Here is a 72,089-nt window from a genome sequence, read left to right on the forward strand (position 1 = left end):
AGAAACATTCAATAAAGAAATGCATGACCAAATGCATTCTAGAAGCAAGCTTGAGAATTTATAGACACTAAGAAAATAAAAAAAAAAAACCGGGGCCCAGTCAAGGCCATGCTGGGACCACTCTCCACACACTTGGATGAGCCTCATGCATAAAAGAACTGGCAGAGGAACCCAGGTGTGTGAGACCCGGGGCTGAGATCTCCAAGCCTGCACGGTTTGGGACTGGACCTGCCAATAACTAGACAGTTACACCCACCAACTGTCGTGTAACTCCAACAATGGCCAGAATCCAGAGATTATCACACTCAGCTCCTGGAAACGCGCGGCCGCATTTGCGGCCGCGCAACATATTATCATCTCATTCCTACTTTGGACAAACTGGCAGGCTACCAAATGTTACCTGCCCACTCGGCAGAGTCTGGCAAACTCCCTGTGGTATATCCAATATGCCAAGTACCAGTAACAATGATGGGTCTCATTCTCCTAACCCTGAAAAAGCTTTGAATATGGCACTTTAAAAAAAAAAATCTCAGGGCTAGGAAGAAGAAGACTTTACTGGCACCTGCTCGAGGCAATCGAGGAACAACAGGGTGGTCATGATCGTGATAGTGATCATGAAGAAAATAAAGGCCAGAGAGATCAAACACTAAAGAAGGTATTTACCTTCCTTTTGTCCAACTTGAGTTTGCTTCCTGGCACCCATAAGGTCCCCAAGCCCTTAGGAGATGGTCTTTGAACTCAGAGCTAAGAGTAAGCCCTGAGTATAGCTGGGTGTGGCCATAAGAACAAGAAAAAAAGGAGCAGAAAGGGGAGTGGAGAAGAGGAAAGGGGAGGAGAGTGGGGGAGGATAGGGGAAAGGCTGGGTGGAAGAGATGGGGTGGAGAGGAGAGGCGAGAAAAGAAAAAATGAAAAAAGAAAATTTCTCCAAGAAGAAATATTCTGCACGAAAAGATATGAGGTAGGTAACCTTTGGCAGTGAATTTAGGTGAATTTCAAAAGTAAGAATGAGTCCATTAAGGATCCATTGAGACCCATTAAAAAAATTATCAGGCCTTCCTTGGATACACCTAGCATCAGACCCCAAGGCAGAATGAGAAAGAAAGGAAAAATCCCTAAAGGATCTGCAATGGAGAAGTAAGACTAACAGTCTCTTTTGTCTCTGAGTCACCTATACCCGTGGGCAACATTTTCCTTTACACTTTATGGGCAATCCTGTGGTTGTTTGTGATATAGGCAGGTAGACAGAGAAGGGCCCCATGGAATGAAATTTTTGGAAAGTAATAAAAGCCATGCTCTTAGGGCTGACTCACCTGGTGGAAAGGAAAGCAAGATCTGCAGAAAGATCCTGAAAGAAATTCCTCAAGAACCCTCATTTCCTTCCTTCAATCTGATTAACCCTTAAGGCTCAGCTACCAGACCAGAGAAGATCCTGCTGACTCAAAAGCAAAGAAAAAAGTTTTCTAAGAGGATCATAGACCCCTCCCAACTCCACCCTCTTGACAACCACCCTAGCCTTGGAGGGTTTTTTTTTTTTTTTGGTTTTGTTTTTTTGCTTTTGGGTTCACACCCAGCAATGCACAGGGGTTACTCCTGGCTCATGCTCTCAGGAATTACTCCTGGCAGAGCTCCAGGGACCATATGGGATGCTGGCCACGTGCAAGGCAAATGTCCTACCCTCTGTGCTATTGCTCCAGCCCCTAGCCTTGGAGTTTTACCTATCTAGAAAGCCCGGGGAGCAGCCTTGGAAAACCCTATAAAAGCCACCTTGAACAAAGGAAAGCTCAATATGCTGCCCTTGCTCAGGTGCTGCTTGGGTCCACGTGGCCACGCACAAGTGGCACCCACATCTCCCCTCTTGAGATGTGTACTTTCATGCCTTCATATCTAATGTTGGGGTGTGGGTAGGGGCTCTCTCCACCTTTGGAGAAGAGTTCTCTCTTGAGTTCTCATTTCCTCTCCCTCCTTCCCCTTCCTAAAACCCTCCAAATAAACTGATTTCACTGCTTGTCTATTTCTAAAATGTTTTTTTCTGAAAGGCAATACAAAAACCTGGTAACCCTGGGTAAGGCCTAGGACTGATTTTCCTTTCCTGCAAAGAGCAATTCCTAGCCCCAACCTGAGTCTGTGGCTCCCCAAGAAATAAGATGATGGGGATCAACTATTGTGCCAAGAAGACCAAGCTGATGTCCTGTGTGGCTTGACAGTCACCTGGCGGGCCAGGTGGGGCTCTGGTTCTTGCCCTTCAGGCAGACTTTATCAGTCCTAGGTTTCCCAGCTGGACTCAGGTGGCAGAAGTGGATCGGGAGAAAGTGACGTCCAGCCCTCTCTTCTATGCTTCACATAAGCCACCCGTGCAGGATACCTACTTCGTTTGTAGCTGACTCCACCTTCCACACACACACATACCCCCATTCCTCTAAATCTTTTACTCTCTCTCCCTATATTTATATTCATTCTAGAATGTATTCCCTGCCCCCTTTTCTCCTAAATCACATTCTCCCAAATAAAGTCGATTTGTTTTACTCTTTGGCTTCTGAAATTCTTTCCTGCTAGAATGGACAAGGAACCTGGAAAGACTGGGTCAGGCCCTCACTACACTGTGCAGAAGCTTCTTGGGGGCTTTTGTGGGCCCTGACCTTCTTCAGAAACCTCTCTGGTGATGTTGAGGATGGTCAAAACACTCTCTCTCTGTCTCTCCCTCTCTCCCCCCTCTCACTCTGTCTCTGTCTCTGTCTCTGTCTCTGTTTCTGTCTCTCTCTCTCTCTCTCTCTCTCTCTCTATCTCTCATGCCCACCTGATATCACTTCCCATACCCAGTTAGCTTTATATAATGGGTGTGCTGTGCTTATTGTGACTTTAACTATTTTATCTGCTCTATCCTGATTTTAACTATTTTATCTGTTTTTAGATACAGCAATATGAATTGATCTGTCCGTAAAAGTAATCTTTTTCTTTTTGCTTCTTTATGCAATTTTATATTTCAGAACATTATTTCAGGTTTTTCCTGGCCGATGTCGCTGTTGTCCCAAAATTCCGAACGGGATTGGACCACTGTCTCCTTCGTGCAAAATTCTACTTCACACAGCAGGGAGAAAGGGCTGCAAAGTTCAAAAAGAGAACTCCCAGAACAACCACCAACTGGGAACTCTTTGGCACTATTGCAGCAACATGGGAAGATGCCATTGTTGACAACATTGACAAGGAATACGATCGACTGGTACAGCACTTGCATGAATGTGCGAGAAACGTCAAGAGAGAGATAGCCACAAAAAAACGCCTGTCTTCGAAAACTCTTGAGCTTATTCGCCAGCGTGGTTTGGCGAATGCCTCAGGCAACCGCAAGCTAACGTCCGAACTCGCAAAGCAGTGCAGAGATGCGATCAAGGAAGACCTCAAAGAGAGAAGAGCAGAAGTATTGGTAGATGTGGCAGAAGCTGGGAAAAGTATTCGTAACGCCCACATGTCCTTCGCCAACTACAAGACCAATATAACTGCCCTCCGATGCCCTGATGGATCCATCACATCCTCCAGAACGGCAATGGAGAAGATTATCCATGACTTCTACTCAAATCTCTACAATAGCCATGTCCACTTGCCGACATACCAAATTCCACAGGATGGATATGTTGTTCCCAACGTTCTCCCTTCCAAAATCCGACATGCCATTTCGTTGGTAAAGAAACGAACAGCAACCGGCCCAGACAAGGTCAGACCTGAACACCTGAAGAACCTGCCATCAGTACTCATCAATACACTGGCTCGGCTCTTCACACCGTACCTGCTGAATGCAAGGTTCCGTCCCAATGGAAAACTAGCAGGACCGTACTACTGTTCAAGAAGGGAGACATCCATGACATTGCAACTATCGCCCGATCTGCCTATTGTCTGTGATCTACAAGTTGTTCACTCGAGTCATCCTAAATAGGATTGGCAGAACACTAGATGAAGGGACAACCTTGCGAGCAAGTTGGGTTCCGCAAAGGATTCAACACCAACGACTATATCCACGTGATAACCAAGCCCATTGAGGTTTCTCAGGAGTTCAAGATGCTTAACGTTCATTGATTTAAAGAAGGCCTTTGATTCTGTTGAGACGGAAGTGGTCATTGAAGCCCTAGCCAATCAGGGCATTCAAGCCCAATACATCAAGATCCTCCGTGAGCTGTATTGCAGATTCAGTACCAGGATCTCACCATTCTACAAAGAAGCAATTATTGATGTCAAGAGAGGAGTTCGGCAGGGTGATACCATTTCACCGAAACTCTTCAGTGTCACCCTCGAGAACATCATGCGACGACTGGAATGGGTAGGAATGGGAGTGAAGATAGATGGTCGGCAACTACACCACCTCCGCTTTGCTGATGACATTGTTTTAATAACACCAAACATCAGCCAAGCGGCACAAATGCTGGCCGACTTTGACCGTGAGTGTGGAAAGGTGGGACTACAGCTGAATCTTACGAAGACAATGTTTATGAGAAACAGCCTCGCTCCTGATGCCCCATTTGCTCTCAATGGACCGACCATCTCCGAATGCAGCAGCTATGTGTACCTAGGTCGAGAAGTCAACATGACAAATGACCTGGCACCCGAGCTGCGCAGGAGGAAGAGAGCGGTTTGGAACGCCTTCAAGAACGTCGAAGAAATAGCTAACAGGACGAAGAACCTCCAGCTCCGGGCACATCTCTTTGATTCCACTGTCCTTCCTGCATTAACATATGTCTCAGAGACCTGGGCCCTATGCAAACAGGATGAGAACGCTATTCACGTCTCCCAAAGAAGAATTGAAAGCTATGCTTGGAATATCATGTTTCACTCAAATGAGAGAAAGAATCCGGAGTTCCGACATCCGTCGACCATCAAGAATCAGGGATGCTATCTCATTTGCCAAGGTGTCAAAAATCAGATGGGCTGGTCACGTAATGAGATTTAAAGACGAGCGCTGGACTAGAGCTGTTACCGACTGGATTCCACGGGATGTCAAAAGACCGCGTGGCCACCCACCTACCAGATGGTCAGACTTCTTCATCAAGATCATGAACGATCGGTTTGAGGCTCTTCATGTTCCCAGAGCGAACAGATGCCATTGGGCTACACTAGCATGTGACAGGGACAAATGGAGACGTTACTGGCGCCCACTCGAGCAAATCGACGACTAACGGGAAGTTAAGTGATTAAGTGATTAAGTGAACATTTATTTCATCAAGCCGCTTTCAGCATAACACGAAATGTGTGTAATTTTACATTTAGTGGAATAAAAATTATACAAAAACAAACACGTTTTATCCCTTATATTCTTAAAAGTCATGATCACGATCATCCTGTTGTTCATTGATTGCCTCAAGCAATCACCAGTAATGTCTCCTTTGTCCTAAGCCTGAGATTCTAAAAATGCCACATTCAAGGTTCTTTCAGGGTTAGGAGAATGAGACCCATCATTGTTACTGGTATTTGGCATATTGAGTAAGACCAGCAGTGAAGGGGGGGTCCCTTTCTCCCTACATCCTCACCAGCACAATTGCTTTTGTTCTTGTGGATGTGATGGCCTGCCTTTTAAGTCTTTGCAACTCTCCTCCCCTGTTTCCATTATCTCTCTGACTGGATTCCCCTGCAGTAGGAGACACTGAAAATCAACAATACTGATTAAAATTGACCAGTGATATTTTACTAGATTACATGACACTTCTCAACTTCCTTCTTAATAGTAAAGAGTTTATTTTGCATTTTCTTACCATTAGCCCCTAAAGTGAAAAGTAATTTACAACCTACCTTTGGAAATTTAAATGAACCCATTGTCAGCACATGCCTAAGAGTACAATTTGCATCTCATGGTTTTAGGATTTTGTTTTGACCTGCATTGGAATTCTGAGATTTTTTTAAGTGTTTTTGGAGGGAAATGTTACTTGAAATCTTAGGTAAAGCATTTCTTTCCCCTTGAATAAAATAGGTATTAGTGCACTATTCCTGAATTGTAATATTGAATCTCTATGTTTGTATTTCAGGCATAAACTTTTACACTCATTCCTGTGACTCAAATTATCTGTGGCTACTGCATTTAGCTGAGCATTAATCTTGATTATTAAATTGATGCATTTCACTTCATCCAGAATGCATTCTTATTTATTTTATGAGGCAGGTGGCTACATAAGAATTGATAGTGAATTGTTAAAGAATATTTCTCTTTGTTTATTATCACTTGAGATTATCTGATTAAAACTATTATGTAGCCTTATTATACAGTCTATTATATAACTAACAGGAGTTTTCATTATTAATAACACAGAATTGTTTAAAATGCAGAATGCTGCATTTAGTGGGCCCTTTGATATTGTGCTTGCAAAAACATGTTGTGCAGCCTGATCAACCTAATGTCGCCTTCACAAATACACTTTGTCTTTCACATAGGTTCGACCTGTTTTAGAGGTACAATTCTATATGGACTGATGTTCTGGAACAGTGCCATGTAATGAACTACTCAGAAACCCTTCTTATTGCTTGTTTTTATCTGTCTCTTTTTTAACCATCACTCTTTCATTGTGAGATAAAAGTGAAATATTCTCAATAGCTACAGCTAAAAGAAACCTCAGCCAAGTAGGTTGTGCTTAGTGGTATTTTCAGAAGGTTTGGATGGAGAGGCTGTAACCTGATCAACAGTCAATGCCATCATAGTCACACTTCTCCTGCTACTACTGACACTAAAACAGATTCTTTGCTTCCATGTCTTTTTGATGTTGCCATAAACATCGATTCCCCATCCCACACCCCTCTAACACTACTTCCTCCAGGAAAAAAAAAAAGAAAGAAAGAAAGAAAGAAAGAAGATCTAACAGAGTTTGGAAACACAATGCAAGATGTTGTTTACAGGGGGCATGTCTACAAATGAATTTTTTTCATTTTAATATTGGAAAGAGAATTGTCTTCTGATTTTATATGGTTGCATAAAATTAATGTTATCCAATTCATATGGATTGTGAAAGCTGGATACAATTAACCCTTCATAGTAAGATGTTTAAAGCCTCAAAATACCCAACTCTAATGTTAGATTTTTTTTTCTCTTTAGTGAAAAAAAAAATCAAGGAGAATTTTAATGCCATGAATAGCTTCTTGTCCTTTAAGAGAAATCATAGTATATTTGGCAGAAGCTCCTGAAAAGTTTGAATTATACATGAGCTCTCTTGTCCATAATTCATCATATATAAGAGCCCATTTCTTTTGAAATGTATTAGGATTTTTGCTCGTTTATGCTAATGAGATTCTATTTGCTGACTCTTTATACATTTTTGGCCAGATTCATAACTGTAATTTCACATTTTTCAGAAAATATTTTGTCAGAAAGATTGGGAATTTATTTATGAAAGTTATCCTCAGATGGGTTATACCTTACTGATGTGCCATCACTTTGAGGATCCATTGTCCAAATGATATATTGCAAACTTTGTTAATAAAAATTACATGAGCAGTATTTGCTCGAGCGGGCCCAGTAACGTCTCCATTGGAGACTTTGTTGTTACTGTGTCTGGCATATCGAATACTCTCGGCAGCTTGCCGGGCTCTCCGAGAGGGGCGGAGGAATCGAACTCGGGGTGGCCATGTTGGCCGCTTGTAAGGCGAACGCCCTACCCGCTGTGCAAAAGACAAGTAAACATTCTTTAATTAGAACAAGGTACTTAATTGGTACCTTGTTAATTTTTCTTAATTACTTATAAAAACAGAACAAGGTACTTATATTATTTACATTTTCCTTATTCAATGTTTAGAAACATCCAAAGATATTTATATACAGTATATTTGTATTGTTGGGATCGGGAGTTCCCTAGCCCTGGGAGGCGCAGAGAGACCAGATAGACACAATTCCTGCAGGAGTAAAGTAAAGTAAAGTAAAGGCCCTCCCGTTGATCATCGATTTGCTCGAGCGGGCCCAGTAACGTCTCCATTGGAGACTTTGTTGTTACTGTGTCTGGCATATCGAATACTCTCGGCAGCTTGCCGGGCTCTCGAGAGGGGCGGAGGAATCGAACTCGGGTCAGCCATGTTGGCCGCTTGTAAGGCGAACGCTCTACCCGCTGTGCTATCGCTCCAGCCCTGGTGCCGTGACTCGGATTAAAAACGGGGTTTATTTAGACCAGCATGCTGGGGCTCCGCAGCATACCCCAAAAATGGGCAGTGGCTGAGAGCCCCGAACTTCTTCAAAGGGGATCTTATATAGGCCTTCACTGGCCGTTACAGCAGAGCCTGCACATTTCATAGCCAATAGATTTGTAACAACATATACTTTCTTAACCAATCCATTTAAAAGTACCTCACTCCTTAGCCTATAGATTCAAAGATCAGCATTTACGTACATTGATTGTCAGCACAAGCAAGGTTATAGCTGGAATCATTAAGCCTTAGGTAATCTCCCTTGACCATCCTCCTTTTGAGTTACCCAAGTCTGCAGGGTGCTTTAGTGAGACAATACACTCCAAGAAAGGGCAATTTCCCCCAAACACCGCATCCTGGCATCCTGAGTTATCCTTTACCCAAGTCTGCAGGGTGCTTTACTGAGACAATACATTTCAGGAACAGTAAATACACCTGAATCCTGTCACATTTGGTTTAGAAAGAAGTTATGCCCTGTTCACTTTCCAAGTCCCATCTCCCCCAGGTGCAAAGCAGCCAAGCAGCTTTACAGAAAGCAATGTTGCAAGTTAGCTAAAGTACACAAAAATTTGATGCCCTAATATGGATTCTTTCAGTATGACTTATTTATATATATTTATTTATATGGAGTATCTATAGTATGTAGCACGTAATAATATACAAATTTGGATAATTTAATAAAACTATCTTTATCTAGGCTGGAAAATATCTCAAAGGACAAAACACATGCTTTACTTGTGGAAAACCAGGGTTTTATCATTAGAACTACATGGTCACTCAATATTTTAGGAAACAACCCTTGAAAACTGCAGTGACAGTAGCCCAAAAGCAAACCCTGAATGTGTCCTAAGACCCAATTCAAAACAAATAAAAACTATTTTAGCAGTCTAATAAGTACATAATTTTTAACCTGGTCAGCATATGCTTTAAAAATATCCTTGTGAAACAGCTTGCCTGCAACTTCCTTCATGTTTGTGTGATATATTTAGTGCAATTAAAATTTTGGCTTCTGAAACAAAGTCTTTCAGACTCTGTCAAAAATATTTCTGCCACTCAATCATAAGAAAGTTTCTTGAATTTTTATTTACGTACAATTTCATATTTGTAACAGTTTTATGCTAGGAAAGTTGAATATTTTCCACCTTCTTTTCAAATAAAGATATCTATAAATAAATATAAAGTATGAGAAAAAAATTGAAAATATTATATAAATTATAAGAATTTTCTGTCATAAGTTATGCATATATATCTGTTTATTACAAGTAGAATACACCGTAAGAAGAAAAATCATTCCTTAATGCTGAAATTTATTTTTACCCCCATTTATATTTATTTTGGGGGACATACCTAAAGGTGCTCAGAGTTCACTCCTAGCTCTGTGCTCAGGAATTACACTCCTAGCAGAATCAGGGACGATAAGTTTTGTTGGGTAATTGAACCATGTTGGCTGCTTGCAAGCCAAGAGTATTACCAACTGTACTATGTTTCTGGGCTGGACCGATAGCACAGTGGGGTAGGGCATTTGCCTTGCAAGCGGACAACATGGCCGACCCGAGTTCAATTCCTCCACCCCTCTCAGAGAGTCCAGCAAGCTACCGAGAGTATCTCACTCGCACAGCAAAGCCTGGCACACTACCTGTGGCTTATTCGATATGCCAAACACAATAACAACAAAGTCTCATGATGGAGACCTTACTGGGCCCACTCAAGCTAATCGATGAACAATGGGAGGACAGTGACAGTGACTATGTTTCTGGTCCCACTATCTCCATTTGTTTTAAAAAACCAATACCTAGACTCATGGAAAAATTATCTCATATTTTATATTCATATATAGACTCAAAAATAAAATAGGGGAGTTTTGAGGGTAACATTTTAAAACTCATTCTCATATAGACATTTTAAAATCTTTCCTTAATGGGAGAAACAGCATGTGTCAGATTAACAAGAACAAGACTTTACAACTCCTAAATTTTAAATGGTCTCTGATCTCTTCTATGACTCTTTTGTGGAAAAGAAAAACTTAAGTTAATCACATACTGTGACATTTTGTAATTATTTAAATATATACATTGAGAACTTTGGATACTTTTTAAAAATCAGATCTATCAAACTATAATTCTTTATCAATAAATTCTACCCTATTTAATTTAATATTAAGAGTTTCACAGAAACTCTTCAGTGCTACCCTTGAGAACGTCATGCGACGACTGGAATGGGAAGGAATGGGAGTGAAGATAGATGGTTGGCACCTACATCACCTTCGCTTTGCTGATGACATCATTCTAATAACACCAAACATCAGCCAAGCGGCACAAATGCTGGCCGACTCCAACTCTGAGTATGGAAAGGTTGGACTACAGCTGAATCTCACAAAGACAATGTTCATGAGAAACAGTCTTCTTCCTGACGTTCCATTCACTCTCAATGGAACAACCATCTCTGAATGCAACAGTTATGTGTACCTAGGTCGAGAAGTCAACATGACGAATGACCTGGCACCTGAGTTGCGCAGGAGGAAGAGAGTGGCTTGGAACGCCTTCAAGAGCGTCAAAGAAATAACTAAGAGGACGAAAAACCTCCAGCTCTGAGCACATCTCTTCGATTCCACTGTTTTTCCTGCATTAACATATGCCTCAGAAACTTGGGCCCTACGAAAACAGGATGAGTACACTATTCGGGTCTCTCAAAAAGGAATCGAAAGAGCTATGCTTGGAGTATCACGCTTCACTCAAATGAGAGAGAGAATTTCGGAGTTCCGACCTCCGTCAATGCTCAAGAATCAGGGATGCTGTCTCGTTTGCCAAGGCATCGAAAATCAAATAGGCTGGACACATAAGGAGATTTAGAGATGATCGCTGGACTAGAGCCATTACCGATGGGATTCCACTGGACGTCAAAAGATCACATGGACGCACACTTATGAGATGGTCAGACTTCTTTGTCAAGACCCTGAATGATCAGTTTGAGGCTCTTCATATTCCTAGAATGAGCAGATGCCATTGGGCTACGCTATCACGCAACAGGGATGAATGGAGACGTTACAGGCACCTGCTCGAGCAAATTGATGAATAACGAGATATCAAGTGATCAAGTGATTTAATATTATAGATCCAATATTTTTTTGCAAATAGAGTCATGCATTTGTATTTCTATTGCTCCAAATGACAAATTTATGACTCTGCTACATAAAACCTGAGAATAATTAATCTTTTTTCTGTTCTTGGAAGTTTGCCTTTTTCTGAATCTAATTGTTTGGGTCTGGATTCTTTCATTTAACTCAGTCTATCTATTTGAGGTGTATCCATCTTGTTGCACTTATTAGTAGTTTGTTCATGTTTCATTGCTGAGCAGGATTGTGTTATAGAATGTATTTATATACATACTTATATATGTACATATATATATACACGAGTAAACACACACACACATACACACACATTTTTAGTCTAATACAAAATTTCTACTTCCCTAATGACCCTGAAAATAAAATACTGTTTAGACAATAACATATCGTCAGAAAGTACTTATATTATTTTTGCATTGCATGCCTTTTTAAGTTTTGTTTTATTTCAGGAGTAGTGCTCAGGAGGATTCAGGACCCCTTGCAGCAATTCTCTGCCTAGCTGGTTTACAGTTCAATGAGAGGGCTAGAAGTAATCAGGACTGTACCTAGAGGTGCAAACTGGGGATCAAATGGGGACCAGCCTAAGGCAAGGCATATGCCTGAACTCCTGTGCTATGTCTCTTGCCCTAATATTGTACTTTTTTCTTTTCTTTTTGTTTTATTTCCTCTTCTCATATCTCATATTTCAAAATAGTCTTTATTAATAGAAAATTGGATATTCTTGCCCTCTAAAGCATAAGTACTTTTATGTTTATGTTTACTGCTTCACTTTAACAATTTCTAGTTGTCTTACTTTGTTTTCTTGCTGTTACGAGTTCCATATATATATTTATATTAGCCTCTTATTACCTATGTGGTGTAATTGAATTAAATTTAAACAACTTAAGTGTTTATAGAACCTCAACGTTTAATATTTCCAAGTGCATTTTAACTCTTGATATTACAATTTACTTTTTATATTTTGTTTTGTAAATACTGAGTATAGCCAGGGGTTTATATCTGGTTATGCTCAGTATTTATTTCTGACTCTCTCCTCAGGAACTACTCCTGGTGGTGTTCAGGGGACCATATATAGAGTGCTGGGGATAGAACCCGGATTTTCCAAGTGCAAGGCAAGTGCCCTAGCCTTTTACTATCTCTCAATCTCCCATAATTTACATTCTTACAGTGGATATTTATTAAGTAATTATTATAATTTTAGTTATTTTACACTGGGGCTGAAGCAATAGCACAGAAGTAGGGCGCTTGCCTTGCACGCAGCCAACATGGCCGACTCAAGTCCGATTCCTCCGCCCCTCTCAGAGAGCCTGGCAAGCTACCGAGAGGATCTCGCCCGCACAGCAGAGCCTGGCAAGCTACCCGTGAGGTACTCGATATGCCAAACACAGTAACAACAAGTCTCATGATGGAGACGTTACTGGGCCCTCTCGAGCAAATTGATGAACAAGGGGAGGACCGTTACCGTTACCGAGTCATTTTACACTAGTCCTTTCAATCTTTAAAACTAATGTAATATTAGAGTATTCATTCTTCACTTAACTATATTTCCTTTTGTTTTCTATTTCCTTCTTTTCATCCCCTTTGTAGCTGTTGTGGTGCAATTGAATCCTATGTTTTGGTGCTTGCACACTTGGACACAGTTCTCTAACACTTGGACGTTGTAAGCTAGATGTCATTCTTGTTGTATCAGGGATCACTAGAGCAGTTTCATGATCACACTCAATGATGTGGAAAAGTGCCAGTGTTTAAACTCATGGTTTTATCTTGCAAGGCTGGTGCCCTGCCTCTGAGTTGCATACATGCTTTTTAAAATAAAAGCCGTAGAGTAGAAAGTGCACAGGCTCCCTAATCAACATCAACATTCTGTACGAGTGTGCTTAACTTTGAATTCATCAGTAATGATTTTGGCTGGGTCACTGACACTGAAATAAATAATCTAATTAGGACAAGCTGATTCAGCAGAGATAACTCTGGGAAAGAAAAGATGTAAAAAAAGTCCAAGACCTTTTTGTACACTTGCAAACATCATAAGTAAAATTTCTTGGCTCAGTTTTCTGTGTTGGTTTCCAGTACCAGTACTCTTGATTTTTTTTCCTTTTGGAATTTTTCCATTTTATAGACTTTAATTAAGGCTCTTGTTTTGAAATATTTTACCTTAACTTCAACTGTGTTTACACAGCTAGATTACTAAACAGAGTTTTTACTTAAAAATTGTTAAGAGAGGGGCTGGAGCAATAGCACAGTGGGTAGGGCATTTGCCTTGCACGCGGCCAACCCAGGTTCGATTCCCAGCATCCCATATGGTCCCCTGAGCACCACCAGGGTTGATACTTGAGTGCAGAGCCAGGAGTAAACCCTGTGCATGGCCAGGTGTGACCCAAAAAGCAAAAAAAAAAAATTGTTAAGAGAAGAATCTGAAATACCTCCAGTTTAATTGTTAAAATTTCAGAATTTCAAAATCGCACAGCTACTACTGCAGCCACATGACATTATATGTTATTCATAACCAGCAATAGAAAAAATTGTCTATTTTTGCCTTTTTGGCAGATCTGAGTGTTGGGGTAAAATACAAATAATATTGGTGCATCAGGTGTCAAAATATTGAATGTAATCAAAGTAGAGAGAGAGTAATGTGGATGTCATCTGGTCGACAGGTAGGGGGAGGGTGTGGGATGAAGGTATACTGGGATTTTTGGTGGTGGAGAATGGGCACTGGTGAAGGTATGGGTATTTCATTGTATGACCAAGACTTAAACCCAAAAGCTTTGTAACTGCTCTCACAGTGATTCAATAAATAAAATTATGAAAAATGAAAAAAAAAGTAAGGTGGAGTTCATGCCCAATTCAATCAGTCTAATCAGTGGCTGAATTAATAGCAGTACTCCTACATTTAAAAAATTGTTGAGAAGAGTGATTTATAATGAATATTTATTACCCTGAAACTCACTAAAATACAAGTGATCACTGAAAAATGTAACTTTTCAAGTAGACTTGTTATGTGAAATAGCAAGGTAACAACTGCAGATATCAAATAATGTTTTAGATCTATACGCTATAGCTTTATTTATTTATTTATTTTTTTATTAGTGAAACACCATGAGGTACAGTTGTAGATTTACAAATTTTTCTGCTTGGGTTTCAGTTATACAATGATCAAGTACTCATCTCTCCACCAGTGCCCATTTTCCACCAGCATGGGTCCCAGTATCCCTCCCACCGCCCATCAACCCCATCCCACCCTGCCTCTGTGGCAGGGCATTCCCTTTTGTTCTCTCTCTCCTTTTGGGTGTTGTGGTTTGCAAAAGAGGCATTGAGTGGCAATCATGTTTGGTCTATAGTCTACTTTCAGCATGCTTCTCGATCCTGGGAGGATCCTCCCAACACCCTTTATTTGGTGCTCCCTTCTCTCTCTGAGCTCCCTTTTCCCCTAGAATGTGTGGCTCACCTCCAAGTCATGGAGCAAAATTCCTGGTAAAAATCTCGGCCACTCTTGGGTGTTAATCTCCTATTTTGTTACTTTATGTCCCCCAGATTAATGCAATCTTTCTATCTATCCCTCTCTTTCTGACTCATTTCACTTAGCATGAAACTTTCCATGTAGTACCACTTGAATGTAAATTTCATGACTTCATCTTTTCTAATAGCTACATAATACTCCATTGTGTAGATGTACCAAAGTTTCTTTAACCAGTCATCTGTTCTTGAGCACTCAGGTATTTTCCAGATTCCGGCTATTGTAAAGAGTGCTGCAATGAACAAACAAGTGCAGATGTCACTTTGACTATACTTTTTTGCCTCTCTAGGATATATTCCCAGGAGCTGTATTGCTGGGTCAAATGGGAGCTCTATTTCTAATTTTTTGAGAATCGTCCATACTGTTTTCCAGAAGGGCTGAACCAGTTGGCATTCCCACCAGCAGTGAAGGAGTGTCCCTTTCTCGCCACATCCGCGCCAGCATCGATTGCTTTTGTTCTTTTGAATGTGGGCCAGTCTCTGAGGTGTGAGATGGTATCTCATTGTGGTTTTGATCTGCATCTCCCTGATGATTAATGATGTAGAGCATTTTCTCATGTGCTTTTTTGCCATTCAAATTTCTTCTTTGAGAAAGTTTCTGTTCATTTTTTGATTGGGTTGAATGTTGTCTTCTTGTGGAGTTCAACCAGTACTTTGTTTATTCTTGATATTAACCCCTTGTAGGATGTGTATTCGGCGAATATCCTTTCCCATTTTGTAGATTGTCTTTGTATTTTGGTCACTGTTTCTTTTGAGGTGCAGAAGCTTCTTAGTTTATGATAGTCCCATTTATCTTTCTCTGTTTTCCCTTGCTTGGCCAGTGGTGTGACATCTTTGAAGATACCATTATATAAGCTCTTGCTTTAGATAGCTAAAGATTCACCATATTTCTAGTTCATCTCCATGTCAAAGCCCCTTAGTTAAACCACAGGTAATAACATGCCCAACCATAACAATCACGCAATTTAAAAGAATAATTCTGATTATAGCATTAGTAGGACAATTCTTTTGCATCCCGTAAGACTATTACCTTTATTTGATAACATATTTTCACTGATTATTTGTATTATGAATAATAGAGGCTACCTATCATCTAATCTGTTGCACATACATTTCCACAAATTCAGATAACTCTTGAAAGGCAAATTATCTTTAGATTACAGTAGCACTGTAGCACTGTCTTCTCGTTATTCATCGATTTGCTCAAGCGGGTCCAGTAACATCTCCATTGTGAGACTTGCTGTTACTGTGTCTGGCATGTAGAATACATCACGGGTATTTAAATTATTAAGTATCAGTAGGTTTAGAATAAAAATAAAATGACATATGATAAGTGATGAAGTCTTTGACATCTTGCTGGTTGTGGAAGTGAATAACCTTAGTAGACCAAAGGCATAAATATTAACACTGTTGAAGCCATGTTATGCCAACAACAATAAAACGTTTTTTTAAAAAAAGGGGAAATAATAATGGTTAAGTGTTTTAGATTCTATCAGTGGGAAGTAGTGTAAGTAATTATTTTACACCATCATATTAAAATATATATTTATACATATAACACTTCATGTGAATAAAATGTAAAACAATATTAACTGTATATAAAATAAATCTCTAAATTTATTAAATCTTCGGAAGTTTAATGTGGCAGTATTACTTATAATGATTTAATTCAATGAAACTTTACTTCTTTGCTACAATTTGGATAGAGTTGAAGAGTAACTGATATGTCAGAAGGAGAAAAGCAAATACCAGATGCTCTCAATCATAGAGATTATATGGAAAGACACATAGCAAGGGAAAACACTGTGGCCAATGAAAGAAAACCCTTACATTTTGCCAGCCGAACTAAGGTTACCAGAGTAGTGTGATGGCGAAAGAACTTAAGGTCCATGATGGAAAGTTATTGGCACTTTGATAGTAGCCATAATGTGGTAATATTGTGCTCTTCAGACATATAAAAACTTTACTCAATAATTTAATTTTACTAATGGAGTTTTTCTTTGTGGAGATATACACAAGTAGGTTGACAGTTTATGACACTACTGAATTTTCTATTTTTCAGGTTGAAAAGCTGTTCTGCATTGCATAGACGATAAGCTAATGACATAAAACAGATTACATACTTTCACAACTAGTTCTCATAATTTGATCTGTATAGTGATATAATAACATAAGAAAAAATAATTGGTAATGATCAGTTGACAAAAGTCATTTTTACATTTAATGTTTCAATTTAATTGAACATAAGAAAAATATAAGCAATAATATACATCACTTACTGATAAAGAAAAGCATAACATATATCTGTCAATTCAATTCATAGGCAAAATCAAATTTTTCTTTAAAAAATTAAATAATACTATATTACTGATACTTATTAATGATACTATATTAATTTTATGTTAATCATTATTTTTATGAAATATTTTAAAAATTTTATTATCTAAATTATTTTTGGCATAACTTTGCTTCAAAGTCCAGAGAGAGACTACAGTATGTCAGGTGCTTGTCTTATAATTGGCTGACCCAGATTTGGTCCCCAGTAGAACTAGGAGTGATTCCCTAATGCAAGTTAGGACTTATCTCTGAATTTAGCAGGTTGTGGCACCATGCTTCCCCCTACCAAAAAACAATATACATTTCAGTTAAAACTAGTTGTGGACACATTGCCGTACAGAGAGAAGAAGGATCACATGGAGGGCTGGCTCCACAGTTCCCGGAGAAGAAACCAGGTTCCAAAAAGTGACGAGATCACTGGGAAGTCCCAGATGGGGTAGGTGTCGCATCCCGCCTCCCCCAGATGGAACCCCAGTGACCAGAAGCCTCCACAAGCATAGCTCGAGTATGCGGGAACTAGGACTTCTCCTCCAAACCGCCGGGATCATCCCGGCCCCCATACAACCTCTGATCCCGGAAGTCACGCCCACGACCCGCCCCCCAGCACCATCTTTGCGGCACATTGCCGTACAGAGAGAAGATGGACCACATGGAGGGCTGGCTCCACAGCTCCCGGAGAAGAAACCAGGTTCGAAAAAGAGCCGAGATCACTGGAAAGTCCCAGATGGGGTAGGTCCCACATCCCGCCTCCCCCAGATGGAACCCCGGTGACCAAAAGCCTCCACAAGCATAGCTCGAGTATGCGGGAACTAGGACTTTTCCTCCAAACTGCGCGGCCGCTTATGCGGCCGCGCAACATCTCTGTATATACAAAGTGATCAATAGGAAGTAAATCACCCAACGTTTCTCCCTGAAAATCAGAGTTAAGTTTGGAGCACGGCCACAGCCCCAGAAGCACAAGGACTTAATGCAGAACCCAGCAGCTTGGAGCAGAAAAGTGAACGGACTATGCGTTAATCCAGGCCATCATGTCTGCCCGGAGGGGAAAGGGTGTTGCCCCATTCACCCTCTCCTCTCAGGAAAGAAGATGGCGGCCACATGAGCGCCTTGTGGAGAGCAGGTGTGAGCCGGGGGTGCGGGGGCGACAAAAACCTCATGGGAAGGGGGATGTTCTGGTCCGTCCTACATGCCCTACCGAGGTCACCAGTTGCCCTCCACGAGCGGCTCTCCAGCACGGCCACAGCCACGGCCCCAGAAGCACAAGGACTTAATGCAGAACCCAGCAGCTTGGAGCAGAAAAGTGAACGGACTATGCGTTAATCCAGGCCATCATATCTGCCTGGAGGGGAAAGGGTGTTGCTCCCTTCCGCCCTCCTCCCTCTGGAAAGAAAGATGGCGGCCACATGGGAGCCTTGTGGACAGCAGGTATCAGCCAGGGATGCGGGGACGACAAAAACCTCATGGGAAGGGGGGCGTTCCGGTCCGTCCTTCATGCCCTACCGAGGTCACCAGTTGCCCCCCACGAGCGGCTCTCCAGCACGGCCATGGCCCCAGAAGCACAAGGACTTAATACAGAACCCAGCAGCTTGGAGCAGAAAAGTGAACGGACTATGCGTTAATCCAGGCCATCATGTCTGCCCGGAGGGGAAAGGGTGTTGCCCCATTCACCCTATCCTCTCTTGAAAGAAGATGGCGACCACATGGGTGCCTTGTGGAGAGTGAGCTGGGGGTGTGGGGGCGACTAAAACCTCATGGGAAGGGGGGCATTCCAGTCCATCCTTCACGCCCTACCGAGGCCGCCAGTTGCCCCCCACGAGCGGCTCACCAGCACGGCCACGACTTCAGAGCACAGAAACCAATCTCTTAATTATCTGACCATTCCAGTCCATCCTTCATGCCCTACCGAGGCCGCCAGTTGCCCCCCACGAGCGGCTCACCAGCACGGCCACGACTTCAGAGCACAGAAACCAATCTCTTAATTATCTGACCATTCCAGTCCATCCTTCATGCCCTACCAAGGCCGCCAGTTGCCCCCGACGAGCGGCTCACCAGCACGGCCACGACTTCAGAGCACAGAAACCAATCTCTTAATTATCTGACTCTCATTAGAAATACTTCCAGGGTTAATTAGCAAAATAGCGGAAATCCAAAACCAACATTTAATTCTTGAACCCAGCTGTAGAAAGCGAATCACTTCACAATGCTTTCTCAGCATGTCTGATGTGGGGGGAGGGGGTAAACTCTAAATAATAGTGGTGCATCTTTTATTGAAACAATGAATCTAACCAAAGCAGATAGAGTGTCAACTAGAATTTATCTGCCTCGCAGGCAATGGGAGGGGTGGGGGGTGGGGTTTTATTGGGGTTCTTCATGGTAAAAAATAAGTATTGGTAAAGGGAAAGGTGTTTGATATTTGCATGACTGAGAACTAAACCTGAAAGCTTTGTAACTTTTCCCACAGTGATTCAATAAATAAATAAATTATTTTTTAAAAAATAAATAAATAAAAGGCAAGCTATTGTGCTATTACCTGAAAAATAAAATAAAATAAAACTAGTGTTGTCATTAGCACAATCCTGTACTTGTCTAATTTATTATAAGAATCATACATCTAAACATATAGAATTCCCATTGTATACAAGGATTTTGCCACATGAAATTATGTAATCACTAGGCGTTTTTAATCCTAACCATGTCATTAGACATATAATTTTTTCATATGAATTATTCTGCTTTACTCCAGTATATAAGTTGAAATTACCAAAGCTTGCAAAAAAGAACACTGAAGTGGGTAAAAAGTATTAAACTCTCTAAATTCTTTACTCCTTTGCTGACTTTACTATCTTTAAGTATTCTGAATTCTTTGTTAACTTTACTATCTTTAAAAATTATGAACCGTCAATGATCAAACAAGCTTAAATTTAATAAATTAGAAGAATTATATATCAAACTTATGAGCAGCAAACAAATATGAACATAGAAATCCACCAGATGTACTCTGGAGTAAGAACAAAAACATCAAATAGTAACTAAATATACCAATAATATTTGTGCTGGGGCTGGAGCGATAGTACAGAAGGTAGAGCGTTTGCCTTGCACACGGCACACCTGAGTTCAATTCCAAGCATCCCATATGGTCCCCCAAATCCTATATGGTCCCCCGAGCATTTCCAGGAGTAATTCCTGAGTGCAAAGCCAGGAGTAACCCCTGTGCATCCCTGGGTGTGACCCAAAAAGTGCAAAATAAAAATTGTGTTGTTCTCAATCTAGGATTATTATTAATATTTTAAAATAAAATATGTATGCAGATGTATAAAAGGTTTTATCTATCATTGCTGGAATCTTGTCAGTTTATTGCAATGAAAAAAAGCAAACATATACAAATCAATATAAGAGAACTGTATAAGATAGAAGTCACATCTTTCATGATTCGTGTTTTGATTTACTGACACCTCTGAAGAATCGCTGGTGACAAAGAAAGAAAATGCACTCTAAATTAAAAACATCCCTTGAAATTAAAAGCCTAATGACAAAGCCTAATAGATTTCATTTGTATTTGATCTTTGTGCTGACATCATATTTAGCTTGGTAATTTTAGCTATGAACATTGAATCAATAACTCAATGATCTTAGCTTTGTTGATGTACAGTTTTATCTTACATCATCTATAAAACATTTATAAGTAGCCATTTATAATATGAATGTTTGAATATGAAGGTTTGAGTACAATATCTCTTGAAATGATAAACAGCTATTAGTTCATATATCTCTGTTAAGTAATGTTACAAATAAACTCCCAAATGGATGTTGCAGAATCATTCAACACCACAGGACAGGCAGAGTGTATCACTTTATCATATTTTTGGCAGTCACAACGTCAGGGTTACGAACTCAAATTTAAGGGATGTCAGCTGCATTTCTATCAAAAGTTAGCTTTTATTAGAATGAAATATTGATTTATTCCTGAAGAAGATGAAGGAAACCAAATAGTAAGAAGAAGCATGTTATTATTGGTAATATTTTAACATAGCATTTTAACATGAGTTAATTAATTTATATATTTTATTTGGGGAGGTGTTTGTTATTTCTATTGCTAATTTAAACATAATTTAAAATATATTTAGTATCAAATTCTAAATATAATTTTTCTATAATTTTATATCATCATTATAAGAATGTGCTTGATACTCCATTAGTAGTCCTTTTGACTCCTATAAGATACATAAAAAGTACATATTTTATAGAAACATGTCTGATTCTTACTAATTTTCACAATCACGATCATCCTGTTGTTCGTCGATTGCCTCAAGCAGGCACGAGTAACGTCTCCTTCTTCCTAGACCTGGGATTTTAAAACAGCCATATTCAGGGCTGGAGCGATAGTGCAGTGGGTAGGGCGTTTGCCTTGCATGCGGCCGACCCAGGTTCTATTCCCAGCATCCTATATAGTCCCTTGAGCACCACCAGGAGTAACTCCTGAGTGCAGAGCCAGGAGTAACCCCTGTGCAATGCCAGGTTTAACCCAAAAAAAGCAAAAAAAAAAAAAGCCATATTCAATGCTTTTTCAGGGTTAGGAGAATGAGATCCATCATTGTTACTGGTATTTGGCATATTGAGTACAACACAGGAAGTTTGCCAGACTCTGCCGTGTGGACAGGATACTTTCGGTAGCATGCCAGTTTTCTAAAGGAAAAATGAGATAATAAGTTGTCGAGCAGAGGCTAATACGGCCGCGTGCTTCCGGGAGCTGGGTTTTATATTCTCTGCGTCTTGGCTATTGATGGTACCAACCTGGCGCTGCATAGTACTCCATTGTGCTGGTGGGAATGCTGACTGGTTCATCCCTTTTGGAAAACAGTATGGACGATTCTCAAAAAATTAGAAATTGAGCTCCCATTTGACACAGCAATTGATATGATTAGAGTATTAATAATACAGTATTTAATTGTTTTTTTAATGATGAACATACAGAGTATAGCGAAGTCTTTTGCTTGTCTTGTTTATCTATTAATACTGAACTGGACAGTAAATTAAAATACAAATGATCATAGTAACATTTCAAATATATAGTATTAAGCATTACAAATGTTTATTAAAAATAGATATAATTTTTGTTTAATGCCTCATTATCAAAACAAGGAGCTTATTAGTTTTTTGGTTTTCTTATTGCCCACAATTGTAGATCCTGAGGTTGGAGAGATAATATAAAGGGTAAAGATCTTGCCTTGCATTTGGTCAAATTTGGTTCTGAAACCCCATATGCCCTCCCAAGCACTAGGAGTGATCCCTGAGTACAGAGCCAAAGGTAGTCCTGAGCACCACTAGGTGTGGCTCCAAAACAAAACCAAAACAGAAAATTGTACAGCAACTAAAATATTTTAATGCATAAACAAGCTGTCATATTAAGTTAAGGATAACTCTACTGAGTGACTGTCTAGGCCTCAGATTTATGTTGACTGTGCAATAGCCGAAAATATTGGATCCAATGGAAAGTGTAAAAGCTAAAGAGAGAAACTTGGACACAGAATCCCAAGGTTTGGGCTTAAGACGACACAGTTCATTGATTTTGAGAGGCCAACAGAAAACACAAGAAAGAAAACACAGAGGAGATTAATGATTCATTGAATAGTAGGTGGTTGGTGAGAGCTACATGGAAACTCCAGGCTGAACATACAGCCCAGGCAGAGGCCCTGGAGAGGGGAGAGCAGAAGCGACAAGTCAGGTCAATGAATACCAAGAATCTGGCCCCTGTCAATATGATAGCAGAAAAAGTACTCACAATACAATCCTTTAGTTGGGATAGATACTAGCCCTGTACTGACAGCAACATGTTCTCAGACATGTATCCGCAGAGAGGAGACATATCAGTGTTATCACAAAAAAAAAATCAAGTCTCTCACCTATTCCTACCCCAATCAGCAAGTTGTTATAAGAGACGGAAGTCCTTTTTCTTCACTTTGCTGATGGAATAATTGCAAATACTGTACCTCAGTTACTACAAATACAAGCATAGTAACAAATAATGTAATACAACCAAATAAAATTATGTTTAATCAAATAAAGCACTGTCTGCTATAAAACAAGAGAAGCTTTATTGTCTAAATCACTGATATGACACAGCAACAACGAAGAAAACCGGCTGGAGGACCCCACAGCTCCCGGAGAATGCTCCGGGACCCAAACAGAGGCCGATATCACCTGGAGGTCCCAGATGGGGTAGGTGCTGCCGTCCCACCTTCTCCAGATGGAATCCCGGTGATCATGAGCTTCTACAAGCATGGCTCTGGCATGCAGGTACCAGGACATTTTTTTCCAAACTGCAATGTGCCGCCCCTGCTCCCAGGCAACCTCTGATTCTGGAAGTCATGCCCACAATTCTTCCCCCAGGGCCATCTTACAGTACACAGCAACAAAGAAGAAAATCGGCTGGAGGACCCCACAGCTCCCGGAGAATGCTCTGGGCCCCAAACAGAGGCAACATCACCAGGAGGTCCCATATGGGGTAGGTGCTGCCATCCCACCTTCTCTAGTTGGAATCCCTGTGACCATAGGCTTCTACAAGCATGGCTCTGGCATATGGGTACCAGGACATTTTTTCTGAATTGCACAGTAGCGTAACATTTCCTTATAGAAAAGTGATCAATGAAAAGTAATTGACCCTGCCACAGAGGCAAGGTGGGACAGGGGGATGGAAGGTGGGAGAAATACTGGGACCCATGGTGGCGGAAAATGGGCAGTGATGGAGGGATGGGTGTTTGATCGTTGTACAATTGAAACCCAAGCACAAAAATTTGTAAATCTACAACTGTACCTCATGGTGTTTCACTAACAAAAGTTTAAAAAAAAATGTAAATGATGGAGAATGGGCACTGGTGGAGGGATGGGTACTGGATCATTGTATAACTGAAACCCAAGCACAAAAATTTGTAAATCTACAACTGTACCTCATTGTGTTTCACTAATAAAAATTTAAATAAATAAATAAATCATTGAAATGGATTTAAAAGGGACAGATAGTATAAATACTGCTAGTAATGAATCATAGTCATTAACTAAGAGTAGATAATGAAATTGAATCATATATACACAGTGGAATACTATTCCAGTGTGTGAAAAATTGAAGTCATTCAGTTGCTATGTCCTGCACAATGCTGGAGTTTATCATGCTAAGTAAAGTGACTTAGAATGGCCAAAGCAATAGTACAATGGATAAGCCACTTGTTTTACATGCAACTGACCTGGGTTTGATCCCTGGCACCACACATGTTATTCCAAGCCTCACCAGGAGAGATTCCTGAACACAGTTAGCAGTAAGCCCCTAGCACTCTTGAGGGTGGCCTCAAACAAGACACAAAAAGTGAGTTAGAAGGGAAAAGACAAATACTCATGATATTAATTGGTTGTAGCCTATAAGAAATAAAGCAAGGGAACAGGTAGAAACAATTACAGAGATATTGTCAATACAGTCTGCAAATGGAGAAGAGATTCTGGGGCAATGGTGGATAATTACTGAAACTTTGAAGGTGGGATGGTGAAGTACATTCCAAATACATAACAATAATATTCAAAATTATAAGTATGTTACTCAATAAATAAAAAATAGGGGGTAGTTGGATATTGACATGAAGTGACCTAAGGACAGTGTGATGGGTTCTGGGCACTTATGATTGTGAAGATGAGTAGCATAAAACATCAAAACTATAAAAATTAAAATGATTATAATTAAGTTACCTAAATTATAGAGAAATAAAGACAAAATTTAAAATAAGAGTGAACTTTAGGGCAGACCAAAACTGTATAAAATATGGCAACCTGACCTCAGAAAATGTGACTTACCATGGAAAGAGCAACTATCCAGAAACCAACTTCACAGCTATGGCAGACTTTGTCCCCCTCCCTAAGTGAAAACGTGCCATAGTGAAGAAGCTCAAAGAGTCAAAAGAAAACTCAGAAACGAAGATCAAAATGATAGAAGAAAACTCAGAAAATATTTTCAAATAGATAAGACAAAAGTAAGAGGAATATTTTAAGAAGCTTTGAAATTTAATCAGAAAAGACTTAAAAAACAGATCTTTAAATAAAGAATATATTCTGGATATAAACAGTTCAATGAATGGCATAGTGTGCAAGAAAAAGCTATGAAATGGAAGAAAAAGACATGTCAAATGTAGGACCAAAGCAGTGACTTCTTAGGGAGACATGCTCAAATGATTCAGTAGAAGAAACAGAAAACGTAAGAAAATAAAAGATTCTAGTAGTACAATGATGATGTAAAGAACATAGGGAAGATATAGTGAAAGTGGATGGGGAAGGAAGAGAAGGGGAGGAAAGAGGGAGATGGGAATAGCAAACTTATTCAAAGTAGTAACAGCAAAAAACTTCCAACCTGAGGAAGGACTATAATACACATCCCCTCTAAAATAGTAAACCATCTGGACAATTAAGTGAAAAAAGTCCTGAATAACTAAATATAGTAGTGAAATTATCACTACTGTATTATCAAGAAATTATCAGGTGTTCAATGGGGCTGGAGTGATAGCACAGTGGGTAGGGTGTTTTTCTTGCACCAGACTGACCCAGGTTCAATTCTCAGCATCCCGTATGGTCCCTTGAGCACCGCCACGGGTAAGTCCTGGGTGCAGAGACAGGAGTAACCCCTGTGCAATGCTGGGTGTGACTCAAAAAGCAAAAAAACAAATTATCAAGAGTTCAAGAAAAAGAAAAAAACTGTTGGTAGTGACTAGGATCTAACAAAAACAACAAACAAAAATTAGTACTTTAAGCAGGCTTACATGAAAATTCAGCAGAAACTCTGTAGATCAGAAGTAAATAGAATGCCATACTGAAAAGAAATTACAAGAACGACATGGCCAAAAGTACTGTATCTTGCAAGACTACCAGATGCAATGGAGAAATAAACGTCAAATAAACAGAAGATGATCAAAGGGAGTGTTCTTTTGCATGTAATGTTGTAAAGAGCTATGCTATCTACCAAATGAAAAAAAGTTAAAAAGCTGAACAGGAAAATAAATATGAAAAACCAAAACACAAAAGTCAAAATAACAGCATTAATCATTTGTATATTAATAATCACACTAATATAAATAGATTTACCATCAGTCAATAGACCCAAGTGGCCAGGTAAATTATAATACAAAACCCAACACCATAATTTTTACAAGAAGTCAGTAAAGCTATAAAGACAAACATAATAAAGGAAGAAAACTAGTATTTCAAACCAGTGAAGTACTAAGCAAAGACCACTATAGTTGACAGATAAAATAAACCTCTAGTGAAAAAGGATAACAAAACAGAGATAAAAAGGGCATTACATTAATTAATTTTAAAAGAAACAAGAATACCATAAAAGTCCAAATATCAAATACAATGAGAGCATGTCTAATTAATCTGAAATGTCTATTTATTTTCTCTATGCCACTGTATAATTTATTTCACATGGGCTGGAGAGATAGCACAGCAGTTAGGGCATTTGCCTTGCACGCGGCCAACCGGGTTCGATTCCTCCATCCCTCTCTGTGAGTCCAGCAAGACACCAAAAGTATCCCGCCCACACAGCAAAGCCTGACAAGTTCCCTGTGGTATATCCAATATGTGAAAAACAATAACAACACAATGGAGATGTTACTGGTGCCTGCTCAAGCAAAATCGATGAACAATGGAGGACAGTGCTACAGTGCTATGAAAAAAATACATAGAAGAAGGAATTGATATATGAAAAATATAAGATGGTATATAGTCTTGACACCCAATTTGAGAAAAATTGGGTTTAGTTACAGAGGATTATAGAGAATAAAGCATTTTTTTATTTTACTTCATTTTTTTCAGGAAGGATAAAACATTTTTTGGCTTTGCACACGAACAATCTGGGTTCAATCTCTGGTACACTATATGCTCCCTTAAGCACCACCAGGTGTGATCCCTGACTATTTGTAAGCCAGGTTTGAGGTCATTTTTCTCTCACTGATTTTGCTTATTTTTAGTACATATTTGATGGACTGGAGTGGTAACACAGTGGGTAGGGTGTTTGACTTGCACACAGCCGACCCGGGTTCGATTCTTCCACCCCTCTCAGAGAGCCCAACAAGCTACTGAGAGCATCCCACAGAGTCTGGCAAGCTCCCCATGTTGTATTTGATATGCCAAAAGCAGTAACAACAAGTCTCACAATGAAGACGTTACTGGTGCCCACTCGAGCAAATCAATGAACTATGGGAGGACAGTGCTACATATTTGCATAGTTGATGTGTATTAAACTTACTCACTATATGATATCCATTTTGGCCTATTTTCCATTTTCTCATTAAAGGTTCTGTTTTTTCCCATTGGCAAGTCTTTCGAGATATTTTATATGCTAAATCAGTCAAGGGTGTTTTGTGTTCCACTTTGAGTAAAATCTAGTAAACAGAACCATTTTAAATACAACAAAAATAATCTTTTAGATTGCTGATAAAGAAAAGGAAGTACTTTCTGGAAAAATCACTTGAGATTACCTAGCCAAGAATGATTCATTCACCAGTTCTAAATGAACACTGCTTTCAATAAACTTCAAATCTGTAATACTATTAATCACATAGTATTTTCCCAGTTAAAACAATGAGTAAGATATTTTATCACTTTTCTTGCCAAAATAAAATTACATACATTTTAGAATATTTCTACATGTAGATTAGTAGTAGTAAAATTATTATAACCAAGAGTATGAGTTTGACTAGACTTGCTGCTGATATATTCCTCTATTAGTGAATATTTTACTGATTCTTCCAGAAATTAAAGTTAGATATCTTCCACAATTTCAGAATTTTATTCTTTGCTCTTCATTATGCTATTGTTCCTAAACTATACATTCTAAAAGTCTGGTTGCTAATAACTCTCATATCATGTGAAATTTTTTTCAGAATTCTAGAATTTTGATTTACCTGGGTCCGGCAATTCTATTCAATCTTGAATTTATTAAATGTATTTGCTTGTTCCTTATAAAATAAAAGTATAATATAACTATACAATGGAATACTACTCAACTGTAAGAAAAGATCAACTCATGAAATTTGTTGCTTTGTAGGTCAATCTGCAAAGTACCATGGTGAGTGAAGTTATAAGGAGAGGGACACACAGAATGATCTCTGTCTAATTTGGGGTAAAATGACAAAAATCACTTCTTAGCTGGTTAAATATAATGTATAAAAACATGAATACATCCTGTTCCTGACTTTCCCCCCCAATATTTGATCATTGCATATCTGAACTGATGAACTGAATTTAATCTATGGTGCCTAACACATTCTTGCAATGACTAATATTTATCAATCACCAAAGTTTGTTGTGCTAACTTTGAAATAGCCATTGATAGTGTAGTTATTTCATCCAATTGTAACAAAAAGAATTTAATGAGTGTTTGAACTGTGTGTGATTGTGCTATTTGAAAATTATACATTTTCCAAGATAAGGATTAAACACAAATCAAAGGAAGTCAACATTTCATTATGAATAGAAGTGATTATATATAATCGGCAAACTTTGAAGCTTTCTACACTAGCATACTGAATAATCAACACTGTTGTTCTATCATTATCAGTAGGATTGCACTTTTGTTCCTTTTGAAATGCCTGCTGTTTGCATAGTTGAAGGTAAAGAGGAAAGTTTGTTTTCCCACTAACATTTCATTGATCGTTTGCTCTTCATTGATAGTTTGTGACACTTTATCTCCCTAGCTGGACTTTTTACCTGACTTATATGGAATGGTTTCATTAAAACCTCATTGATTTTGCAATTGATGAACTTAGTGACATATTGACAAACTCAGCCAGGGTATGTCTCTTATAAGCTATTTTCTAGTTATGCATTGTTTTTCCTAGAGGTATCGGAATAATTGGCTCAGTATTTAAATGACAGCCTCCTGAAATAGTAAAAGTTACTTTGATCTAGTTCTGATGTGGTATTTATTCCTTATCTAAAGTAAAGATATTTTCTACATCATTCGTTGCCAAGCTTTACCTAACAAAAGTTGATTATTAAAAGAAGTGATGAAAGTTTATGTAATTCATTTCAGTTGTCAAGCGAATAGTTTTGCAAAATGGGACTGACAGTCTTATAGAATACAATCAAAAAGTCTTACATTTTCATAAAATTTAGTTTGATGATTTTCATATACTAAACTGTGCAGTTTTCTTTAATATGTCTAATTCTTACTCCTAAGTGTTAGGTATGTTTATGTTTTTATGTCTGGACTTTTCCATAGTGATTTTTCTGGAATTTAGACATATTTTTGTTTCTTTGCTTTATGAAATATGATTTTACATAAAAATAAGTGTATAGGTGGTAGTTCTTTTTATTGAACTCAGTATTCCTACTGCCTCATTGTAAGAAAAATACAGCTTGTTTTACTTTCCATAAGAAAACCCCAAGACTTAATGAGCTAAAGAAAGTCCTAAGTGAAATCCAAAGGTCTATTATTTTGTTGTCCATGGGTTTTAATAACCATGTGGAAAGCATTGTTCAGCGTATTAGAAGGTGGACCCTTCAGGTGGAATATTAAATGTACCAGAAAAGCTAGATGAGAACTTCCTTCTCTATTCAATCTTAATCTATTTCTTTCAGGGGTACTAAAATCATAGGTTCTGGTTGATTAAATTAAAATTTCAATTAAATACCTATTTTTAACTGGACACACTTACTTTGAATAGAACTGCATCTTTTGAATTATAATTAGTTTTCAGAAGTATTGTTCGCCACATATAACTATTGCCATTTTCTTTAAGAAGTTGTTTGGCATGTATTAAATTAGAATTTTATATGCACTCCAAAAGATCAAAGGACCAATAGTTAAAAGCTAAATAAAAATATCTTTGTGTAATTTTCTATTATTGTTATATTGAAGATAAAAGGTTATCCAGAATGTTGTGTCCTAAGAAATATGCTTTTATCATTTCTGTATTTTTAAACTTTCCCCCTGCACTAATTATTCTATAACACTTCACCCTTACTATTTGTTAAATCAAAGTACATGATGTGTAATTATTTTACAAATTCTTCATCATGGAAACATCTGCAGTTTTAATGCTCAGGAGTATGTTAAAACTAGCAAAATATTATCTTTCCCTTGCCATCGGAAATAAATACATACCTAGCAGGAAAAAAAAGATACAAAGACTTTAAAATGTTCTAAAGCTATCTTCTAGCATCTTACAGATAAAGTCCTTTTTTAATAAAATAGTATGCTATTTCTAAAATGTTATGTGGAAGCTGTATTTTTCAAACATGTCAGTGTAGTCTTTCCATAATTAAATATAAAGCAAGGTAACAAAAAGTTTTAACATTGAACTTGACTTATAAATATATCCTCAAATCGGGTACCATAAATTAAACTAATGTTTTCAGGTATTGGATAAACAAGCAGCACTCTGAAATATGTCTTCATCAATCACCTCCATCTGGGAGATGAACGGCACTAGCTTTCATCGTGTCCTGGCAAGTGGTAGGTTTATTGAAAGTCTATTGTAGATAGACTGCAAAGTCCATTCCCTGAAATATATAGAACTAAAAAACTTGGAACCATCAAAAATTACAATTGGACTTTGATATTTTTAGGAACAAATTGTTTCCTAAATTTTAGTTCCTAATACTAATTTAATATATTACTTTACTTGCTTAGTAGTTTGGGGTCAGTATTTTGGTATACCTTTGTTGAATTTGTAACAGATCCTAATAAAGGGATACTAAAACAAATGTTTAAAGGATTAGTAAATTAATTTACTTTGAAGCTGATTTTATTAAATAAAGTATACTATATTAAATCACAAATTGGCTAATGCATATTTATGAATATTTTCTACTTGCTAATAATCACAAATTTTTACTGCAATTCTACATGAAGATGACAAACTGTGTCTGCTAAGATTTTTGTAACCTAGAGAACTATAGAATCTTGTGAATTAGTTTTTAGTGACAATAAATATAGTCATTGGCTGGTCATATAAAAAAGGATCTGAAAGTCAGAATATGTTACTTATCTACAAACTAATTTATCACAAAAAACCCCAAACAGTTTTTCAGTTAGCCATCCCCCTTTTTCTACATTTGTTTTCACTTTTATTCTGATTTCTCTGAATAAAAAGCTATTAATGTAACTGTTTGTCAAGGTGCTCTCTTCTCAAAAACACAACAATTTTGGCAGGAGTTTTTATATAAACTCCTACTAAACATTTCTTAAATTTATTAACATTGGTAATAATGTGGGCAATATTTTTACATAAAAATTTTACATTAAGTTTCTTTTGCAATAAAATTGAGAAATTTAATTAATGGTGTTAATTTAGTAAACCAGTTTGCAGTTCACAAAAAACTTTAGTAGGGAATCCAGAGAGCCTATATTCATTCTGCAATCTGTAAATGCAAGCAATTTTCTCTATTGTGACGGCTGTAATTCATTTGGTAGTTACATTTGTTATCACTGATAAACTGATACTGGCTTGATATCTAGTTTTTAGAGATGAGTCCACCATGAGATTTCTCTGTTATTTCATGTATATGTATATATGTTATATATACTGTGATTATATTATTCTCTCATAAAACGTGGTTTCACTGTCCTAAAACGCTCTATATTCCACAACTCTTTTTTCAACCCCTGGAAACCTGACTCCTTGATACTGAGGCTCTACCCTAACAGAATGCCTGTTGCAATCATATAGTATCATAGTAAAAACTCCTTCAGATTGGATTAAGTACATAGATATCAGACACAAACCATAAAATATGTAGAAGAAAACAAGTGATAAACTTCAAGATTTCTATTCAGAGATATATCCAGACACCCAACTCCACTGACAAAAGAAATAAAAACAAGAATAAGCAAATGGGAAAGTATCAAATTAAAAAAACTTTACAAACTGAAACTACCACAATAAAAAGGAACCTAAGAATTGATATAATATATTTGGAGACCGTACATCTGACAATGGTTTGATATATAAAGTATAAATTAAGCTCATGAATCTTCACAACACCAAGCAAAAAATATAATTCAGCTTTTAAAATTCCATAATACATGAATAGGCAGTAATCCAAAGAAGACATATACATGGTCTGAGAACAACTGAAAACACGTTCAGCATTGCTTATTATAAGGGAAAACTAATGAAAACATTAATTAGATACCTCTTTATGTATGAAACTTATCTGTATTATTAATATAAGAAACAACATATATTTTTATGGATGTAGGGGAAAAACTCTCTGGCACACTTGGTGGAGATATAAATTCATGTAGCTACTGTGAAAAATAACATGGAGACTTCCTAAGGTATAAAAATGAAAATTGCATATGTTAACATTATCACCTGGCATATACCTGAAGATTATGAAAGTTCTAATATAAAAAGATATTTGAGCTGTTATGTTCGTTCATTATAGTATTATTCACAATAACCCAACTATGGAATAAATATAAATGTCTTGTCCACAGATGACTTAACAGAGAATCTATCGTATATAGACTCTGCGCCAGGGTGTGTGGCGGGTGAAAGCCTTCCCTACCCCGAGGGACCCAGCCCCAGCAGCCAACCTCTACTACCCAACCATCGCCACACTCCAGGCCGCTTTCCAGACACATTACAAGACACTTCCTACCCATTTTCCACAATTACTACACCATATCTGATGGGGTTCAGACAGTAGGCAACAAATCATAGAGAAAAATATATAAATATATGCCTATCGGAGAGCCCGGCAAGCTACCGAGAGTATTCCACCTGCATGGCCAGAGCCTGGCAAGCTCCCCGTGGTGTATTCAATATGCCAAATACAGTAATGACAACTGGTCTCATTCTCCTGACTCTGAAAGAACCTCCAACCATTGGGAAAAGACGAGTAAGAAGAAGCTGCTAAAATCTCAGGGCTGGAAGGAATAGAGACATTATTGGCATCTGCTCGACTAATCCAATGATCAATGGGATGACAGTGATACAGTGATTGTATATTTACTCAGTGTACTTCACATTCAATAAAAATATTAAAATCTTAGTTCTGAAAGGATAATACAGTGGTTTAGGAGGTTGCTTTACATGCTGTTGATGTCAGTTGGATCCCTGATATTACATATGGTCCCCCAAGGACTGCTAAAAATGATCTCTGAGCACAGAGCCAGATGTAAACTCTGAAAGATGCAAATATATGCATATGTAATATATACATATAACAGGGCTTACACTAACATAAGGAGTGTTTTCTTTGAACAATGTGATAGAACCTTCAATAATTATGACAAATGCAAAAAGGGAGCTAAATAAATTATCAGATTAATTCAGTCATATGCAGAACATAAATTTCTCAAGCATACTATTAGTAGCAACAAAACAGACTCCTAGACTTAGTGAGAACAATGAAGGTGAAAGGAAAGTCAGGAAGAAAAATAAGCTGGGAGATCTTTGTGCCAGTGGATAAGCACTGAATCTTTATGGTGGGAATCATGAATATTACACACATATAAAGGGAACAAACTAACCCTATAGAAAGACATAATACTATAAACCAGTGGCAAGTCAAATGAAAAGATTAAAACTAAAATTGAACATCAATATTATTGCTATTAATAACATGCTACATAAATTAAAATGGTTCCTCAGACAAAAGCAAAAATAAATACTATTGAGGTCAAGTTAAAAACTAGATGTTTAATAGAAAACTATAAGAGATACTCCACTAAAGTTTTTAGAAAATCCTTGATAATTAAGGATTTTATAACTCATTCAGAAATGACTTTGAGACAATGAACTACTGTGAAACACATTTAAATGTATACTGAATGTCAAAAAGTATATGATAAACTCTAAATCTTATATCTGAAATTTTTATTTATTTATAATTTTTTAAATTAAGATGAAATTTTGGTGGTAATAAGTGTGACCGACTTCGACCGTGAGTATGGAAAGGTCGGATTACAGCTGAATTTCACAAAGACAATGTTCATGAGAAACAGTCTTATTCCTGACGTTCCATTCACTCTCAACAGAACAACCATCTCCAAATGCAAAAGTTATGTGTACCTAGGTTGAGAAGCTAACACGAAGAATGATCTGGCAACTGAGTTGTGCAGGAAGAAGAGAGCGACTTGGAATGCCTTCAAGAGCTTCGAAGAAATAACTAAGAGGACGAAGAACCCCTAGCTATGTGCACATCTCTTTGATTCCACTGTTCTTCCTGCATTAACGTACGCCTCAGAGACCTGGGCCCTACGAAAACAGGATGAGAACCCTTTTTGGGTCTCTCAAAGAGGAATCGAAAGAGCTATGCTTAGAATATCATGTTTCACTCAAATGAGTAGAATCCGGAGTTCTGATCTCTGTCAACGCTCAAGAATCAGGGATGCTGTCTCATTTGCCAAGGCATAAAAAATCAGATGGAATGGACACGTAATGAGTTTTACAGACAACCCTGGACTAGAGCCATTACTGACTGGATTCCACGGGATGTCAAAAGATCGCATGGACGACCACCTACAAAATGGTCAGACTTCTTCGTCAAGACCCTGAATAATCGGTTTAAGGCTCTGCACGTTCCTAGAATGAAGAGATGCCATTGGGCTACACTAGCATGCAACAGGGATGAATGGAGACGTTATTGGCACCCGCTCGAGTAAATCGATGAATAACGGGGGATCAAGTGATCAAGTGATCTGTCACTGTCACTGTTTTAGTCTGATCATTTAATAAAAGTAAGACTTGGGAGTGGATATTTTCAACTTCTCTGAAAGTCACTTCCATCTTAACAACAGTCAATATTTTTGACTATTAGCTTTACAGTGGTTTTAGGTATTTGTGACCACTTTTAAAATTTAGATTCAACTATGTTATTTTAAATTAAAGAAAACATTAGTTTGATTCAGCTATAATTGTTTTAGTGAAAAAAATTACCAAATCTTTATTTATGTGTTTATTTTGTGGAATTTGGGTCACATTTTGGTGGTCTTAGATCTTACCCCTGTCTCTATACTTTCTTACATTGTTAGTGCTTGGGGAATCAATGCAGAGTTAAGGATCATACAGCGGTTGGCTGTATGCAAGACAAATGCTTTAATGATCAAGCCACAACCAACCTTTGTAAATGGAAAGGTTACATTCAAAATTCTATATGATCAATTGAATTTATAATTTTTTCTGAAGAGATTAAAATGTTATTAACGAATCAGATAAAATTATGCCTTTTTATTCAAATTTACCATGTTATGAAAAGGTTTAGCAAATAGGGAAATGTTTATTTGTAACATGGATATTAAGCAATAAAAGTTCATCAGCATGCTTACAATTAATTTTTCAATTATACAACTCTTGAAATATTGACGATTCAATTTATTTTTCTTTTTTATAGTTTTCCCCTTTCCGGAATCCCAAAATTTAGAGATTTTTATTTAACAAAAATATGGAGATGAATAAAAAGAGTCTCAGCTATTATATAACTAAAATATTTGTTTTTTAAAAAATTAAACATTAATAAACAATCTGCATAATAATTTTTGTCAAAATTAAATATATCATTTCAGTTTACTCAAGTTACATGAAATAACTTATGGTATTTTCCATAGATTATTTCTAATCCTGTTTTTATTTGTGCTTTAAATATTCTATAGGATTCCTATAACATACCAGTATGAGTGTAATTAATTAAGTTCTTTGAAAATAGTTTTTTGGCAGGTACAAGTAGACCTTCAATGTGAAAAACACACTTGAACAATAATTATAAATAATGGCTGAATGTCCCAGAGGGTCTTGTCAGCTCAATCATTTATCTATGTAAAAGTCTGTCATAAATTTTGAATGGAAACCACGGCCCTAAATGTCTGGCTGAAATGCTGACTTCTCTGGAGCTCAATAGCCATGTGTACTGATTAGTTGCTTTGCTTTTCTTTAGTATTCATGCACTGTTTCCACTGAACATGACTTTCTAAAGCAGACAAAGGAAAATACGTGCAACACTTGTGGAGAGCAGAAGTGACAGACCTTGGGACCTCTTGACTGTGTTTCCAGCACTCAGGGCCATCTCGGGTGGTGCAGGTGGGGATTACGCAAGACGGAAGAGCATCTGCTTTGTTCTGATGAGAGTTGATGATAGTGCTCTGTGCTATCCTATAACAAGCCTACAGTTCAAATAAAATGGTGGGAGATTTCGACCACATGCAGAGCTAGAGCCAGCAACTGAGTGTCACCATTTGTGACAGCTTCCCAAATGAATCATATATATACACACACACACACACACACACACACATATGTGATTTAATTACCCGTGTGTGTGTGTGTATTTCATCTAATCCTCAACAATGAAAGACAAAAAGTGTCTCTTTAGGCAAGAGCTAAAAAGGTTGGAAAAAATAAAACAAACTTGCTACATCCTATCTTTTTTTTTAATTTTCTGAGCAGATTTTTTTCTTTGTTTTTTTTTTTTTAATTTTTATTAGTGAAACACCATGAGGTACAGTTATAGACTTACAAATTTTTGTGCTTGGGTTTCAGTTATACAATGATCGAGTACCCATCCCTCCACCATTGCCCATTCTTCACCACCATTAATCCCAGTATCACTCCCACCCCCCATCCCCCCAATCCCTACCTGCCTCTGTGGCAGGGCATTCCCTTTTGTTCTCTCTCTCCTTTTGGGTGCTGTGGTTTGCAGAAGAGGAATTGAGTGGCAATCATGTTCGGTCTATAGTCTACTTTCAGCATGCATCTCCCATCAAGGGCGGATTCTCCCAACATCCTTTATTTGGTGCTCCTTTCTCTATCTTAGCTGCCTTTTTCCCTAGCGTGGTGTGAGGCTGGCCTCCAAGCCATGGTGTAAACCTCCTCATCCTATCCTAAGTAATACTACTTCATCAGTTGATCAATGCTCAGAATATATGTTAATGGCATTGGTTTGACTGAATCTGATGATCTAGCATTAAAGAGCCGTTCTAAAATAATTTATTTAGAATACTATGTTTAATAAATCTGTGATAAAAAATCTTCTCTGAAGTTTGGACATTATGCATTGTAATCAGTATTGCAGTTATTCTCCTTTTGTGTTCATTTTGTGTGACACATGGAGGCTTCCTCAGGATAGATGGTGTCACACCAGAAGCTGGAAGAGGGATCCTTCCTGCAGTGCAAATGTGACCATATACAGAGGTGACGATGAACTCAGGATTGGCCACATGCAAGAAAAGCATCTTATCTCTGTACTCTCTACAACCTAGTATTAAAAGAATGAATCTACTAATTTTAAAAGACTAATGGAGCTTTGTTCATCAAAGAGATAAAACAAATACAATCAAAGGTCAAATTTTTAAAAATCTGGGTTATATTTTCCCCCCAGAAAACTGAAGTCAAAAATCTATTGCAGATTTAATTTGATTTACATAAGATAGGCAATATGGAAACATCTTCATCAAAACTGACCTTGTTAAAAACGGATTCTGTAAATTTTCAAAAGCCTATAAATATTCAGGGACTATTAGCAAGCCTATTTCAATTGTCTTGCACACTGATAAAGAAAATAAAATTAAGACCAGGTACTTTATATAGCTGAAGAAAGGAGTAACATTAACTTATTTTTTCAAATTATATTGATATTTTAATCCCCAAAAGGAGGTGTAGGAGGATTTTAAATAAGTAGAACCACTTCTGCATTTTTACACTTAACAACAAATACTAGCATATTAAAGGTTATAAGGGAATAATTAAATTGTTTCAATGGTAATATGAAATGACTGTATTTTTTCTATTTCATACAGGATTGCTTTGTAGAAATGGTTTAATTTATAAATATAATTTGCATCACTTATTTACTATTTAAAATTGAAATTTTTTAAAGCAGGTTTTTATTTTTCTTTCTGTTTCTGATTCAGAATGTGTTTTGTAAGATTTGTGCTTACTGCAACTATACCCAGAATGATTGTACTCTCTGAGATTATTAACCCAATTATGTACTGGGGAGGGCAGCACTGCTTCCTGACCAAGAGGAAGCCGTCCGAGCACAATATTCAACTCCCTAAGAGTAATTTTTCCTTAATGGGTTTCACTTCAGTGACTCATCCTGATTAAATAAGACACAACACAATTAAATATGCTTCTGTGTGACTTTGCACACATGTACACCTGTACCTGAAACAATGCAACAACATTTGCATTTGCTTCTTCAAATGGCTTTAAAAAAGGAACAAGCATCGGCATAGAGATTACCAATAGCCACTTGAGTATAACAGAGCAGGAAAGACTGGAGAGGACAAGAAGACCTTTAGCAGGAGGAAAAGGCCGGCACAGAGGAGAGGCTGATTGTTTCTGTAAGGTTAGGAGTCATAAGGCAGACAGGAGAGATGGAGACTAGAGATGGGATTTGAAAAGAGTCAATTAAGTCCAGAGAGGCAGGGAAGTGGTTCCAGATGGCAGGTAAAACATAGGAGAAAGAGAAAGTGGTGAAGTGGATGGAGGTGAAGAGGGCGAAGGGTGCCCGGCAAAGAAGACGAGGGAGGCTTTTAAATCTGAGTTTAATGATGAAATATAACTACAAAGAAGCGATGTTCTGAAACAATTTTCAATAACAATTGAATGTAATTCAAGATAAGGGATTTAAGTATATTTGTAGATACGGAGGGGTCCAATTGCATAAGCCTCCAAGGGGTCCATCTTTCTGCTCTAGCATCCCTGCATTACAGCAGAAATCAAGAAAGACCCACATGAGAAAAGATGCCTTTTCTTACGCTTTGTAAAATATCCCAGTTCACTTTTCAAATGGTTTAACTGTATAATTATTAGGTTTGCATATATTTACAGCAATGCCTTAAATAAATTTTAAGCACTTTTTCTCTGCTGAACTGAATTTCCTCTGTTGACCAGTTTACTTTGAGGGGTTTAAGATATAAGAGAAAGAATCCTCACATTAAATAAAGCCCTTGATATCTACCATCTGTTCAGATAATTATGATGGCATTTCCTAAAGTGGGGAATTTTCCCCAAATAATACTCTATTATTCCAATGGCAGTGCTTTTCAAGTGATAACAACTTTCAACATGGAATAAATGTTTCGTTTGTTGCTTCTGTGTGAGCACTGAGTAAAGTTAGTTTTCACTGAGAACAAATGCATTTATAAAAAAACAGATCATTTAAATTTTGATTCAGCATCTCTTATGGCTTAGGCTCTCTTTTGTGAACTAATGGCATGATGCCTATAGGCTGACTATGTTCCATGAAGGTATGGACACACAAGTAAGGACATACAATTCAGAAGATACCTACAAAGACTAGAACTATTCTCAGAGAAATAGAAGATGACAGATCATAAGTACCTTATTGTTTGTTGAGATATCAAGGATGATATGAAGGATGATAGAGTAAGCAGACCTCAGATTTGGCAGATACCATTTCACATCAAGAGCCTAACATACAGTTGTCCCGAAGTGAAGAAAAAGTAAATGGCAAAAATTCCCAGTTGTCTTTCAAGTCATTTGCTTTCACGAAAGCACACTTTAGTTCTTAAAAATGTATGCTTATCTTGGCAACTGATCAGTGAATCTTTCCTTTCTGAGGGGCTTCTTGTTTTAAAAGACAACGCAAATTTCAGAAGTACAGACCCATATTTTCATAAAGGAATGTTTTCACGTGGTAGGCACATCAAAGATCTAGCTTCCATTATCCCCCCATCCAACTCAGTTGTCCATTGATTCTCCAACTCTCCGTGCATTTCTTTATAACCACTACTTTATTGTCAAAATTAAAGATTTGTTTTTGTTTCAGTTTCTTTATTAGGCTAAAGTCTTTAGAGTGCACATATGAGTGAAATCATCAGATATGTATCTTCCTACTTCTCAATAATTTCAGTTCCACCCATATTGCAGAAGCCAAATAAAATCACCTTTTCCAATTGAGTAGTTGTCTGTTCTTTATATATACTTCTTTTAATTATATCTTGTTGTGGGACCTGCCTGGCTGTGCTCAGGGTTTGTCCTATTTCCATGCTCAGGGATCACTACCTCGAGGTTTAAGGGACCATATGTGATACTGAGTCAATTGCATGTAAAGCAAACACCTTATGTACTCTACTATCTCTCTAGCGCCTGTGGTGTTCTTCTTTTCCGACCACCCATCAAGGAACACTAAAGTTATTTATGTTTGTCTTGGATGTTGTACCACAATGAACCAAGATGTGCATATATCTGGGTTTTTTTTTTTCAGTAGTTTCACATTTTTTGGTCATTTATGTAGAAGGAAATTGCCGAATCATGGGGAAATACAATTTTATGTTTTTGAAAATCCTGTGTAATGTTTTCTACTATGGGTCCACCGATGTACATTTTCAGTAACAGTGTACAAAATGTACAAAAAAAAATCCCTTTTCTCCACACCCTTCCCATCATGTTACTTATCTGCTTAGTATTTTATTAAATATAGACTTAAACATAAATGTAAACTTAGAACTCAGAATCAGTCTCTCAGTTTTGGCCTCTGTAGGGCAGGATGTTGAAATTTAGCAGAAGTTTTTACTCAGAAGTTCTTGAGTAACAAATATAGTACTATCACCTAGTTTACAGTGTTTTCTATGCAGAAATAATTACTTGAAAGTCAGCGTCAAATTATATTTTAAAGATCTGCTGATTTTTTTTTTGGTGTATGCTATAAATCAACAGTTCTGATATTTAGCTTTAGAGTAAAAATGGAGAGATTTATCTAGAAAAACACTTGTACACACATCCAAATCATTACTTGTAGACCTACTATTAGACAGGGACATACTTATATGCAATATATGCACATATTTATTTATATATACTATATTGTATTTACCCTAGATAATTTTGTTTACAAAAGTTTGAGATCTAGGAAAAACTAATTTTAGGAAAACTCCACAATAATTAAAAGCACTGATAAGTTTTCCGTCTACAACCAAATAGTGAAGTGCCTTTCCTTAGCCCCAATATGAGACAATTCGACCCTGAACCACTTAGTACCTCCAGGAGTAATTTCTGAGTGCAGATCCAGGAGTAACCTGTGAGCATCGCCAGTGGATTTTTCCTAAAACTAGTAACTTGTGAGCATCGCTGGGTCTGATCTAAAAAGCAAAAAATAACCCCCCCCCAAACAATTCATATTATTCTTAAATGTTTATATTCTTAGGTCCTGTGTGTAATCATTATATTTATTATCAGTTGCTAGATTAATACCAAATTCTAGAACTCATCAGAAAACATAAAAAAATAATTTTTCACATAGACTAGAATACATTTTAATAACATATGACATAGAAGAAACATTTATAAAATACATAAAAATTATCTACTTTAAGTACAATAGCTTTTCATTTCTCAACCCATTAGGCAGATCTTTAACATGTTATGACTCACTGCTTATTTTCTTTTCTTTCTTTTTTCTATGTAGGAGTACTGCTATTTACTGCTATTTATTCAGCCACTGATTAGCTGATTGAATTGGGCATGAACTCCACCTTACATCTTTTTTATTTTTTATAATTTTATTTATTGAATCACCATGAGAGCAGTTACAAAGCTTTCAGGTTTAAGTCTCGGTCATACAATGAAACACTTGTACCTTCACCAGTGCCCATTCTCCACCACCAAATACTCCACATCCCACCCCCTCCCCCTACCTGTGGGGCAGATGATTTCTACATTGCTCTCCCTCTACTTTGACCACATTCAATATTTTTGACATCAGACCCACCATTATTATTTGGAATTTTACCCCAACACTCAGATCTGCTGAAAAGGCAACAATAGACAATTTGTTTTCTATTGCTCGTTAAGAATAACACGTGATGTCGCGTAGCTGCAGTAGTGGCTGCGCGATTTTGAAATTCCAAAATTTTAACACTTAAATCTGGAGGGATTTCTGCCAAAACCTGCTGAGTTCTGAGATTTGTTTTTGAGTCTCTGGGATCATGGCCACTAAGCAGCTTGATCAGGAGCCAGAGAGACCGTTCATGGGCAACTACTCGGGGTCTTGTTGGGATGGGGAGGAAAGGGCCGGCTCCACCCCCATCCCTTGAGGCCCTGCGTGTCTTGTCACTGTGGGCCCAAACCTGACTGTCCAATGGCCTCTGGTGGATGGTGGTCACCAAGCTGCCAAGGGGGAGCAGGAGGAGGGACAGCACCCTTTCCCCCCTGGGGTGGCCCAGCGACAGTAACCTACTGCAGGGTCCGGACGCATTTCTGCCAAAAGCCCCTTGGTTTTGAGATTTGTTTCTGAGTCTCTGGGATCATGGCCATTAAGCAGCTTGATCAGGAGCCATAGAGGCTGTTCGTGGGCGGTGACTCGGGGTCTCATTGGGGTGGGGAGGAAAGGGCCGCCTCCATCCCCATCCCATAAGGCCCCAAATGTCTCGTCACTGCGGGCTCAAACCTGACTGCCCAGTGGCCTCTGGAGGATGGCAGTCACAGGGCTGCCAGAGGAAACAGACTAAGGCACAAAACCTATTCCCACATGGATTGGCCCAGTGCCGGTAACCTACTTTAGGGACCGGATGTATTTCTGCCAAAAGCAGCTGGGTTTCAAGATTTGTTTCTGAGTCTCTGGGATCATGGCTGTTAAGCAGATGGATCAGGAACCAGAGAGGCCATGCCTCCAATTATATAGCTGAGCTGGAGGTGGTTTGTGGGTGTGTTTCCCACATACCTAACTTTTGGCCGTTTATTTTCTTGGTAAGCTTTGCTTGAGGTTTTTGAGGTCTGGCCAAAGGCACAGCAGCAATTTGGGGATATCTGGAAGTCTGAAGGCACCATCAGGCTGCTGATGCACTCGCCTCACTGGTACAGATTGACCTGCTGGCAGCACCATACCCTCCTCGCTGCTTATTTTAACAAATAAGCTCTATTGAAACTTAAATTCTGTCTTAGTTTAATTGCTTATGGCAGCTTTTGTATGGCAAAAGCAAAGTTGAATGGCTGAAACAAATTTATGCCCATTAAAGTCCAAACTATATACTATGTGATCTTGTGATCTTTAAAAAAAAAGTTTCCTTGGTAGTGTGTTCCCTTTGTATGCAGTTGACCCAACCCATATTTGATCCAAGGCATCCCATATGGTCCCTCAAATCCCACTAGAATGATCCCTGAGAACAGAGACATGAGTAAGCTCTGAACACAGTCAGGTTCCAGGGGAAATAAAATAAGGCAGGAAAGCAAGAAAGCAGTGAGAGGGAGGAATGGAGGGAGGAAAAGATGGAAAGAAGGGAAAAAGGAGGACAGGAGGGAGAAAGAGGAAGGAAGGAAGGAAGGAAGGAAGGAAGGAAGGAAGGAAGGAAGGAAGGAAGGAAGGAAGGAAGGAAGAAAGGAAGGAAGGAAAGAAGGAAGGAAGAGAAAGAGAGAGAGAAAGAGGGAGGAAGGAATGAAGGATGGAGGAAGGAGAAAAAGAAAAAGAAAACTTCCTGACTCTTCTTTAGGTCATTACTTTATCATAATGCAAAATATGTAAAAATTGAAATGGTTTAATGCTTGCATTGAAATAAAGTAAATACAATCAATTTTATCAATTTATATAAACATGATATATAAAGTATGTGCCTTATTTTGTTTATTGCAAGATTATATGAAAGTTTATATATAAACTTTGTATATATAGTTTATAAACTTTATATATAAAGTTTATATATATAATTTTGCTTATTGCTCTGCAATGAGCAAAGTTAATTAAATCAAATGACACAGAAGAGCTCAGTGGTCAAGTGCCTGCCATTTAAGTCTTAGTAAGTGAGATCACAAGTTAAATCCCAATGACCACGTGCTGAGCATGATTACACTGATCTTTTTAAATTGTCATGACAAAGTGTGTGCACAATCTCTATCACACCTTTCCCATATGTGCACGAGCACCACAATTACAAAGTGTGTAAATCCTACTTATTATATATATACCAGCATCACAACAAACAGTGCATGTGACTTTCATCATTGCAACAACAAAACAGGAGGGAAGTGAACTGAAAAAATAAGAAAAAATTAAATTCTGAGATTAAATAAAAAATCTTTTAAAATGAGTCACAATATTGTAAGTCACTGTAGCTCAATAAAATGAAAAACATTTTAAATAGAATAAAAAAAGATAATTAACAACTGAAAATGAGCAATTAAATCAAAGCTGTTTTTAAAAGCATTTGAATTACAAAATAGGATACTTTTGCACGTTTTTGTTTGTTTAACAAGTTAGGATGATGAATGCATTACATTTAACAAATAGTTATTTATATAACTTTCATTATTTAGAAATTATATGGTTCTATTTATTTCTTTGAAGGAGGGAGTTGTCACACCCAGCTGTGCTCAGGGCTTACTCCTGGCTGTGTGCTCAGGGTAATTCCTAGCTGCATATGGGGTGCCAGAGATCTAGTGGAGTCTGCACAAGGCCAGTTACGGCCAGTGCCGTGACTGCTGTACCAGTGGTTCCTTTCACAGTAACACATGGATCCGCAAAGTTGCCCTCCAAGCCTTTGAGCTGCGTTTTATCCCTCCCTCATAAGACTATATAAAATGTTGTTAAGGAACAGTGCTTTAGATTATTAGACTATTATCAGCCAAATGTGAATTGTCTTCTTTTCTCATGCTAATTGTGCATAGGCTTGAAATCAATTTTGCCAAACATTGTACATAAGATTGGAAAACGAGTTAAAAATCTCTCCAGGTTCCCATAACGATCAGCCTGCTAAAGGCCTGACCAAGGTAGAGTGTAACAACTTCAACTAATATCATGTTTTGATTTTTATGTGAGATTGATCATATTAGTTCCTGGATTAAGACTCTGTTTAGCACCTTAAATAAAATAAACAGTTTTTGATACTCTAGTGTGATTTGAGAAGTAATGAGGTCCCAGTAAATGAAATTAGTGTATCATTATACATATAAATAAAGGTGATTTGTAATTATAATCTACAAATTATATTCATAAAATCAATCATTTACAGATGTCAGCAATTTTGCACCCTCCCACCCCAGTTAATTTCTAAAAAATATATTAATGTATACATTGATTGTAACATGGTGTAGAATGATTCCAAACTCAGTTTCGCCTAGATTGAACCTCCAGATTCAACACTTAACCCTGTGACCTTGGGTAAGTTGGTGTTCTCCCTAAGCCTCAGAGATAAGCAACAGAGATAGGCAGAATTAGAAAGGATATGTATACATATATATATAAATATATTATATATAGCACATACATAACATTTATATTCCTTAATGATTTACCTTTATAGTATCATGAAATTGCCATCATTTAAAAATGAAGCAAAGAGCCAGAGAGATAGTACAACAGGTAAGGCACCCCATATGGTCCGCCAAACACTACCAGAAATGACCCCTCAGTGAAAAGCCAGAAGTAATCCCTGAGCACTGCTGAATATGGCCCTAAACCAAAAAAAAAAAAAAAAAAAGAAAAGAAAAGAAAGCAAATGATTTTGAATATTAACAAAATCAAATATCTATTTGGGGCTTAGGGGGATGGATCCTCAAGAAGTTCTCCCGACTTACGTGTGCTGCCTAGGACATTGACAGCCAGGCCAGATGGGTCAGTGCACAACCTAGCGCTGTGGCAATGTTTGGGTTCAGAGGTGCCCCAATCCTCCATGGCTACACCCAGTAGTGCTTAGAGGCCATGTAAACCAGAGTTTGAATTTGGACTCAGGTCTCTGTGCACATAAGTCATACACCCTTGGTTGCTGAGCTCTCTCTGACCCATTTTTGTTTTTATGGCTTTATTTGTCTTTTTTTTTTTTTTTGCTATTTTAAGCGACTATTTTTTCAAATCTGACATCATGATAATAGCCACCTGTATACAAAGTAAGACTATGAGATTCTAGTATGAAACAAATTTTGATGTCCAGCAAGACATGGACCTTAAACCCTGTAACATTGCTCTCATTACTGACTGTGCTTAATTTTAAACTCTTCTAAGATATGCTTTTATATATTGTTTTTGTTGGTTGCTGGCATGAAGAAATACAATATTCAGAAATCTCAGCAATCTTCCTAAAATCCTCTTTGGATGGTGGACACTTCCTAAACGGTGTTTAGGAGGACCAGTGACCATATCAACACTACTTAGACAAACAACTTGGTAGTTCAGTTTTAGGATTCAAAAATGTGGTACTTCTTAGGCCTGATGCTCCCCTACTTGGGATATATGGTGCTCAGGGGCCTTCAGAGCTATACATGGCAATACTTGGGTGCGCATGTACAGGTAGGCATCAAATATGGGTTGTGTCTGTTTAATAACACCCCTATAATATCTCCCACACACTAACAAACTTTTTAAATTAAAACCATTTTTTCTGCATCATAAAACAATTTCTTCTGTAGCAGATAATTTGACTTGTTTTTAATATTTACATGGTTCATTTAGGAACAGAAGTTGGGGCATTCCTGACGATTTTCAGGGCTTGAGCCTTTCTCTGTATTTAGTGATTACTCGTAGCAGTGCTTAAGAGACAGACCATATGTGATTCCAGAGATTGAACTTGAGTTGACTATGTCCAAAGCAAGTATCTTAACCCTTGCACAATCTTTCCAAGAGCACAGTTTCTCTCTCTCTCTCTCTCTCTCATTGTGGCAGCAGAAAGAAAGGAAGGAGGTTCACATCTTACAGTGCTCAAAGGCTATTTCCCACTCTGTGCTTAACAGTAATCCCTGGCAGTGCTTGAGGTAACATATAGGGTGCTGAGATTCAAACCAGGGTTGACAGGATACAAGGTAAGTGCCGCAATTTCTATGCACTATCTTTCTGTCCCATGTTTTCTTTATCCTGAATGGATGCTCAGTGAAATCAGTGAAGGGTTCTTGAGAAAGAGAGGCAGAGGAAGATTATACACAAAGATAAAGATATCCATGTGAGGGTAGAGATTTGCAGATGACTTCGTCTTGTCTTTGAAGATGGAATTATAATTCCTGAGTCAATGACTATAAGGAATAGAGTCTGAGAAGTTAGAATGACCTAAAACCTGAATTTCCTCTTGAGCATTGAGAAGGATAACAGTTCTGACAATACCTTGGTATGAACCCAATGATATCATTTTAGAAGAATAACTCCAAGAACACTAAGAGGATAAATTTATATTAATTTATATTATTGTAAGCCACTGAAATTATGAAAATTAGCTAACAATAATTATAGGAATCTAGCATACAATTTGTTTAAAAACCATAATGCACATAAAATTAATACAAATCATTTTTCTTGTTTTGCATTTGACAGATTAATAATATTTATGAAAATTGTATGATATGAAAGCAATACCATTACAATTAATATCATGCTGGGAATTTAAATCGGAATAGTTTCTATAAAAAATTAGGGCATTTCTTAAAACATTAATGATCATAATGTATATATTGAAGTGAACATATAATGCTATTTTCCTGTGATATAGTAGAAGTTCATATTAATTCAAATAAGACTGCCGTGTGGTAGTCTTACTTTAGCACTGAACGAGGTTTTAAACTTTCAGATAAGAATGATTGAAATGGATCTGAACCAGATCAAATGGATCAACTACATTTCATCAGTCCCTGTATATGTTGATAAAGGCACAGCAAGATAATTGCTAACACTATAAATGGTATGTTTTAATAATGCATATTCTTGGGAATATATAGTCCAATATATCTCAGAATACAAATGATAATGTTACTGAGAGTAGAGAAAGACCCAGAAAGAGACAGCCACTAAATGAGTTAATGTTCTAATGTATAGTAATTTTGTTTCTCTTAGCTTAGAATTTATTTGTTACCAAGTGTGTGATTTGATTCCAAGAACATAAAATTGATATTAAAAGATGCTAAGAGATTTTCTTCTTAACATAAAAAGACATCATATTTTTTGATTCAACATCTTGCTTTCAATGTCAGGATTTTCTTTGTGAAACACAGCAGAAGGAAATTTGTTAATTGAACTTTCTCCTTTATCCCTTCCATCTGTTTTTGTTCAAGCTGTGTAGACTTAGATACTTGAAGAACCAGTTAGTTTTGTATTAAATGGTTTTAATTGATTGCAATTGTAGGTTAATAAATCTTACAAATAAAATGGAAAAAGGTATTCATATTATATGCTCTATATTAAACATGTAAAGTAATGATTTAACATTCTTGGCCTAATTCTAAATGAAAAAAATTAACTTAATATATGAACGCTTTTGTCTTTAGACTATTTAATGATCTAGAAGCTGAAGAGATAGTACAGCCAGTGGGCATGTGCCTTGAATGCAGCTGATCTGGTTCAATCACAGGTTCCCATATAATCTCCTGAGCCTTTCAGGAGTGATCCCTAAGCGCACAGCTAGGATTAAGCTCTGAGCATCACAAGGTGTGGCCCCCAAACAAAAATGAATTAAAAAATAACTGCATAAAGCATTTATATTTAGTTCATGAGAATTAAGCTTTCCCCAAGTTGACATTATTGATATTTTGGACTAAATATACTTTTGTTGTTGCTGTCATCTGCGCTGCATAATACTTAATAGTATCTCTGGCTATTTTGCACCTGAAGTATTTTCTACATAGTAGGTCCCACAGACATGATACACGAAATTGTTTCCAGGCTTTGCCAAATGTTTTTTAGGATGCAAAGTGGCCTGGTAGAAAGTTTCTGATATATAGAGGCTGGAGTGATAGAGTAAGGCAAGTAAGGAGCTTGACTTGTATGTGGCCTATTTGGGTTCAATCCTTGGCACCACTCTATATGGTCTACCAAGCATGACCAAGAGTGATCACTGTGAAGAAAGAGAAAGAATAATAGTATCAGGAAGCTTCTAGATGCTGTATTCACTTCAATTTTGTTTTTCATTACTTGGAGATTCAGACTATTACAAACCCAACAATTTTAGTGTATTGTTATTATTGTTTCTTAGACCAACAAAGTGTTAATTATCAGTAAAACTCCATGTCTTCTTAAACTTTTAATTATATTAAACTATACAAATTTCACTATCATGAAGTATTCATATTCATATTATTACTGTATAGTCTAAACAAAATATATAAGTATTCTTCCAACAAAGAATAAATAATCGATAGTTCACTATTTCTTCATAGTGGATACTCCATAATATTTCTTGAGTATGAATGAATGGCCATAGTTTTTATTAGGCTTTGTATAACCAAAATCAGTTAAGTTTAATGACAAATTACTAAAGAGAAAGATATTTATTAAAATTTTATTAAAATTTACCCATCAAAAGATTAGAAGTATACAATAAAGAAAATATTTTATGTTAGATATGTTCAAACAGGAAGAAACATCAGAGTTTCCTCTTTGGACAAGATATAAAACTTACATTGGTGTTTCAGAAATGTTCAGATAATATCATAAGTACAGGTAAAATGAGAGAAAGACATCATTGATGCTTTCCTTCCAAGAGAGAATAGACACAAAGTTTCGTTTAGAAATCGTGCAGAGCATGCAGCTTTTCTGGCATGATAAAATTGGGTTGTAATAATAAATGTCCAAGAATGTAATTGCTTCATGAAATTGCAGTTATAACATCTTAGAGACCCCCAATATTATTTGGGGAGCATGTAGAGAAATAAGGTAGAAAATGAGTTAAAAATTTAACTTTTAAAATTAAAACTGAGGAAATTTAAGAATAAAAGACAAGAGAGGAACCTCCCTGAAGAGAAAGGAGGAATCTAGAAATAAAAGAACCTAAAAAGTGTGTAAAATATCTGCTCTTAGAGACAATTTTCTTACTCTCAGCCTTTCTTTCAGTAAAGAAATTCTAAATACCAAAGCTTTCCAGATTTACTTCAAACTAGTCTTTTATTCTACCGTAACATCTCTGTGTAGTTAACATCCTCTTACCTTTTATATACTTTTCTCTCTCTGTTTTTACACAGAGTTTGATTTTTTTTTTCTGATTGGGATGCAAACGTATTTTAAAGAGGATATGGCCTCAGTGCTGCCTTCAGCTCCCTTCCCTTACACATTCCTTTTTCATCATGGACCACCATCACCCTAATTTTAGGATGGCCAGATCAAAATTTAGATGTAGTCATCTTTCTGCTGAACCATACTTTCAGATCAGCATACTTTCAGATCAGTCTTTCAGCCTTTGGGCGGGGGGGGGGGGGGGGGGGGGGGGGGCGGAGGGCTGGGGGGCGGTGCGACATTCCGTACTTGCCCTGAGTCCAGCCTTGACTCAGGTATTCAAGCTTTTCTGAGGTGGGGAAGGCCTGAACAACAGAAAGAGGGTTGATTTAGGCAAATGGAGTGACTGTACATAGTATTCCATATAAGCCTGGATGCTCAAAAAACTTTAAACGTTCACACTAACAAACAATCCAACACTTTTTATGCTTTTTATAATGATGAGTTTTTAATTCCTTTAAATCAAAAAACACATAAAAATATACTTCAGGTCTATTATGAGCTCTTTATGTTAAGATTTCTTGTCTTACCATTTATCACCACTCTAAATATATTGGACATTCAATGGACACCACATGAAAGTCTTACAGAATAAAGGAAGAGAAACAAAATATCTTGCTTATTAAGTTAATTTATCTTTCCAAAATGTTTAGGTAATATGTAATAATGGGTTAGTCAATTGTATCCAACTTTAAAATTCATTTTTTTCCCAAAGATTTTTGTTGTACTTGTTATTTTCCTCTAGAACACCTGAAACTGCTCTGAAATCACAAGTTGAAATTGCCATTTTGTTTTGCTTAATTTTAGAGAAGAAAAATAATTTTTATTTTTGCTTTTTGGGTCACACCCGGCAATGCACAGGGGTTATTCCTGGCTCTGCACTCAGGAATTACTCCTGGCGGTGCTCAGGGGACCATATGGGATGCTGGGGATCGAACCCGGTCAGCTGCGTGCTAGGTAAATGCCCTACCCACTGTGCTATCGCTCTAACCTCACAAAATAAGTTTTATTCAAAGAAACTATTTTAGAGAAGTATGAGAGGAAAGAGAGAAATGCATTTTCAAGAGAGAACAGAAGCTTCTTCACAGCGGAAAAAAGTATGTGAAGTTATCTTCAGTTTAATCAGTTTCTAGTATTCCAGACTGCTTTCAGGGTATTTTGAAAACAAAAATGAATTTATTTTCTCAAAAATGCATAAATCTATATTTTATAGCTTTAATTTTTCTTCCTTTTTTGTTTTCTTACTCTGAAGAAGTTATAGAAACCAAAGCTTTCCAGATATATTTCAAACTATTCCTTGATTTTGCCATAATATTCCTCTACATAGTTGACATTCTCTAACATTTTATCCCCTTTATTTTATCTCCTTGACATTTCAGCAGCAATAGTCTTGAAAAAAAATTTAAAAAGATACTAAAACCTTTATTCTCTACTTTTAATACCATGGCAACTGCTTTTCTTTATAATAGTATTTAATTGTTTGTGTTCAGGTAAACACATTTCCTTAAAATTTTGTCTTATAGTTTGCTTTCCAGACTGACAAATGACAGGTAACAAAATGTCTAGATCAGCACTTTTCTGAAAACTTATATAAAAAGAGTGTCAGTGTCAAGCTCTTTTATATATTTTTTAATCTCTTTGAATGGGGAGGAAGACGAATTTTGATTTAGAGTCACTAAACGGATCAATAAAGACCCTGAACTTAAGTAAATTACCACTGGCTGTTCTCAGTAACTGTGGTAGCCTAAAATGAAGCTTTAAACCATTAACACAAAATGAACACCTGTTCTTTTGATACATGATTATTGCTTCAAGTTGTATACCTATATCAGTATTCTAGAAATTCAAATTACACTCTGCTTGCAGTTTTTCCTGTTGGGCCTTTCCTTTAAAATTTCTCTTAACTCCTCATTTAGTTTCTTCTAATCCACAAGCTCTTTTAAGAGTTACAAATTGTGAAAATCCCAGAAGGCATCTCCCACACAGGACTGTTGCAGCCAACATTTTTTCAAATCCCAATCTTGACGTCGGGTTGAAGTCAAAAGGTAGAGAAGGTCAATGTGAAGGTGTGCTCCTTCAAAATCCTCAAGATCCATTGAATATAAGACTTAAACAAACAAGAAATTACTTTCATTGATTAAACGTAGATTGAATTAGGAGGGGAAAATGACAGGCACTGCTAAGGTTATGTCCCCCAGTCATTGTTTAACTCAGCATGACTGATTCAATCTGCAAAGCCCCAAGGAAAGCCAAAGATGTCACTCATGAACTCCCCACAATGCCAGATCCATAGAAGAGCAAAATCAAAAAGTTGCACTTTATCCACTCACAGCCTGGAGCCACTGTTCTCATTCGTTCTTGTGTTAGCAGAACAATGAACTACAGCAGGCATTGGGCTGCTCCCCATAATAATTATAGGTATCCCACAGGCAAAGCTGTTGTTGCTTTTAAGACTTGACAGAGTCTGTCTTGTAGGCATGACCTAGCAGATGGGGACTTTTCCCTTTCATCTCTCTCCAAAAGCCACCTAGGTGAAATATATAAAGCATCTTGATAAGGCATATATTTTCTCCTATAGGGGTAGTTTGATTACTATAAGCTGCTCTTCTTGTTCATTCATCTTAAAAAATAATTGCCACTCTGTGGTGGAAGAAGTCAAGTATAACCACAGAGGCCAGGATAGACCTTTTGCTCCATCCTGCTAATTTGTGTCACCTACTGCACTGCCTTATGTATTGATGGTAGAAAAAAAAATGAAGCAGAAAATTAAGTCTGAAAGGATTTTTTGTCCTGCTGTCACTTTGTACAACATTTAGTTCAGTTGACATGACACTGTGCCTTTTGTTACATAAAACTGTCACATTGTCCCCTTCTGGTTAGCTGCAGTTGCTGCCCAAATCAATAATATCTGTCAAAACTGTCAAATAATGGAAGAATCCTATGATATGTTGGCAGAATGAATGATATTTTTAACTATCTCTTTAAGTATTACCAATTAGGCTCAAATACATATGAGAAAAGAATAAATGAGATAAGATTTACCCATTGTAAAAAGATTTGAAGACATCATTTTTATACATTAGATATATTGATAGTTTTTATAGTTTTAAAGTCAATATTAAGTGGACCACTTTATATTATAAAAACTTGAATTCTTAGGCAAAGCTGTAGCTTTTATAAAACCCTAAGCTTCTATTTATTGCTTCCTGTTTATAATGATAATATTTAACTACCAATGATATAATTATGTCCAAATTTAATTATTAATGGAGGAACTAGTAGGGTGTGATCATGAAAGGGCATAGTCACTACTGTTAATGTTTTTTCTCCAGAACACTCAACTATTGCCCATTTGCATTACTTTGTAGTCAAGAAGTTGTGTTACTTAGATCTAGAGTTACTGGGCTTAAATATTCTTGATCAGTCCTTCTGATGGGGTTCGGAAACAGGGAAAAGTTCAAAAATGACACCTGGTATACACTTAATGAGCTAGATAAGTTTATTTTGTTGATTTAATTAAAATGTTTAATTAATTTAATTTCCCCAACCCTGAATATGCAGAGTCGAGAAGGATATGGAAGGAGAGGCTGATAAAACACCAAGGCAGACATAGGCTGCCAAAACGCAGAAAAACAAAAATGATTGTCTGTACTTTTAATGCTCGTACGCTGGCATCTGCTACATCCATTGAAGACCTTATGGTACAAGCACGAAAGATCAAGTACGACATCATTGGTCTGACCGAAACGAGAAGACATCAATCCCATCATGCTGTTTTCGACACTGGAGAAGAACTGTTCCTTGGAACATGTGATAAAAGAGGCTTCGGTGGTGTCGGTATCCTTGTCAACACAAACTTAGTCACGAGCATTGATTCATTTGAATGCCTAACAACCCGAATCGGACGATTACACTTGAATAAATGTGGCACACTACCGGCAGTTTCTATCTTTGTTGTCTATGCACCAACATCCAGTTATGGTGAAAGAGAAACTGAGAAATTCTACATGGAGCTGGAGAAGTTCTATAAAGAAGATCACACCTTCTACAAGATCATTGTCGGTGATTTTAATGCCAAGATAGGACCAAGAAGATCAGTCAATGAACTCCACATCGGAACCCATGGCCTGGAATGGAACGAACAGGGTAACAGACTGTCTGAGTTCATCATGTCAACCAAAACCTTCCATGGTAACTCACAATTCCAAAAGGCTGAATCTAAACGTTGGACATGGGAGTCTCCCGATGGACGGCTCCACAATGAAATAGACCACATCATATTCAATCGGCGGTTTTGCCTAACTGATGTTGCTGTTGTCCCAAAATTCCAAACGGGGTCAGACCACCGTCTTCTTCGTGCAAAATTCTACCTCACAGAATGAGGAGAAAAGAATGCAAGGTTTAAGAAGAGGACTCCCAGAACAACCACCAACTGGGAGCTCTTTGGCTCTGTTGCGGCAACATGGGAAGATGCCGTCATTGACAACATTGATGAGGAATACGATCGAATGATTCAGCACCTCCATGATTGTGCAAGGAATGCCAAGAGAGAGATAACCACAAAAAACCGTCTTTCTTCGAACACTCTTGAACTTATTCGCCAACGTGGCTTGGCACGTGCCTCAGGCAAGCACAAGCGAACGTCTGAACTGGCAAAACAGTGCAGAGAAGCCATCAAGGATGACCTCAAAAACAGGAGAGCAGCAGTACTGGTAGATGCAGCAGAAGCTGGGAAAAACATTCGTAATGCCCGCCTGTCCTTCACCAACTACAAAACCAAGATGACTGCCCTCCGACATCATGATGGATCTATCACATCTTCCAGAAGGGCAATGGAGAAGATTATCCATGACTTCTACTCAGATCTCTTTAATAGCCACATCCACTTGCCCACATACCACATACCACATGATGGATATGTCGTTCCCAATGTTCTCCCTTCCGAAATCCAACATGCCATCTCGTCGGTAAAGAAACAAAGAGCACCTGGCCCAGACAAGATCAGACCTGAACACCTGAAGAACTTACCATCAGTACTCATCAATACATTGGCTCGACTCTTCACACGCTACCTGTCTGAATGCAAGGTTCCATCCCAATGGAAAACCAGCAGGACTGTACTACTATACAAGAAAGGAGACATCCACGACATTGGCAACTATCGCCCAAACTGCCTATTGTCTGTCATCTACAAACTATTCACTCGAGTCATCCTGAATAGGATTAGCAGAACACTAGATGAAGGACAACCATGTGAACAAGCTGGATTCCGAAAAGGATTCAGTACCATTGACCATATCCACACAATAACCAAGCTCATTGAGGTATCTCGGGAGTTCAAGATGCCGCTCTGTCTAACGTTCATTGATTTAAAGAAGGCCTTTGATTCTGTTAAGACGGAAGCGGTCATGGAAGCCCTAGCCAATCAGGGCGTACAAACTCAATACATCAGGATCCTTCGTGAGCTCTATTGTGGATTCACTACCAAGATCTCACCATTCTACAAAGAAGTAATCATCCATATCAAGAGAGGGGTTCGGCAGGGTGATACCATTTCACCAAAACTCTTCAGTGCCACCCTCGAGAACATCATGCGACGACTGGAATGGGAAAACATTGGAGTGAAGATAGATGGTCGGCAACTACACCACCTCCGCTTTGCTGATGACATCGTTCTAATAACACCAAACATCAACCAAGCGGCACAAATGCTGAACGACTTTGACCGTGAATGTGGAAAGGTCGGACTACAGCTGAATCTTACGAAGACAATGTTTATGAGAAACAACCTTGTTCCTGACGCTCCATTCGCTCTCAACGGAACCACCATCTCCGAATGCAACAGTTATATATACCTAGGTCGAGAAATCAACATGATGAATGACCTGGCACCTGAGTTGCGCAGGAGGAAGAGAGCGGCTTGGAATGCCTTCAAGAGCATTGAAGAAATAACTAAAAGGACAAAGAACCTCCAGCTACGAGCACATCTCTTTGATTCCACTATTCTTCCTGCATTAACATATGCCTCAGAGACCTGGACCCTATGAAAACAGGATGAGAACACTATTCGGGTCTCTCAAAGAGGAATCGAAAGAACTATGCTTGGAATATCACGATTCACTCAAATGAGAGATAGAATCCGGAGTTCTGATCTTCGTCAACGCTCAAGAATCAGGGACGCTGTCTCATTTGCCAAGACATCAAAAATCAGATGGGCTGGACACGTAATGAGGTTTACAGACAACCGCTGGACTAGAGCCATTACTGATTGGATTCCACGAGACATCTAAAGATCACGTGGACGCCCACCTATAAGATGGTCAGACTTCTTCGTCAAGACCCTAAATGATCGGTTTGAGGCTCTACATGTTCCTAAAACGAACAGATACCATTGGGCTACGCTAGCACGCAACCGGGATGAATGGAGACGTTACTGGCACCCGCTCGAATAAATCGATGAATAACGGGGATTAAGTGATTAAGTGATTAAGTGATAATTAAAATGTTCTTATTGCACTTTGCTCCACTCTGGGATAACATCCTTATGTCTTCATGCTTTTAGTGTCTATCAATATCAGAGTACAAACGATATATATTGCCCCCTACCTCATTTGTTCCATGATTTTTTTTAAAAGATTGCATTTCTGGTATTTGGGTTCAGCATTCTCTTTTCAGTTGTTATACTCCTATAACAGTCCATTTATATCATTCATATCCCAGGTTTCTCCACTTGCCAGAAATATTCAGGATTTATCTCTATCTTCTAGGACTATACTATACGGAATCCACATTATTGACATGTGCACAGGTTAACCTTGAAGCCCTAGAAATCTAAAGCTCACTCCACCTTCATAGAGAAGATATGAATACTATGTTCCCATATATGGCATCTCAACTAGAATAGAGATGGCTCAAACATAAAACTCAACATCATTTAATTTTTTAAATAATTTACTTCTGTATATGGATTAGATTCTGAATAGACTTCACCAAATAGCTTAAATTAAGCATAATAAGCATAAACATAATTACGCATTCAATATTGTCTTCTATAGTGCATTAGTTCTACAGATTTTTGAGAATGGGGGTTGGATGATATCCTAAACCGTGCTCAGGAGACCTGGGAACCCTCTCACAGTGTCTTGGTCCAACAGTATAGTGGTTCAAAACAAGGTCTGACAATGTGATGCTTCTCAGGTTCTATGGTGCCTGTAATTACAGGGGCCACCTCAATAGTCTGGGGGCCATGTGTTACCAGGGACTGAACCAAGGTCAGCCACATAAAAGTCATCACTATTGGGGCTGGAGCTATAGCACAGCGGGTAGGGTGTTTGCCATGCACAAGGCCGACCCAGGTTTGATTCCCAGCATCCGATATGGTCCCCCGAGCGCAGCCAGGAGAAATTCCTGAGTGCAAAGCCAGGAGTAACCCCTGAGCATCGCCGGATGTGACCCCAAAAGAAAAAAAATGTTGTCACTATTACACTCTGTACTATCTCTCTGGCTCCCATGCTTTGATTCTGAAACAAAAATGTACAGAGAACATATTCCAATAAAATATTATTTAGTTCAAGTAAACCTGAATTGTGCCACTCTCTACAATTTTAATCATCAAAATAATTTTAAATGTAATAAATTTAATATGAAGCTTGCACTCTTCTTCCTTTATATGAGAATTTTAGTAATAAACCTAAATGGAACATTTATTCTCTAAAAATGTATAAAATCAGTACCTGGTTTGTAAATATCCTGCAAACATTCAAACATTTATGAGTTCTTACTCAGAATTAATCTTGGATACAAAAAAATAGCAAATTTACTAAAAATACTGGGCTAGAGCGATAGCACAGCGGGTAGGGCGTTTGCCTTGCATGCAACCAACATGGCCAACCCGAGTTTGATTCTTCGGCCCCTCTCAGAGAGCCCGGCAAGCTACCGAGAGTATCTCGCCCACATGGCAAAACCTTGTAAGCTACCCATGATGTATTTAATATGCCAACACAGTAACAACAAGATCTCACAATGGAGATGTTACTGGGCCCACTCGAGAAAATCGATGAACAATGGGAGAACAATGACAGTGACAGTGACCAAAAGAATTAAAAATGAGCTAAATTTTACGTTGTGTGCTTCATAATACAGTAAGTAAAAATAAAAATATTTAATATAAAGCATCATTTTATTATAAAATTATAACTATTATGACCAAAAATCCTAGTTAAGTGTTTCAGATTATTTAAAAATGTCATTACCATGATCTATATAAATTAGTTGGCACATGAATCTTATTTGCAATGGTAGCCTTAGCTTGAAATCTATAATTTAGGCATATGTAGATTAATTTGAAAAATAATGTATTATATGCACTAAAACTCAATTTGAAAATAAAGATAATTGGCTAATTATCACAAAAGTAGTGCTATACTTGAAATCTGGGACAATGGATCACTAAGGAGCTTACATAGTGATCTAAACTATCAGATTGGATTAGAATCATTTGTTGCTTATTTCTCACTGGCTCAGCCTTACTAGAGCTGTCTTAGCCTGAGAATCAGGAAATAGTGAGGAAATACAAGACATTATTTCACACAGTAAAAGTAAAGGTAAAGGCCCTCCCACTGATCATCGATTTGCTTGAGCGGGCCCAGTAACATCTCCATTGGAGACTTTGTTGTTACTGTGTCTGGCATATCGAATACTCTTGGTAGCTTGCCGGGCTCTCGGAGAGGGGCGGAGGAATCGAACTCGGGTCGGCCATGTTGGCTGCGTGCAAGGCAGACGCCCTACCCGCTGTGCTATTTCACACAGTAGCCTGGGAGTATAATATAGATGTCAATGGTTGCAATGGAGTTTGGAAAACATGACACTAGAAGCAAGACAAATCACTTTTGTATTTATTGGAGAAAGATAATGTAGGATTTTGAGATAGAGTATTTTTTATGTTTAATAACATTAACAAATTTGCAGTGCTATTGATAAAGGTGCAAAGAAGCAAAGTTGACAGATAAACATCATCATTTATTAGATATCACTCTAGTCCAGAGACATTAACAAAAATAAAGAAAATATTGAAATCCACATCATAAAATTTTTTTTAAATTTTATTTCTTTATTTTTATTAGGGAAACACTATGAGGTACAGTTGTAGACTTACAAACTTTCGTGCTTGGGTTTCAGTTATACAATGATTGAGTACCCATCCCTCCACAGTGCCCATTCTCCAACACCAATGATCCCAGTAGCCCTCCTTCCCACCCACCTCATCCTTCCCCACCACGGCCCGCCTTTCTGGCAGGGCATTTCTTTTTGCTCTCTCTTTCCTTTAGGGTGTTGTGGTTTGCAATAGAGGTATTGAGGGACCATTGTGTTCGGTCTATAGTCTACTTTCAGCACGCATCTTGCATCCCGAGCAAATCTCCAAATATCCGTTACTTGGTGTTCCCTTCTCTATCTGAGCTAGCTTTTCCCCCTGCATATGCTGCGGACTTCCAAGCCATGGAGCAGACCTCCTGGTACTTATCTCAACTATTCTTGGTGTTCGTCTGCCATTCTGTTACTTTATATGTCTTTCTATGTCTGTCCTTCTTTTTCTAGCTCATTTCACTTAGCATGATACTTTCCATATAGAATCACTTGTATGCAAATTTCATGACTTCATCATTTCTTTTTTTTATAATTTATTTATTTATTGAATCACTGTGGGAAAAGTTACAAAGCTTTCAGGTTTAGGTCTCAGTCATGCAAATATCAAACACATTTCCCTTTACCAATACTTATTTTTTACCACGAACCCCAAAAGAACCCCACCTCCCACCCCTCCCAATGCCTGTGAGGCAGATGAGTTCTAGTTAACACTCTATCTACTTTGACTAGATTCATTGTTTCGATAAAAGATGCACCATTATTATTTAGAGTTCCCCCCCCCAAATCAGACATGCTGAAAAAGCGTGAAATGATTTGCTTTCTACAGCTGGGTTCAAGAATTAAATGATGGAGCGGCCACGTGGTTTTGGATTTCTGCTATTTTACTTATTATCCCTGGAAGTATTTCTACTAAAAGTCAGATAATTAAGAGATTGGTTTCTGTGCTCTGGAGTCATGGCCGTGCCGGAGAGCCGCTCGTGGGGGGCAACTGGTGACCTCGGTAGGGCGTGAAGGACGGGCCGGAACGCCCCCCTTCCCATGAGGTTTTTGTCGCCCCCGACCCCCGGCTCATACCTGCTGTCCACAAGGTTCCCATGCGGCCGCCATCTTTCTTTCCAGAGAGGAGAGAGTGACTTCATCATTTCTAATAGCTACGTAGTATTCCATTGTGTGGATGTACCAAAGTTTCTTTAACCAGTCATCTGTTCTCAGGCACTCCAGTTTTTTCCAAATTTTGGCTACTGTGAACAGTGCAGCAATGAGCATACAAGTGCAGATATCATTTTGACTCTACTTTTCTGCCTCTCTGGGATATATCCCAGGAGTGGCATTGCTGGGTCAAATGGGAGCTCAATTTCTAATTTTTTGAGAATCGTCTGTCCTGTTTTCCAAAAAGGCTGAACCAGTTGGCATTCTCACCAGCAGTGAAGGAGGGTCCCTTTCTTGCCACATCCATGCCAACACTGGTTGCTATTGTTCCTTTGAATGTGGAACAGTCTCTGTGGTGTGAGACGATATCTTATTGTTGTTTTGATCTGTATCTCCCTGATGATTAGAGATATAGGGAACTTCCTCATGTGCCTTTTAGCCATTTGGATTCACATTATAAACATTTTTACATCTTCAACAGTCTAGGTAAAATGGACAAACACCACCAAAACACAACATATCAAAATTTATCAAAGATCCTGGCACTAATCTCGGCCATTCTTGGGTGTTAGTCTCCTATTTTGTTTCTTTATGTTCCCCAGATGAATTCAATCTTTCTACTTCTACCCCTTTCTTTCTGAGTTATTTCACTTAACATGATACTTTCCATGTAATACCACTTGTATGTAAATTTCATGACTTCATCTTTTCTAACAGCTACATAGTACTCCATTGTGTAAATGTACCAAAGTTTCTTTAACCAGTCATGTGTTCTCGGGCACTCAGGTTTTTTCCAGATTCTGGCTATTGTAAAGCAGTCACACATGCTAGGAGGAAAGGGAGTTCAGATAGAGAAGGAAGCACCAAATAAATGGTGTTGGGATGATCCTCCCAGGATGGGAGAAGCATGCTGAAAGGAGACTATAGACCAAACATGATTGCCACTCAATTCCTCTTTTGCAAACCACAGCACCCAAAAGGAGAGAAAGAACAAAAGGGAATGCCCTGCCACAGAGGCAGGCTGGGATCGGGTGGATGGGGGATGGGAGGGATACTGGAATCCATGGTGGTGGGAAATGGGCACTGGTGGTGGGATGGGTATTTGATCATTGTATAATTGAAACCCAAGAACAAAAATTTATAAGTCTACAACTGTACCTCATGGTGCCTCACTAATAAAAGTTAAAAAAATTATCAAAGAAAAAAATTGAATATATGAACAGCCCTTTATCAATTAAATATATTATTTGCCTTCAGTAAATAAATTAATTGCCTAGGTAGCTTTACTAGTGAGTTCCATAAAAGATTTAATATATAAATAATATTGATCATACACAAATGTTCTCAAAGAAAGAAGATGTGAAAACAGTTCTTAAATATTTATGGGCCAGATTTAAAAAGGAAAGATATAAAAAGGAAGATATAAAAAGGAAATTATGAACTGATAATACCAGACATAAATAATTAATAAATTTGAAAATATAAGAATATGAAAATATTACTCATGACCATGTGGGATGTATTCCAGAAATATAAAATTGATTTTAAGTAAGTAATCAGTATAAATAAATGTAGTAATAGAACAAAAGGGGAAAGGTTTTATCATATTCATAAAAACAGTGAAAGTACAGAAAACATACAATAATCACTCATAATAAAACTCAAATGACTTGGAATAGAAGATAATTCCTTAAACTTGGCAAAATTTTTTTTTTAAATTTCCCATAACATTATACTTTATGGCAAAATGAAAATTTTTTTCCCTAATAACAGAAATAATGTAAATATTTTACTTTCCCCACAACATATTAAAGTTTCCCATTTTGTGTTTTTTGGGAAAATATTTTTACTTAAAATGTAATTGATATTTGTTTGTAAAGAAGAAATTTTATGAGTTTTTCCTTATTATTAAAGAATATAAATGAGGTTTAAGTATGATGGAAATAAAGTAATATACTTACAGATATTGACCATTTTCTTGAGTCCTAAATTTGTACATTTTTCAACAGTTGGTATATCTCTGGGCTGCAAATCTCTCATTATTTATAGAAAAAGTAAAATACCTACTCTATTTATACCTTATTTTGAAATTTGGTATAAATTTTATCTGCAAAATGAATCAAAGAAACTAATAAAGATATAAAAATGGAGCAATGAGTTGGAGCATGCTATAGCAATCTTGACATTAATAAAAGCAAACACTACTTAATTTTCAGAGAATGAAAGCAAAGGGGGAAGCTTCCAAGTGCTACTAAAGTTAGAATGCTGGTGATTTTGTAGATAGTGCAAGGTTTCTGATTCACTCAGAATCTTCACAGTTTCCTGATTAATCAGAATGATCACCTGAGTTAAGAGAACAAAATATGAAGTATAATGAAAATTGCTTCTTGAATCGTAGCGAAAGTCTTTCTTTGTTCCTATTAAGTAAATAGGGTTTAAGTGGTAAACAATTGAAAGTTCTCAGGAGTGTAATAAATCTTGTGCCAGGATTCCTTAAATAAAACATGTTTATGTTTAAAGTCACTGAGTTTTTAACTCAATAATCCATACTTGTTGTATGTAGCTTTAGCTTCATTTCACCTGCCACCTCTCTTGAATCATGATTTTTGCTCTAAAGACTAAAAATGCACAAAATCCTAGAAGTCAAACTTCACTTGCTTGTCAGCTTCTTTTTTTGCTGTATAGACTTGCCAAAATAGAGTAAGTATACAGTCTCTTGCTACTTACCAACTGATTAGTGCAAGGCTAATTTAAACCAATTGAAGAGAAAAAAGCATGGGTTTAAATGTGAAAATTTTACTCAGCATGTTTGCATATTTATACATTTGCTCCATGTACCAAATAATACACCATTTCCAAGCATTCACTAAATACAAATATTTAAATTACCATCCAAACCATAAATAAATTATAAGTAAATTACATGGACCATATTTTCTATCTACAAGAAAAAATAAGAAAGAAAATTAATTTTTCTGAGTCTCAATTGCTTAGTAATTTAAAAACATAAAATAAGTCCTGGATTGCATCCAAATATAAACTGATTACAGACTCTTAAAAATCACGAACAATGAAAACTCTAAGTTTTAAACTGCAGCCAAAACGATATCCATTATAATAGAACATTTCTCCCATCTCAGTGAGCATTCCAAATCTCAGCAGCACATCAATTTTTTTGCAAGCTTTTAATCACTTGCTTTCTTCTTCAAAGGATATTAATCTTCATCTACATTTGTAGAAATCATAATTCAAAAAGTTACCCCCCATGTTCCTAAAGAACAAAAAATTAAGATTTATTTTGGCTTTTCTGCATTATTGTTTCAGTGTTGGCTGTGAGCATGCATGCTCTGTCACTAAGTTGCTCCCACCTGCAATTAGATTATAGTGAAAAGCATGTTCCCATAATCTAGGATTTCTCTCAAGTAATCAAATTTTATATTTTTATCCAAAAAATGAACGAATTTTCAATAGCTTCCTCGTGTTCTTAATTTTTCTCCTAGAGTATTTTACTGTAACTTGAAATAAAGTGCAAGGCACAGGGACACTGGAAAGTCACCTTTTTGGGGCCTAAAGGCAGTTTCTGGGAAAAAAAATCTGTAAAAATAAAGGTAAAGGCCCTCCCATTGTTCGTTGATTTGCTCAAGCGGGCCCAGTAACTTCTCCATTGGAGACTTTGTTGTTACTGTGTCTGGCATATCGAATACGTCATGGGGAACTTGCCAGACTCTGCCGTGCGGGCGAGATACTCTCGGTAGCTTGCCGGGTTCTCTGAGAGGGGCGGAAGAATCGAACTCAGGTTGGCCATATTGGCTGCGTGCAAGGCAAACGCCCTACCAAATCTTTCCAACTTCTTTTCCCCTTGAATATGTTTTCTCCTGGAATATTCCCTGTTCAATATAAGCATACTGTTTTATAGGAAACTAAAAGAAACTACAAAATGGGTTACATACCTTAATGATTCAAATTTCGATCCAAGGTGTGATACAGTGGCAAAGCCTTTGACTAGAATGTGGAGGCCTGTGTTCCATTGCAAAGCTTTCTGGTCCAAAAGCACAAATAGATCAGCTCCTTCTGAGCCTGAAACTGGACGTAGCTGCTGAGTTTCTCTTGAGTGTGGCTCCAAACCCAAAATATAGAAAAACAGCTTTTTCTTCCTATGTTCAGTGCACACCTAAACTCACCTTGGAATTCTTCAGAAGTTTCCCCCTGCTTCAACCATATGTCCTACATCATTACAGCTTTTTTTTTAATCTAAGATAGTACTGGCTCTGGGACCATGCTGAGTGACCTCTCCAGCTTGTGACAGCGTTCTATAAAGAAGAAAGCTGTTTCTCACTGTCTTCTAGCACTTGTCCAATAGCTAAGCATCAGATTTCTCTGAACATATTTTCTAAGGACTGTTTAGATATTGGTACTATTTTGTAAATTGTTATATTTTGATCACATGATAAAAATATAACATGTTTAATATATTTTTTTTGCAAATTTTCACTCTGATTTTGCCTAGTTTTTGCTTGTTTTTCATTGTGAATATTATACTTTCAGAAGCATACACTTATATATTCCTTTTACTTTTAATAAGGTGGATTTAAGATTCTTTTATGTCGTTTTGTAAAATGATGGTACTTTCATTTTAAGCACTGAATAATATGCCATTTCTTGAATTAATTAGTTTGCTTATTCATGTACAGAAGGATATCTTAGTAGTTTGGTAGCTTCTAAACTTTGACAGTTTAAATAAATTTTCTATTAACATCCTTGTACATGTTATTGGATAGACATGATTTTTAGTTCATTTGGATAAATAGCAAGGATTATGATTAGCTGGATTATATGATCAAGTTACACTTAACTTTGAAAAAAAATTCCCAGTTAACTCCCAGAATTGAATGTCTCTGCAGTACTAACATTCTTGTTACTTTCCCATATGCAGTAACGTTGGTATTGTCAGAGTGTTGGATTTCATCTATTTTATAGGTGTGTGGTGGTATCTCATTGTTTAAAATTACTGTTCTACAAGGGCACGTTGTTGAACCTGTTTTTTTTATGAGTTTCCTTTTTTTTTCATCTTCTGAAAGCCCTCTGTTGTGAAACTGTTTGCCTTGATGTTATTTTATATAGCTCTTATGTACTCTTCATTGTTTTCTTATTCCTTTCTATTTGTTAGTCTTTTAGGATGGTTTTAATTAATTTATTCTGGAATTCACTGATCAGTTTTTGACTTATTTCATTCTGTTGCTGAGATCTTTCATCATATCCTTGTCTTCAGCTACTATATTCTTTAATTCCATGAACAGTGGGAGTCTAGTCCAACTTTCTCTTTGAATTTCTTTGTTGGATTTGTCATCCACATAGCTCTTTATATAAGAGAGCATCATTAGGACTGTTATTTAGACAGTCTACAGCTACCTGTAGCTTCCATAGCTCTCTTGTGTTACAAAGCATCTTCTTGATCTATCAATGTGTGTGAATTCCTACATATTCTCACTGTATCAGTGAGAACTACTATAAGGAACTACTTGGAAATCATGGACATGCACATAAAAAACTGTAGGTGATAGTCAGATTTTGCAATCATAAATGCTTAGCACTGGCTATGGTATAGAGGTAAAGCCCGATTGGTGGTGGCCTGCCCAGAACCTAGAGAATTTACAGTAGACAGTTTCCAGATGTAGTATTGGGTTCAAGCAGGCCTGGATGGTGATCAGGAGTTTGTGATTATTACAAGTTTCTCCTGCCTTCTGACTGTCCTCACTGGGGCCCCTTAGAGGAGGGTGGATTGAATTTCCCTCCCCACCCCAAGCAAAGCCCCGACAGCTGAAGACCTCTGGTTCCAGCCACAGCCATGTTTAAGACCACCCTCCACATGTTCGGACGAGCCTCATGCATGAAGAAACCGGCAAATGAACCCAGGCGTGCAAGATCCAGGGCGTAGATCTCCAAGCCTGCTCAGATTGGGACTAGAGCCTCCTCCATCCAGATCCCCCATCTTCCAGTATGTAAGTGTCATACCCACCAACTACCCCAGGCGACGTGTAATCCCATCAATGGCCAAGACCCAGAGACTATAAAACCCAGTTCCCAGAAGCACACAGTTCTTACTCTGGAGAACCTGGCAGGCTACCGATAGTATCCTGCCCACACAGCAGAGTCTGGCAAACTCCCCGTGGCATATTCAATATGCCAAAAACCAGTAACAATGTTGGGTCTCATTTTCCTGACCCTGAAAGAGCCTCGAATGTGGCACTTTCTAAAATCTCAGGGTTAGGACAAAGGAGACATTACTGGTGCCTGCTCGAGAAAATCTATGAACAACAGGATGACAGTGATACAGTGATACAGTGACACCAGTTTAAGCACAGGTCAAATAGGTCTGTGACTATTAAACCGGGTAAAGATCTCCCCAGAGGAATCATACAAAGACAAGTTTCAATGCAATAAGCAAAGGGTCTTTATTGGCTAGCTTGAGCTAGGACCCTAATCTGGCTCACTAACACAGCGGCAGCTTTCTTGGAACAAGCGAGTCTCAAAAAGTGAGGGGCTTTTAAGCATGACATTATATAACAGGGACTTTCTGCAGAGAACCCTTTTGACGAGAGTCTGAGGGGCTTTCCATTACTTGTACTTAGCTGATTGGTTATAAATTGGAGTTACAGAAGGGTTGCATAATTACATAAAGTTTATATAGGGGGGCTTCCATAACTGCATCTAATTGGTAATCCTTAGTTGACCTCCCCATGGCTATCACACTTCGGGCAACTCATGACTCAGTTCCAGGTATCTGTGTTCAATTCCAGAAATTCTGGAACTGAAGCCTAGGCCAGCTTCTTCTGGCTTCTTTATGAGCCTATAATGGTGTTGCCTTTGTTTCTCTATCTCTAATTTTCAACTTGGGGACTTTTAGTCATAATGATAGAAAATGACTATCACACAAACTTTATTAGGCGTGGGCAATAATCAGGGTCTTCACAATTATGAGTGCTATCAACCACTTAGAAAATTCATGCTCCCTTGGGTTTCACTGAGGGATTCATGCTGAAATGGATCTCAAAATTAATTTCTTAGCACCTAATTCCAAAACACAAATACATTAATTAAAAAGGATATAGGTACACTTAAGTTAATTCCAGATCTTAATAAGTTAGCCATGAAATGGAAACACCCGAAATATCCAATTACGGACAGATGAATCAAGAAGTTGTGGTAGAAATACACAATGCAATACTATGTAACAGTAAAAAAAAGGTTAAATCATACAATTTTTCACTACATGGATGGAACCCGCGGCTATCATAGTGTGTGAAATCAGTTGGAAGGTGATATAGATACAAGATGATCACTTTTACGTCTGGGATACAAAGACACATAATAAAGGAGCAACAAAAGCGCAAAGGCAGCAGAATTTGAGGGTTGGCAAATAGAAATCAGTTTACTGGGGAATGGGAGAGAGAATGATAAAAGGGGCATTTGAAACATTAGTAGAGATAAGATGCACTCTGATGAGTAACCTAGTGTTGGAGTGATGTATGCAGAAAACTATCTTTGACAATATCACAGATCACAGTGTCTCAATTAAAAGAGAGTAAATAAAATAAAACTAATAAAATATATAATCAAAAGGAAGAAAGAAGATTTTGACATCATAGTGCTGAGTTCATGTTAGTGATACAACGTGTACTCAGGAACTGGTAAAACATAGACTAACTGGCTGTGGGCCATTAAGGGTGTACAGCATGTTGTGTTGTTTATGCATTTGTAGGATCCTGGGATGCTTGTTTGCTGTAAATATGTGTCTTGCATGCTAGTAGTCAAAGGAAGTCTTATCAGGGCCAGGTATATTTGTTGGTCAAGAAAATATACTCTTGAGAGCTATCTCCAGCCACAGTTCACTCAGAAATTTACTATGGATGAGTGAAACTTTCCTGAAGAACTTTCCATTAAGGTCTATTAGCAAGAAGAGTAATTTTCATTATGTTATCCATCAGCACATTTGTGAGTGTTCACCAAGTTGACACAAGCCAGAAGCTTCAATCCATGTTGTTTGTCTCCAGATTCTTGTCTTTTATTCAGGTGCTACAATTAAATATCTTGTTGTAGGACTGGGGTGCTGGATATTCAGCACAAACTGTACCTCTGTCCCTCGAGAGAAAGTTCATACCTTAGAAGTCTTTCCTGGGTTGCTGCTTCTTACACCAGAATGGGTGTTTCATTTGGAGGAAAGCTATTTCTCTGTCTATTGTTTGCCTGGATGCTGTGTTTTGGTCCCATTTGGTGACATTTCTGTTTGTACAGATATCAGAACAGTCTTTGTATAGATTAATTCATATTTTCAGTTGATTTGCTGTGATTAAGGAAAGTAGAAAATAGTCTTTGTGACCCTAGCCTCTATTTTTTGTTTGTTTTAACTTTTTTATTTCATAAGGTAGTTCACAATATTTGATTACATTTAATATTCAAACACCAATCCTACCACCATTACACCTTCCCGCCACTCAACTTGGGATGTTTCCATCCCAACCCCAATTCCTGTCCCAAAGCACAACCAAAATAATACATTTTATATTGTCTGATATGAAAAACCACTGAAAATGCTACAAAAAAGTATCCGTAGAGGAAACAGTGTGAACATTGTTATATTTTGGCAGGGGCTATTAAAACATTCTTTAGGATATCACTCACATGCTTTTAAAGGTTGAATGATTTGAGTTTATATATATATATGAAAATATGTTTATATGCATATATATATATTTCCCTTTGTGATTTGTTGCCTACTATTTGAACCCCATCAAATGTAGTGTAGTATTTATGGAGAATGGGTAGGGAGTGTCTTATGATGTGATGCGTGGTCCAGGAAAAAAATCACTCATTCACCTGTGAGTGAGTAAGTGAAGCTCAGCCCGAGCTTGTGGGGAGCGGTTTTGAGGGTGGTGGTGGCTGGGTTCTGGAGGTCTTCGGTTGCTGGGGCTGGGTCTTCTGAGGCAGGGAGGGCTCTCACGTGCCCCGCTCTGGGGTACCCTGAGTGAAGCAGCCTGGCTTTAATACTGTATTTAATTAATTGTTGATATAAGATCATGTAAGTTTTCCTTGTTATCAACTAAGACTCAGTTGTACATTTCAAATTTAAGTATATGCTAATTTTTGTTAACTGTTATGAAAAACAATTCTTGTTATATCTTATTGCATTGAGTGATCAGATTTTTAAGCATAACTTGTATATCCTCCTTTTTCATTGAATTATTTTTATTCATTTTTCAAATCTTTGTTTAAAAATATTTGTATGACATGCAAAAAACTGGGCTTAGATCTCTGCCCAACACCATGTACAAAAGTAAGATCAAAATGGATCAAAGACCTCAACATCAGACCGGAATCCATAAGGCACATTGAAGATAAAGTTGGCAAAACCCTCCATGACATTGAAGCTAATGGTATCTTCAAAGATGTCACGCCACTGGCCAAGCAAGTGAAAACAGAGATAGACAAATGGGACTATCTTAAACTAAGAAGCTTCTGCACCTCAAAAGAAACAGTGACCAAAATACAAAGACAGTCTACAGAATGGGAAAGGACATTCTCCAAATACACATCCGATAAGGGGTTGATATCAAGGATATATAAACTACTGGTTGAACTCCACAAGAAGAAAACATCCAACCCTATCAAAATGAACAGAGACTTTCTCAAAGAAGAAATCCAAATGGCTAAAAGGCACATGAGAAAACGCTCTACATCATTAATCATCAGGGAGCTGCAAATCAAAACAACAATGAGATATCATTTCACACCACAGAGACTGACCCACATTCAAAAGAACAAAAGCAACCTGTATTGGTGCGGATGTGGTGAGAAAGGGACCCTCCTTCACTGCTGGTGGAAATGCCGACTGGTTCAACCCTTTTGGAAAACAGTATGGACGACTATCAAAAAATTAGAAATTGAGCTCCCATTTGACCCAGCAATACCACTCCTGGGAATATACTCCAGAGAGGTTAAAAATTATAGTCGAAGTGACATCTGCACTTGTTTGTTCATTGCAGCACTGTTTCCAATAGCTAGAATATGGGAAAAATCTGAGTGCCTGAGAAAAGATGACTGGTTAAAGAAACTTTGGTACATCTACACAATGGAGTACTATGTAGCAGTTAGAAAAAATGAAGTCATGAAATTTACATACAAGTGGTACTACGTGGAAAATATTATGCTAAGTGAAATGAGAGGGACAGACATAGAAAGATTGCATTCATCTGGGTAACATAAAGTAACAAAATAAGAGACTAACACCCAAGAACAGCTGTGATAAATACCAGGTTGTCCACTCCATGGCTTAGAGGCCAGCCACACACTCTAGGAGTAAAGGCAGCTCAGATAGAGAAGGGAGCACCAAATAAAGGGTGCTGGGAAGATCTGCCCAGGTTGGGAGATGCCTGCTGAAAGTAGTCTCTGGACCGAGCATGATTGCCACCCAATGTCTCTTCCGCAGACCACAGCACCCAAAAGGAGAGATAGAACAAAAGGGAGTGCCCTGCCACAGAGGCAGGGTGGGATGGGGGATGAGGGGGTGGGAGGGATTCTGGGATTGGTGGGGTTGGAGAATGGGCACTGGTGGTGGAATGGATACTCAATCATTGTATAATGGAAAACCCAAGCACAACAACTTGTAAGTCTACAAGTGTAAAAAAAAATTGTACGAGGTGCTGGAGAGATAGCACAGCGGGTAGTGCGTTTGCCTTGCACATGGCCAACCTGGGTTCGATTCCCAGCGTCCCATATGGTCCCCTGAGCATCGCCAGGAGTAACTCCTGAGTGCAGAGCCAGGAGTAATGAATAACCCCTGTACATCGCCAGGTGTGACCCAAAAAGCAAAAAAAAAATATATATATATATATATATGTATGAGTATCCTTGTGAACTTTCTACTCTATCCATTAATATGATTTATGTATTAAATTTTGTAGTACTTAATTTCTATAGATTTACAGAAAAATTTGAAGGCAGGTAGTGTCTCTGTGTATTTCTTTCAACTATGCGTTATTTAATATGGATCTATTGAATTTCAGAACAAGTTGATTAAATTCACTAATTAAATTGCTAGAATTGTTTGAATTCTTAAGTAAGTCTAATATCATATCAATGTTGTGTCTCCCCCTTTATAAACAAGGAAGATCATTTATTCAGAATTGTGGTTTTGAAGTAGCATTTTTATATTCCTGAAGTCCCTTCTTTTGTGGGCAAAGATAAATTGATTCTCTAATCAAAGCAGATAGAGTGTTAACTAGAATTCATCTGCCTCACAGGGACGGGGAGGGGCGGGGGGTGGGGTTTTATTGGGGTTCTTCATGGTAAAAAATAAGTATTGGTAAAGGGAAAGGTGTTTGATATTTGCATGACTGAGACATAAACCTGAAAGCTTTGTAACCTTTCCCACAGTGATTCAATAAATAAATAAATAAATAAATAAATAAATAAAAAAGATAAATTGATTCTAAGTGCAGTAAGATTTTACACTAGACTTTCTAAAATTCACCATAATTCTGGTTTCATAATATTAAATATATACTGAATTTTATTTCGACTTGGTTCTTGCATATTAGTGAAATAAACAAGGAAACAGGCTACTACACAAATATTTCTATTTTTTGTGTTTCCAAAGCTGTCCCTTTACCGCCTTGAATGATTCGTTGAATTATTGCTCATGTTAAAATTCTTCACGTTCATAGTTTTCCTTACAGTTCGATGAGTTCACTCACTTCTCACATTAACAGACTATGCTGCA

Source organism: Sorex fumeus, unplaced genomic scaffold (assembly GCF_029834395.1).
Source record: "Sorex fumeus unplaced genomic scaffold, SorFum_2.1 ptg000015l, whole genome shotgun sequence".
In the NCBI taxonomy this organism is placed as follows: domain Eukaryota; kingdom Metazoa; phylum Chordata; class Mammalia; order Eulipotyphla; family Soricidae; genus Sorex; species Sorex fumeus.